The 68,271-nt window shown below is 45.4% G+C and overlaps 10 protein-coding genes and 1 non-coding gene across 12 annotated transcripts; 9 read left to right on the top strand and 2 right to left on the bottom strand.

The window, feature by feature from the left end:
- The first annotated feature begins 3,213 nt into the window (after positions 1-3,213).
- Positions 3,214-5,320, top strand: LOC101764315 (thioredoxin-like protein YLS8). Its single transcript, XM_004982728.1, has 2 exons — positions 3,214-3,436; positions 4,833-5,320. Exons 1-2 carry the CDS (start codon positions 3,317-3,319, stop codon positions 5,139-5,141), a joined length of 429 nt encoding a protein of 142 aa, XP_004982785.1. The 5' UTR covers positions 3,214-3,316; the 3' UTR covers positions 5,142-5,320.
- Positions 5,321-19,752: 14,432 nt separating this feature from the next.
- On the top strand, positions 19,753-23,816 carry LOC101781893 (the record flags this gene model as incomplete). Its single annotated transcript, XM_022829685.1, has 6 exons — positions 19,753-19,770; positions 21,147-21,647; positions 21,735-21,960; positions 22,042-22,421; positions 22,879-23,208; positions 23,289-23,816. Coding segments are annotated over 6 exons (1,983 nt in total), but the record flags the coding sequence as incomplete, so codon positions are not given.
- A 753-nt stretch (positions 23,817-24,569) lies between these two features.
- Positions 24,570-27,770, top strand: LOC101763907 (tetratricopeptide repeat protein 1). Its single transcript, XM_004982727.3, has 5 exons — positions 24,570-24,891; positions 25,767-25,946; positions 26,434-26,560; positions 26,738-26,851; positions 27,301-27,770. The coding sequence occupies exons 1-5, from the start codon at positions 24,655-24,657 to the stop codon at positions 27,414-27,416; spliced, it is 774 nt and encodes a 257-aa protein (XP_004982784.1). The 5' UTR covers positions 24,570-24,654; the 3' UTR covers positions 27,417-27,770.
- A 613-nt stretch (positions 27,771-28,383) lies between these two features.
- LOC101781492 (probable galactinol--sucrose galactosyltransferase 6) lies at positions 28,384-29,220 on the bottom strand. Its single transcript, XM_022829684.1, has 2 exons — positions 29,017-29,220; positions 28,384-28,776 (listed from the first exon to the last, which is right to left on the bottom strand). Exons 1-2 carry the CDS (start codon positions 29,218-29,220, stop codon positions 28,384-28,386), a joined length of 597 nt encoding a protein of 198 aa, XP_022685419.1.
- Positions 29,221-30,052: 832 nt separating this feature from the next.
- On the top strand, positions 30,053-31,130 carry LOC101763502. The gene is made up of 2 exons (XM_004982726.2): positions 30,053-30,593; positions 30,730-31,130. The coding sequence occupies exons 1-2, from the start codon at positions 30,335-30,337 to the stop codon at positions 30,924-30,926; spliced, it is 456 nt and encodes a 151-aa protein (XP_004982783.1). The 5' UTR covers positions 30,053-30,334; the 3' UTR covers positions 30,927-31,130.
- Positions 31,131-31,514: 384 nt separating this feature from the next.
- Positions 31,515-35,617, top strand: LOC101763098 (nijmegen breakage syndrome 1 protein). 2 transcript variants are annotated; one of them, XM_004982725.3, is made up of 14 exons: positions 31,515-31,686; positions 31,794-31,847; positions 32,231-32,489; positions 32,704-32,792; positions 32,951-33,081; positions 33,323-33,369; positions 33,485-33,593; positions 33,673-33,759; positions 33,965-34,136; positions 34,271-34,743; positions 34,845-34,906; positions 34,984-35,086; positions 35,166-35,250; positions 35,328-35,617. In XM_004982725.3, the coding sequence occupies exons 1-13, from the start codon at positions 31,650-31,652 to the stop codon at positions 35,223-35,225; spliced, it is 1,683 nt and encodes a 560-aa protein (XP_004982782.1). In that variant the 5' UTR covers positions 31,515-31,649; the 3' UTR covers positions 35,226-35,250; positions 35,328-35,617. The 2 variants fall into 2 exon arrangements, with proteins under 2 accessions (XP_004982782.1, XP_012698301.1); XM_012842847.2 differs by having other exon boundaries at positions 35,166-35,617.
- A 159-nt stretch (positions 35,618-35,776) lies between these two features.
- On the bottom strand, positions 35,777-38,400 carry LOC101762690 (probable prefoldin subunit 5). Its single transcript, XM_004982724.3, has 4 exons — positions 38,121-38,400; positions 37,908-38,011; positions 37,315-37,392; positions 35,777-36,288 (listed from the first exon to the last, which is right to left on the bottom strand). The coding sequence occupies exons 1-4, from the start codon at positions 38,299-38,301 to the stop codon at positions 36,199-36,201; spliced, it is 453 nt and encodes a 150-aa protein (XP_004982781.1). The 5' UTR covers positions 38,302-38,400; the 3' UTR covers positions 35,777-36,198.
- Positions 38,401-38,487: 87 nt separating this feature from the next.
- TRNAT-UGU lies at positions 38,488-38,559 on the top strand. Its single transcript has one exon. It is a non-coding gene; the product is annotated as a tRNA-Thr (tRNA).
- Positions 38,560-40,514: 1,955 nt separating this feature from the next.
- Positions 40,515-44,444, top strand: LOC101762288 (E3 ubiquitin-protein ligase RING1). Its single transcript, XM_004982723.3, has 2 exons — positions 40,515-41,837; positions 44,169-44,444. The coding sequence occupies exon 1, from the start codon at positions 40,638-40,640 to the stop codon at positions 41,817-41,819; it is 1,182 nt and encodes a 393-aa protein (XP_004982780.1). The 5' UTR covers positions 40,515-40,637; the 3' UTR covers positions 41,820-41,837; positions 44,169-44,444.
- A 304-nt stretch (positions 44,445-44,748) lies between these two features.
- LOC101781092 (vacuolar protein sorting-associated protein 52 A) lies at positions 44,749-54,828 on the top strand. The gene is made up of 20 exons (XM_004986427.2): positions 44,749-45,085; positions 45,227-45,333; positions 45,593-45,650; positions 45,914-46,009; positions 46,878-46,979; positions 47,596-47,679; positions 47,897-47,977; positions 48,153-48,296; positions 48,451-48,542; positions 49,149-49,230; positions 50,181-50,360; positions 50,568-50,683; positions 50,766-50,824; positions 51,344-51,444; positions 51,653-51,703; positions 51,806-51,985; positions 53,040-53,174; positions 53,259-53,333; positions 54,165-54,222; positions 54,296-54,828. Exons 2-20 carry the CDS (start codon positions 45,260-45,262, stop codon positions 54,595-54,597), a joined length of 2,070 nt encoding a protein of 689 aa, XP_004986484.1. The 5' UTR covers positions 44,749-45,085; positions 45,227-45,259; the 3' UTR covers positions 54,598-54,828.
- Positions 54,829-59,400: 4,572 nt separating this feature from the next.
- LOC101761868 lies at positions 59,401-60,375 on the top strand. Its single transcript, XM_004982722.2, has one exon. The coding sequence runs from the start codon at positions 59,401-59,403 to the stop codon at positions 60,373-60,375; it is 975 nt and encodes a 324-aa protein (XP_004982779.1).
- Positions 60,376-68,271: the final 7,896 nt, after the last annotated feature.

Below are 68,271 nucleotides of genomic sequence, written 5' to 3'. Positions count from 1 at the left end.
AACGTCACACGAAATACATAGTAGCATGACTCCACAGTTTCAGTCATACATGCATTTGGTAACAGTGTTATGAACGTAGAAGACACTGCAAAGTGCAAGCCACAAGAGCACCCAACGCCACTGAGGTGTCAAATGTGGCCGTGCATTTTTCAGGGCCCCCCGCTGAGCTTGACCCGCCAGGCGTGCAGCTTCCCGGCGTAGTGCTGCTCGACGTTGAGCGCGCCGGAGAGGTGGACGTCGCACACCGGGCACTTCACGTTCATCTCCCCGGCGAGGTAGGCCACCTTGTTCCGGTGCTTCCGCCCCTTCTCGTGCTGCTTCAGGTGCCACGCCGTCATGCACAGCACGCCGCAGAAGGCGCACGGCACGGTGGGCCTCTTCTTCGCGGCCGGGTGCTTCGGCGGCTTGGGCAGCGCGGACCTTCGCTTGAGTGGTGGGGGCATGGCGCCGCCGGGGCCGGCGCGCGCTGGCGGCGGGGCGGCGGGCGGGGCTAGGGCGCGGCATGCGTTTGGCGCCGGTTGCGGAACCGGAACGTGCCGCGCCCTATGCGCGTCCACCGGCGGCGGGGCGGCGGGCGGGGCTAGGGCGCGGCATGCGTTTGGCGCCGGTTGCGGAACCGGAACGTGCCGCGCCCTATGCGCGTCCACCGGCGGCGGGCCGGGGGTGCGGTGGGCGTTAGGTGCCGGTGGTTGCGGCTGGGCAGGCGCCCTCTGCCCTGGTGGCTTGCGCTGGTACTGCTTCGGCGGCGGCTGGCGAACATCCGGGAACCCCGGAGGCGGCGCGGTGGCCGGCCTCTTTGCCCATGGGTGATTCGCTGGTGGAGGCAGAGGAGGAGACGGTGGTGGTTGTACCTGTGGAGCGTCACACAACAGTGATACAAAAATCAGTGGTATTCAAATGCAATTTTTTTTTGAACGAAGTATTCAAATGCAATTTGTAATGAAGGTGAAATGAATTTAGGCATAAAACTTCAAATCGGTACAGTCAATTATTAATTGGCTAAAGATCTGGTAGTCTTGAGAATTAGGATCATTGCAAAGTTATTTTTAGAGGATATATGTAACCAAAAGAATGTGTGCAGTAGTAGGAACAGCAAAATGTGACAGTAGGTAAGTAAGCTGTGACTGAAGCAAGAAAGCAGAAAGGAGGAACTGTAATATTCGATTTGAGAAGTCAGACTCTGTAACAATAAACGACTGTTTACAAATTTAGTGCAATATAATCTTTCTGCGTTATGTTTGTTTAACTGAAAAGTACAGCTGCAGAGGATAATTCTACCAATTTGAACTACTATCATTTGAGCCAAGGCTACTGAACTACCTTTCAGGTTTGGCAGTTTGGCATTAATAGATGATGGTAACAGTCAACAGAGAATGAAGATGAGGCTGTACGCTAAAGGATACAGTTCTAGCTGTGTCAAACTGTGTGTTTTCACGGCTACTGCTATTCAAGTATGGGACGTATGTCACATTGCTACTCAGAGATTAAATCGAAACAAGTACGCGAAATTAGAATGAAACAGATGCAGTCCAAAAACAAGAGTTTTCAGTTTCTCTGAAACAACCGCAGAGCAATCTCATCTCATGCATGCCTATTCAAGAAAAATGCTACTACTGCAGAGAAGCTACTCAACCTTTTTTTCTCTGAGGTCACATTAACTGCCATGCTTAGACTTGGCACAAACAAAACCAAATATACAAGCCCAAATGCAAAACTGCATGCTTGAATCCGAACATGACTTCAGAATTCAAACTCACATTCTTCAACAGAAAGGAGGAAGTGATGGATTGTGCCTAACCGGTGGCTCTGGGGGAGGCGGCGGCTGGGCACTGCTGCCAGAGGCGCGCGGGCCCCTCTTCCTGAGCTCGACCATGCGCTGGACGTCCTTCCCGAACTTGTTCCTCAGCTCTTGGTCGCTGAAGGCCAGGCTGGACAACTCATCATCTTCCTCTTTGATCACAGCAGCGGTACCCGGAAACGGCGATGCCATGCTCGTCGGTTGCTCGGTGCACTGACGAGCGATGAAGATCTCTGCAACCTGAAGAAGAGTTCAGTTACAAACAGCAAAATCATCTCGTGAACCAGAAAAAAAAAGATAACACCCAGGAATAACACTGCTCTACTCACAGGGCAACTGGGCAAGAACTGCTTTACAGAAGAAAAGGCAGGGCAAGAACAAACAAATCCAAGGTATGTTTATACCATACTGCTCCTGTACTGAGGAAGTGAGGAGTGCCTTTATCCCGCGTTGGTTAGCCTCATGCCTTCTACATGTCAGCGCGATTGTGTTGGGCCCAGCCATGGGCTAGCCAAATCTCCGTTGGGCCCTAGTTGCCCAAGGCGTTGTTTAGTTGGTCAATTTGGGAGATGCAAAATTACTGTGGCAGCACTGTAGCACACTGTAGCATTTCGTTTGTATTTGTGAATTATTATCCAAATATTGACTAATTAGGCTCAAAAGATTCGTCTCGCAAAGTACAACAAAACTGTGCAATTAGTTTTTAATTTCGTCTACATTTAGTACTCCATGCATGTACCGCAAGTTTGATGTGATGGGGAATTTTTTTTTTGCATAGTGTCAAAGTTGGGAGTTGGGGGTAACTAAACGTGGCCCAAATCCGCGTGCGTCCCCGCCCGTGGCCGTCTCATCAGCCCAACCTGACTTCGGGGGTGTTTGGGAGGAGGGGGTTAAATTTTAGCTCCCGTCACATCGAATGTTTGACACTAATTAGGAGTATTAAACCTACCCGTTTTCTTCCACTGACTTATTTTTACCACCCGTCACATCGAATGTTTAGATACTAATTAGGAGTATTAAACGTAGATTATTTACAAAACCCATTACATAAGTGGAAGCTAAATCGCGAGACGAATCTATTAAGCCTAATTAGTCCATGATTTGACAATATGGTGCTACATGAACCATTCCCTAATGATGAATTAATTAGGCTTAATAGTTTCGTCTCGCGATTTAGCCTAGGGGTTCTGCAATTAGTTTTGTAATTAGCTTATGTTTAGTCCTCCTAATTAGTATCCGAACATCTGATGTGATAGGGCTAAAGTTTAGCCCCCTCCTCCTAAACACTGCCTTCATAGACGTTCAAACCAGGCTCGAGCCCATACCAGGCTCGACGGAGGTCGGCATCGATAGGCAGCTGCGAGTCCTGTCTCGTCCACGGAACTTTCTACCGACTTCGAGTCGGTTCCGTCCCACTCGGTTTTTATATTCCAAGGAATCTAACGGCTCCACCGTTTGTCTTCCCCCAAATTCCAGTTCCTCTCTCGCCGCCGTCTCGCGAACCGGGGCAGCGCGGAGATGTCGTACCTGCTGCCGCACCTGCACTCTGGGTGGGCGGTGGACCAGGCCATCCTCGCCGAGGAGGAGCGCCTCGTCATCATCCGCTTCGGCCACGACTGGGACGAGACATGCATGCAGGTAACGGCCCCTCGACCGGCTAACCCTAGCTTTTTCTACCGATGCTTGATTTGTGAAATTCGCTTGCGTCTAGTTGCTATTCCTGCCCGTGGATTTGTTTGCGGGTGAATCGTTGGCGTGTGGGTTGATGGTGCGGGTGCGGAGTTCGTGAAGTTGGGGCTAGGATTTGTTGTGGAGATGATGTGGATAGGGTAGGGCGAGGTTTAGCGTAATCTGACCTAGGAACCTGCTTATTGATACATATGAGTAGTGTCCCAATTTTTGCGAATTTTGCTGCTTAGCAAAGTCGATTAAAGATCCGTTGATGTTGTAATACAGAAGGGGGAAATAGATGACCGGGGATCTCAGGGCAGCAGTACTACTTAGCTTATCAAAATATGCTAAAATCGATTTTATTGATGAAATTGTTATCCTTCAGCTGTGCTATTACTAGGAGATATTTTGTTTGTCTGTGGGAAGAGTTTAGTTCCTCGCTACCCCTTAAAATAATAATAAAAAACCTTGTGTTATGTTAGTAGTTTGATAAACTGACATTCCACTTCACCCAAAGTCTGAAGTTCTCAACAAATTTTGCTCAAAAAGAATTGAATTTAGTTGGTACTTAGCTGATGCACGTTTGGTCTCTGAAATTCTGTTGTGTAGTTGCCTTCTACACTTTGTGTGAGTTTCTTCTTGTCTTCTGGAGCTATCTGCCAAAGTGCCAATTGGACATAGACATGGTATGTGATGTTGAATGTGGTCTACTTCGGTCATGAATTTGTAGTTGTGTGGCAACAATGCAGACTTGCTGATAGATTAGAATGGGGGTTTGATATGGTGTCACTTAAGCTGGTTATTACTGATGCCAAAGAGAATTATGAATTGCAGTGATTTTGCTAATTTAGATTCAGTTGCAAAGTTTGAGAAGTTTTGGCTTACTACTAGGTAATGATGTTCTGGGACCTTGGGATAGCACTTCTACTAAGCTGATTTAAATATGAGAACAAACCATCTTACTACTCAAACCCAGCCACTCCCTGGGTTATTCTCCATTGTCACATCCTACAGGGTTGCTCTCTTGAGCCTTCCTATTATCATAGGGTATCTGATCAGTTTGAATTCGAAACAGAAGTGGGAAGTTCAGAGCGTTTCATTTTACAGGAAATTGTCTAATATTTAACTCATGCTAGATTTGAGATTCTCTTCCACATATTGGGATTTTGATGTCATTCAAAAGTAACTAGGTCTTGTATTTGACTTTCTTTTAATGTTTTGGTTGCACTTTGACTTTCTATCATACTTTGGTTCTCGACAATTTGGCACTGCCATATGCTTCTATGACTCTTCCTATATCCAGCATTGTTAATTTCCTTATCCAGCATTATTCTGACTCCATTTTTATCTTATTTATGTTTAGATGGATGAAGTGCTGGCTGCAGTTGCAGAGACTATAAAGAACTTTGCGGTTATCTACCTTGTTGACATCACCGAGGTTCCTGACTTCAACACGATGTACGAGCTGTATGATCCCTCGACCGTGATGTTCTTCTTCCGGAACAAGCACATCATGATTGATCTTGGGACAGGAAACAACAACAAAATCAACTGGGCCTTGAAGGACAAGCAGGAGTTCATTGACATTGTGGAGACTGTGTACAGGGGTGCCCGGAAGGGCCGTGGTCTGGTGATTGCTCCAAAGGACTACTCCACCAAGTACCGTTACTAAAGCCATTTGTGTTGGCTATTGTTGTGTAAGTAATTTCTGGCCTACCATGTTGGCCAAGTTGCAACTCGACTTGGTGACCGACTCCAGGGTTCTGAGTGTTGGTTAACTTCCTTGACATCTAATAAAATTGTAGCTGAGCTGATTGATGGAATATTGAAATTGTCTCCTTGGAATACGAACGCCTGTTTTTGTGTTCCACTCACTCTCCTGCAAGCCAGTCAATCACACTGGTCACCAAAGTTAGGAATTTCATCGGTGACAACTGGCTAAAGGAATTTTATCAAATGATTGGACATCTAGAATATAATTAAGCTCTTATATAATGGCTTGTTCTTAAGGAATTTTACTGGATTTCTCACACAAGGTCAAAGTTCTAAACGAAATTCACTTATGCCTATCATTCTATTCTAGTTCCTCTGACCCTATCGTTTTCTTGATCTCCATCCAAACGTGCATTTCTACAGTATCCAACTTTTATCCCGTTCCATTGAATTTGAGGTGTGCACTCTAATCATGTGTTTTAAGAATCTTCTCTTCGGCCTTTTCGGGACCGAAGAAGAATTTTGGGCTCTAGGAGGCGAGCCCATCGGGTCATCACCATTCACCAGACTTTTTTTATTTTTTTATCTTTTTTTTCAATTTTGCAGAAAAAATAATCAATCGAAAAATTTGCAGGAATGGAACGGCGGTAATGTCGCTACCGCCAGTTGAAACGGCGGTTCGAGGGTTGCATCACTGCACAGCCTCCTACCACCGTGTGAAACGGCGGTAACCTGTTACCGCTATTTTGTACGGTAGTATCGGCAGGCTCCAAGGGCCTGGTTTAGCCGGGTTTATTTGGGTGTTGGATGCTATAGCCGGTTGAAACGGCTATAGCTGTTTGAACCGGCTATAACTCTATTTAATTTTTATTAGTTATTTTTCGTGTATTAAAAGTGAAATATATAGTTCTATGTAACTTCGTAATCTGAGAGAGGTAGAGTGATTGAACGAAATAATTGAAAATGATTTAACTCCCGGTCATTAGATACATAGTTATTTCCAGCAAGATTAAAACAGATATAAACAAAATTCATGCATAACATACGAACAACAATGACTCTAGGGTGAACAATTAATTATAGATTGCAGTGGCATGTGCGGCACGGATGCTATCCTAAACCAATGTCGTTGATAAACCTAGCATGCTTTAAGTAATTGAAATAGTCGGGGAAAGAGCCATGTCTACTTCCTAGTAGAACTGACTCTGCGAGAACTGTGACAGTCCAGCTCCATAGTAGCCAGCACCCCCAGAGGATGGCGAAGACGGGGGCGATCCTTGTGGTGGTGGTAGGGGCACTTGCACCATGGATCGGTACAAATCAAGTCACCTGCGATGTTAACCGCCCAAGGATTTGCATCAACTTTGGATTGAAGATCCTTGATCTTACGCTCCAGGTCAAAGATCTTGCACTTGAGGTAGTGTATGTACTCTTGGGTTGGCTCAGAAAGTGGTGGATCGACCCATTTGACATAGCGTCAGTTTCCTTCATCGAGATAATACTGAACGTGATGTTAGTTTGTAGCACGAGAAGCTTAGAAAGACTAATGAAGTAATAACTTGACTCACCAAGCCATACGGGCATCAAAAGAAACCGCGGCTTCCATTACCGTAGCCATCATAGAGCTGGATGACACAGGCCACGGGATGACACATTGGCCATGCATCCTGATGTCATAAGGCCTAAGGGAGTTTGGAGGGGCGTAGTTAGCCCTGTCCTCCAGAGGGAACTCGTCGAGAGGTGCCTCATACTCCGTTGGGCCAAAAGAACCTGGCCAAGTAATGGTGGTAATAGGAGCACCCCCTCCTCCTCCCCTCGTCCCACGACCTCTCCCTCTTACGGATGCCATAGTTCTTACTCATGCTCAGTGGCGTGGAAGGATATGGGAGGGGGGGGTCCAATATAAGGAGTGCTGAGATGGAGATGCACTGCGCCCCCATGTGCTCGGTACCCTGTCGTGTTCAATCATCCTAAGAAATGGTACATATAAGTTTCGCAGGTGCAGGGACGTAAGGGTTAGTGTGGAGTCCCATCCGCCTGATAAGGCTTCACGTTTAGGGTCCTTGCAGTCTATAGTGTAGGCTTTTCAGTGAGGGTTCACGTCAACAGTGGCTATTTCAATACAGTACTGCCGCAGAGTAGTGTAATGGGAATAGTGTGGAATCTCAGTACTCGAAGCATGAAGATGAAATGTTATAACAGTACAAGCAACAGTACAATGGCATCCGAGGCGCCCAACATGACAAACCTAAAGAGCACCTTCCCTAGGATAAAATGCATTAGGTAATGTAAATCGGTGGAGGACAAATAATGGTCTACTGGGTGAATCGGTGAAGTTTCCCCTTCCCGCTGTTTTGGAGGAACATTCTACCTCCTGCTTCTTTTGTCATTCTTCTTCCTGGAGGAGCTGCGCCTGACGAGCTTCGAATTCATCCTCCTACCGTTTCAGTGCTGCCTCTCGAGCACCTAACTGCTCGCGCTGTCTCTGTAGTTCATCCTTCTTGCCCTTCAAACGGATTTGTTTTTGGCGGACACGTCGTTCTTACTTGAGCCGAGAAGCACGTGCCGCATCTTGAGCCGCTTCCATCCTACCATAGTATTGGGCTTTAGTCTCTAGAACCACTGGGATTATGGGCACCTCCCCTAAAGGCCTATTCTCGATCCATTCCATGAATGTAAATGCCTCTATGTTTATTCCTGATTAGTTCAAGGTACCGGTATGTAGAACACATATTTCAAATATTTACGAACAGACTGACCTTGAAATCATTGTCAATGTCGGGATACTTGAAATACTTACACCCTTCTTCCTCCTAGGTATGCGATCCTCCCATACCTGCAACCACGCACGGAAGCCGCAGTGGAATTTGGGGTGCTCATTCCATGGTGGAACCCCATTTCACTCCTCCCTCCACGACGACATTTCATAGAGGGAGAAGCAACCTCACTGCAAACGGTGGATTCGGGTTGGGAAGTGTTAGTAGTGCGTGTGAACGTTGCCTGAATGTCTCATATACAGAACACTACTGAGATGATTCATGGACCATGTCCATAATGGCAAATGGAAAAGGACATCGATGCACATCGTAGCCTATACCAGCCTAGCTATCAAAGTCTCTGCACCAGCCTACATAAAGTCGATAACATCGTAGCCTGCACTGGCCTACATAAAGTAGTCTGTGAATGAGCACACATCATAGTCCACAGAATCGTACACATGATAGCCTACATCGGCCTACAAAAAATAAAGGAGGTCCTATGCACTAAATGCATCCTCACTTGAAACGAGACTCATCGCGACCACGACCATGCCTCGCTGCCCGCTGCGCTGCGCTGGTCTGGTACTGGTCGTACGTGAAGGGCTCCGGTGGGGCAACCTCACAAGGCACGTCCTGGTGCGGCCGCAGGTGGTGTCGCGAAGTCCTTAGTGGCGCCCTGTGTCAGAGGCACGAGGGCGTCACCCAACTGTGAAGGACCTAGCTTGTCAGGGTCGTATTTGAAAATGGAGTCCACCCATGCCGAGCTCGACCTCTGGATCTCCTCCTCAACGAAGTCCTCATTGGTCTCTCTGCGGCCTGTGTACCTTGTTATCGAACCAAAAAAATGTTATTGTCAGTTTCGTTCCGTATTTAAAATGGAATAGAAACCATGTATTTATGACGCACTGAGCTCGTGTAGCTCTGTACCCGGTGGAGCTGAAGACAGTCCCGCTGCATGGTAAGCTCGGTAGTGCTGCGGAGTTGTGTTACAACATTATAAGTTAGTATGAGGAATTGGACAATATTTGACCAATGAAAAATGACAAAGTAATGAACACGTACCTGTCGGGGTCAAGTACTGCAGAATAATCAACGTGCCGGGGGGAGGGGGCTACCCAACACAGTGCTCGTGGAACAGTCAATGGCCCGGGGGTGAGTGCATGTGCCTGTGGTGCACAAGAGGGGCCGGGGTACGGCGTACGAACGGGTGCCGGAGAAGATGAACCGTGCTTTTGAGTAGGAGCTGGAGAGGACGAACAGGGGTAGGCAGCCCGTGGTGGAAGCACGACGTCCGCGTGACCACCACGATAGCTGATGGCCCTCATGAACCTACTACAGAGGCCCAATGCCCTCCTGTACAATGTCTCGTGGTCTCTCATATTCATGTCGTGGAAGTGCTTGACGTCGTAACTCAATGCCGTCTCTACCTCTGCAATAATGTTGTACTTTTGCCAAGGATAGAGTTCAAGTTAGGCACACCACATAACGCAGTTTGAGTAACAAATGATGCGGAAGCTTACCTTGATGTCGAAGTTCACGTCCCTCGAACGCGGGTAGATCTGCATCATAGGTGCGGTCTCCGTCGGTGGCTGCCTCGGAATGTACATGACGCACACACATGTCCTCCGCAAGAACCACCGCAAGTACACTACGAAAGCATCGTCGTCATGTGGCCAGTCCTCGTGCACCACCTCCTCCAAAGCGGCCGCCCACATCTTGATCCACGGAACCATCCTCGAACCCCACAGGGTCATAGGCCCACTACCACCCTGACGGGTCCACTTAACATAAGCATTGTGCAACGGGTTAGGGCAACGAAAAATCTTTATTACAAGGAGAATGATTGGATGGGGTGTACCTATGAATGGCGGCCGGGACAACGTGAGTAACAGGGACTAGGGACTGCTGGTACCGGCCGAACTGCCTCATCACATGGTGCACCGCGTATTCCTCGACGTGGATGTCGTACACCAGTGGCTTCATCGTCATCCAGTACTCCATGTCTCGAAGGCACAACGAAGAGAGCCCATGCGGGGCACGAGCATGCACCTCCGTTGCGGTGTGGGGTCTCCACCTCACGTCGGTGTCGACAAGAGCGTCGAACTGACCGATGAAGTCTAGGTACGACTTCTTCTTCTGCACCCCAACCCACGATCCCTACAATAAATAAATTCATGAAAATGTTCACTAATCGAAACTTGAAAGCATGCATCATATGAATTGAGTAATTGTAGGTGTAGTATCGTACCTTTCTCAAGCACCACAACGACCCCATCGTGGGCCTTTCGGCATCGTCGTGGTCGAAAGGCAGCTTCGGGTAGGTGGCCAAGTCAATCCGTGGCTGATCTATCGGGAAGCACTCGTACGACCACAGCTGAAGCAGCAATGGGCAGCCAACAAAGATGGGCTCCATCGAGTTTACCTTGCAGCAGCTAATGCAAAGGCCCTTGTAGGTCGCTGCCAATACAGCTGAACCCCAGCTGTGCAGTGGAACCTCGTCGAGCGAGGCCTCTGATATGGCCCTCTTGTAAGGAAGTAGGTGCTTAGGCACCGAGTTCCCCTGAGACATGCAAAACATGATCCACCCAAAGAGCCACAGCAGGTACGTCTCCAAGTGCCGCGCAACTGTGGCGTCGTTGGTGTCGGCTCTCATGTAGTTGACCTACACAACACTAAAAGTTAGTTGACAAATTCGCAAAACTTAGTGAAAATGATATGAAAAGTCAGGTAAATAGCTACTCACACTGAACTGCATGAGCCACTTCTTCGTGGGCCCGTGTGTTGTGCTGAAGGTCTAGTACGGCTCGGCCCGATTGTTCCACTGAACGTGGGCAAACCGGGCCAAAAGCTCCTCATGCCAGCTAACTAGCATATCCTCCGCAGCAACGGCCCTCCCGACACATGGAAGCCCAAGAAGGAGCGAGACGTCCTCAAGTGTCGGGGCCATCTCACCCGATGTGAGGTGGAATGTGTGCATCTGCTAGTAGTGACATGTCGAAGTGGAAGCGTGTCGACTTCTCCGCCTTCCTCACGCCGACGTCGACCGTGTCTCCCTCAACCAACCTCGCTAGAGGGATGAGGCCCACAGCGGTAGCCTGTACCATGCATACCATTTATTAGTTCAAACAACGCAGTGTTACAACTTCAAATTTATTTAACTAAGTAAATTGTACCTCGAAATCCAACGGGCGTCGATCGACATCGTCAAAAGTAGGACACGTGCCTGAAGCGTGCCGAGGTTGGCACCCCGTACGGCTGACATAAACGACCTGTGAAGGCCGTCCAAGGTAGGTTCGAGCAACTCGGGGGGTCTGATACCCCTCTCTAGCCTCCTCCGCCATACCTGCAACACGTAAAATATTAGTACATGATGAAATAATAAAAGCGCAATACATTTCAGTTACTTCAAATACTACATAAATCAAATAGAATGCACTACACATGAGATATTCGAAAGACAACACAAACAAAAATAGTACATGATATGGAAATATTACAATGTCTTACTACTACAACATAGGTTACATTCAACAATGTAAGAATTACAGGAGTCTCTCGACATACAACAAACGTCACGAATTACATTACATATGACAAGATTCGCAAAATGTACGAGTTCACAAACATACAACACACTTGATTACTCCCGCCTCCATATGTCATTGCAGGGCAATTCTTGTAGGTGTGACCTCCTTGATGACACTTGGAGTAGAGGCGGACATCATAACCGGCTTCAGATTGATTCATGTTGTTCCGGATGCGTCTGTTCTTGAGTCGCCCGACCCCTTGGAATATTTCTAGATCAGGGTCAGGGATGTAGCGCGCGACATTACCAGGATTGTTTATGAAGTTCCATAGTAAACGATATCCATAAACCTTGTTCCTCCAAGTGTGCCATATAATTTCCTTTAAGAAGTAATGTGGCATGAACCGACGAGGCTGAAGTCCCCCTGCCTCGTTGCATGCAGCAATGACATGGGTGCAAGGCCTGTGCAACAACCTTGGCTTCTGACAATAGCAAACACACCCTTCATTGGTAATGATGCACTCCTGTGTGTGCTTCTCGCGCCTCCCCCCAAACGACCTTTGTCCCTGCAAACAACCTCGAACCGGTGTTCCACGGCACCCACTTCATTGACACGATACTTATGAGCCTTCTTAATCGCCTCCACCATGTATTATGTCATCTTGTACCCATAAATTTTGTGATTGTCGCGCATTTAGTTATCAGCCACCGCGTACCATTCCCTGAAGTACTTCATGGTGCAGTATAAGAAAATTCCACGATACCAACAAGGGGCAGTCCCCTAACACCGCATAGGACCCAATTGAAAACCTCAACTAGGTTTGTAGTCATTATACCCCACCGAGCACCTCCCTCATCATAGAGTATTGCCAAATTTTCCTTTGGCTCATGCTCAATCCACTGTGAGAAGCTCTTGATGGACCTTCCCCGTCTTCGCCTGACATTCAGGCCATCCAGTCCAACGTCCTCCAGAGACACAGGGTGGTCGGCCTCGCTGTTTACCAGCCTCTTACCTAGTTCTTTGGACTGTTTTTTGTAAGGTAATTAAGTTTCTTCCAAAATAGGTTGAATTTCCTCTCCTGATTCTGGATACACAGCCACTTAAACATTTTTATAAGGGTCTTGTTCTTAAGTTGACTATAGAAGTTTGCCCCCATATGCCTCATGCACCACCTACTCTTCATGTCCGGCCATATCGGCACCCTGAAACGCTCCACATTGCCATTATGTAGGTCGTCGATTGCTTGTAGAATGCCTTTGCGCCGATCATGAATTAGACAAACACCCTCCACGTCCTTCACAATCATCTGCTTCACCCTCTCCAGGAACCAATACGAGGTATCTCCAGACTCCTTCTCCACAAAGGTGCGTCAGCGACAACACCTGATTGTTACTATCGGACCCAATAGCTGTCAAGATTGTGCTTTTATACCTTCCAGTTAAAAATGTGCCATCAATGCAAATGACTGGGTGGCATCGCTGAAAAGCTTCAATGCAAGGACCAAAGGCCAGAAATGATCACTGCAGGACCTATTTGCCTATAAACTGAGCACATGGATAGACTTTCAGGTCGTAGTAGCTTCCTAGGTTCCTCTGGCATATGGTGTGCAACAGGAGAGGGAGGTTGTCATACGATGTTTCGTACGTACCCCACTTCATCTCCAACACCTTCTAGTTGGCTCGGTAAGCTTTGTGGTAGCTAATCTTATACTTGAATTTCACCTCTATGGCACAAACAATCGACTTAGGCACGAAGCTGGGATTCTCTACTATCTGAGGATACATGTATTGAGCAACAAAATCAGCAGTGAGGTTATGGTGTGTTCCTTCCAATTCATCCAGCAAGCATTGGTGCTCAACCACTGTAGTCATCTCCCAGTAATCCTTTTACTTTCCCTTTAATGCGTGCACCCTAAACGGGTAATTGCTTCTCGCACAGCACACATCATACACTGTCGGGTTGCTCTTCATCACCCTGAACTGCCGTTGCAAAGACAAAGTGGACCATCGCTTCACAGTTGCCTTCACCTCATCCCCACTAGGGTACTAAGGCATCCCCACATAAGTAGAGACTAAATGCGATACAAATATTAGTCCCAAGAGGCTGATAACACATTTATTCAACAGATGGTTCAAAAACCGTACAACTCCCGAAGGAGCGGGCGGGCAAGCCACACCCAAAGGAGAAACAAACCAACAACGATACAGATCCAAGTTGTCGTCCAGTCGGACCCCGGGCTACAATCAAAACTAAGCGACAGCGGAAGCATTCTGCAAAAGCCAACACCACAGGCAGCGTTGGGTGCGGAAGCGACCTCCTACTCGAAATCTTCGGCGACGAAGTCCGGGTCTTCCTCTGAAGCAACAAAACAAGGGTGAGTACAAAAAGTACTTAACAAGTCCAACCCGAACCACGAAGGGGGATACAAGAAAGAATGTGCACAGGATATAATAAGGATAATGCTAAGGTTTATTTGCAGTAAAGCTAGATTTTAACACATGCAATGGTTCATTTTCAAAAGAGTTTTCACAAAGCATTTCTTTTAGTAACCGAATCATTAAGTGGGGTTGATCCTACATAAAGGATCCAAGTTTTAATGCTACTGGACTCCCCGTCCGCAATAGCTCACGACACAACTGTCGGACACTTCCGAAATCCAACACACGCCATGAAAAACATCCAAGCACTACTTATGTGACCAAGCCGTAACTCGTCCAATGCCGTGGACACGGCTACTCAGATAGGTTTTAACTCTGCAGAGGTTGTACACTTTTCCCACAAGTAGGGTACCGCAGCACGATCATCTTAGTGTCGGTGCAGATCCTAACAAAGCCATTACCCACCTTAGTTAAGCCTAACTAGTCAACATGGAAGCAACCAAGGGGTTAATGAACCACCAACGAGGTATTAACCAGGACCTAAGTTCACACAGTTCTTATTCTTTGTCCATGGTCTCCCGTTGCTCACCAGCTCTCCTGATGACTAACAGACTAGCTAGTGGGATTTATGCTAAGCCGTTACCACATACAACGGTTGAGTGGTTGCACGATGGTTGGGTTAGGCAAGTTGACACATCAACTCGGTCCTTAATTTGTGACAAGATGGATATCTCCCAACCTTGCTCAACCACCAAGGTACAAGCCCAACTTATTCATTTCACACAAGAAACACCCATCCATCTCATCCAAGCATGTCTTTCCTTCATTTCCGGAAACCCATTTTCCCTTTTAAAAACACTCACTCGTTTATTCTTTAACAAAACACATTGTAGTCATGATTGAATTGAGTAAAAAGACCCTAAGCATTCTAGCAGTAATTATCATCAAAACAGAGCAAGTCATATTTAGAGATAATTATAGGACAAGCAAGGAATAATCATAAGAATCAAGGGGTGGCTATCCAACCATGTTTCAGCGGTAAAACAATATGCAATTTATAGAACAGGCCAATAGGTTGTGTTTGAAAAACTAGGATCAATATGCATCAAAGGGTGAGATTGGACTTGCCGTCCTCAAAGCCTTCCGGGAGTTCCTGCTCATGGTGCTGGTCTTCGAGCTCAGGCTCATGACCAAACTCCTCCTCGTCCTCCTCCTCGGGTACTCTGTGATCTACGGCACACAAAATCGGGCACACAATAAATAAAAGAAAATTAAAGCTTTACCCGTTGAGATCGAACAGAGAACATGAAATTTGGAGATGACTCGGCGGAAGTATATTGGAGGATGTCATGGTCGAATTTGGGATTAATTGGAGGAAGTTTGGCGCATGAAATGACAAGTTAACGGAGCGTTAGGGGCTTAAAACAAGGTTTAGGACTAAACTGTGAGAACTAAGGACCTATTCGCGAATATTTTTGGAAGGTGGAAGGGCATATTCACGAGAGAACTTTGAGAGAGGTGGCAAGGCTGGTTTGTGAATATGCAAAAGGAGGGGGTTAGATCGGAATTGGAGGGAATTTTTCCCCTTCTTCTTCCCGGCGCATGAGCACAGGGAGGTGGGGGGGGGCAAATCCAGCGGCAGCAGGCCGGCCAAGCTCACTGGCGGCGAGGTCCACGGCGGGGGAAGGGAGAAGGGGTCGTGGGGGACCCATTTTGGCCCTCACCTTGGGCGGATGATGACGGGAGAGGGGACGCCGACGGTGGACAGGGAGGCGGCGGTGGTTGACCTTGCGGCGATGCGCAGGGGTGGTGAAGCAGGGGGTGGCGAGCTGGGAGGTGAGGGTGAGGTGGTGGCGAGGGACGGCCGGACCTTGGCCCTTTCATAGCCGGCAGGAGGGGGCGGGCGACGGCCGGCGGCGTTAATGGCGGCCGTGATTCCCGGTCGGTGGCGTGGTGGAATGGAGCTCCGCGTGGAGGGCGTGGTGGGGCCGGGCTCGAGCGGTGAGGAGCATATGGGGCGCACAGTGATGGTGGCTGGCGTGGGGAGGCTTGCTAGGGGAGGGGTGGCATGGCGTGCGGCAGGGGCGCGGCAAGGCGTCGGGTAGGCGGCGTGCGGGGCGGGCGGCGGGCGGTGCGTGCAGCGTGCAGGGCCGCGGCGAGCGGCAGGGAGCGGCCTGGGCGAGCGGGCGCGGGGCCGTGGTGGCATACGGCAGTGGCACGGGTGGGCCAGGCGCTGGTGCCAGGCGCCAGGAGGAAAGGAGGCGAAGGAAGAAAGAAGAAGCAAGAAGGAAGAAGGAAGAAAGAGAAGGAAGAAAAGGAGAAGGAAAAAGAAGAAGGGGAAAAACATAAAAAAGAAAAGAGATGGAGAGTCGGCGAAAAATGCAGAAACAGTTGGGCACGCGTGACAGATTTTGAGGGCACGTGGTGAAATTTGCGGAGGAAGTAAAGGTGGTTGCCGGCATTGGGTGCCGGGACGGCGAAGTCACCGGGAAGGAAAGGATCTTCGGGAGCTCAATGGTCAAAAGATTTTGAAGACGAATTTTTAGCGGATGATTTAAGTTAGTAAATTTTACGGATGTTACAGGTACAAAGCACCCACGCAAACCTCATCCTCCCTATACTCCCAAGGGATATTTTCCCCTACGTTGACCTATAGGGTGGAATGGTCATAAGTTGACCAGTTCCGTGGGATAGGGTAAGCATCTTACTCATCCGACGAGTCATCATCCATGGCACCATTGGCCTTTTCTCCTTCCCTCTCCACATGCTCAACTAACTCAGGTATGTCTTCCCCCTCATCAGCCTCCCCATTTGGCTCACGGGTTGCAACATTATCTTCTGCATCTCCCTCTTCTGCCCCATCTTCATCATTTTTTTCATTTGGGCCATCAATACTCTGCACACCTTCCTCGGCTTGAACTTCAGTACCTCCCACTTCTTCTTCCATCTGACTGCTAGACCCAACCTTCATTAACACTTGAACATACAATATGAGCGGTAAACCACGCTTAGTGCAACCATTTACATAAACCCGGTAGTTCTGGGTTCCTTCAATCGGGATCAGCTCCCAAAAATTTATGTCAGGCCGTCGCCTCACTACAGCCCTAACAGATAGATCCACTTGATCTCTATCAAGATCGAAAGCCTTACAAAGTAACTTGCATATTGAACACCAATTCCTCTCTCTTGCTCTTGGTAAATTCTTGCAGAACAACTGAAATTCAGACACATTTACCCCCTTCTGGACCATATCTAACCTCCCTCAACCATAGAACATTTGGAAAATAAATCGACATGCTTGCCAATATACACGACACGAACAGTTGAAATTACTCTCAAAAACTTAAATTAGGTAACTGCAACGACACCTACATTTCAATATACGGTACAAACATGTAACTCTATCATCGATAGTAATAACCATTTTAGAGTTATCCAAAATTACAAACTAATTCATTTCATTTTACCCGATTAATATACACGACACTACCATAGGCAATTAGTAAATATTACTAAATTAACCTAACCCTAAACAACGGGTCAATATACACGATATGAAAAAAAATTCAAACTAAATCTAATAATTCCAACTACCCCTAAAACAACTACATTCATAATACCTATACATAATATAACCCTAGCATTGCAAATAATATTCATCTAAAATTAATCTAAATAAATCAACTAACTAATTTTACCATCACCTAAATACCTAAGCTAAATCCACTAAACCAACTAAGCTACGTTTTTCTATGTCTCAAATCCACTATACTAACTAAACTACATTTTTCTATGTATCAAATCCACTAAACTAACTAAATTAACTACTAGATCTATCTACTACGAACTAACCTAAACTAGGGGATCTAACGAAGTGAGGAACGGGTCTTCAATCTCCTCTCCCCTCCCTTCCTCCCTCTCTTCCTTTCTTTCCCTTCTCCCTCCCTTCCTTCTTCTCTCCCTCCCTCCCTTCCTCTTCTCTTGCGCAAGCTCGCTCTGGCAGCCGCTCGGCACGTTTTAAAGGCGGTGGGAGCTACCGCCGCCTCAATTGGCGGAACCTTTCCTACTTCCGCCATTTCAAATGGCGGGGCCTGCTACCGCCAGATGGCACGGTGGTAACAGGCTTCCACCAAACGAGCCGGCGGAATAGGCTTCATCCCCCGTGCCATTGGAAACTGTGTGCGGCTCGCCAAATGGGAGGACGGTAAGCGGGATTCTGCGCTGACATGGCGGATGCAGGCAGCTACCACCATTTCACCCGGCGGTAGCTTCTCTTACTGCTGGTTGAGACAGTGGTAGCCCGTTAGCGTCGTTTCAACCGGCGTCATCAGTCTATTTCTGCAAATTTTTTGATCGACTATTTATTTATGCAAAATCGTAAAAAAAATATAAAAATAAAAAAGTTCGCATTCACCACGACCGCACGATGCAACGCAACTTCCGGAATTCCTATGTGTTGGGAGTGGACTCATCAGATCATTAGCTCTGAGATTCATGCTAGATGCAGATGGACCGTCCGATGTACTCCTTACCTCCTCTTTTGTCTTTCTCGCTAGTCACCCACTCACCGTACGACAATGCCGCGGCCACATTGGACATTCCTTTTTGGTACCGTGGAAAAAAATTCATGAGGACGGACGGACGGTCCCTAAACTTCTGTCCGTGAGGATTCACTCCGATCCGTGGCTACTACTCCTATCCGACGACGGCAGCAGCAACGGGTTCCCAGGACCTCGCTCGGCTGTATTGAAGCCTAGAGCCTATGAGCCGAGCAATGCGAGGGATGCGCCGAGCCTAGCAAGCATCACCAACAGAGGCATCGGATGACAGCAATAGCCACGCGTCGCTCATCCAGGGTTTGTCCTCACGGAAAGCAGTGTGGTGGGTCAGCTTCGATCTGCCCCTGGCTCTGCTTAAATACGCAAGGTCGCGAGGAACCCGCACGCAACTCGACTAGTAAGGTCCTGCTATGCATGTTATGTAGCTTTATAGTTTTTTCTGAAAAGTTATTGTTGGCTTTCTGGTTCTGAAAATCTAACACTAACTTTTAGAAGATGTGTTTAGCTTGCTGGACTCAAAAAAAACTACGAAAAGCTGAGAAAACTTAGCTTTTCAGCTTTTCATATAAATTCAACTTTTCTGAGCTTCTGACTTTTCGAAAACTGCACGAGAAATTTAATATTTGTTTAAGCTTTTCACGCTGAGAGGCTACACGAAACACAACAAACACAACCTAGATCCGATTAGGAGAACACGGATGCTGATGGCCTGCGGATGGTTGCAACTGTTGTCCGAGTCGTGTTCCGCCAGTCCGACTCGGTTCACCGTGCCGGAGGTTGGTGGACGTGGACGGGCTTCGATTTTTTCTAGCCCGTTGCCGTGTCCGACTCGTGTGCGTTGGCTGGGCTGGGCTAAATCATACTACGATCTGGAAATCTTGTGGGCTGGGCTCGAATGCTTACCCAATACGATTCAACCGATCGGAGCCTAATACGATTCAACAATAACTCTCCGCGTACCATTCAAAAAAACAAATCGTGCTGTATGTTGTGTCCACGCGGCTATCTTTGAGCCCACTTCCAGAATCCTCCGAACTTTTTTTCCCAAGACAAAACAATGTCCCAGAAGCGCATCTTCTAAAAATTCCTAAGGTCCCGTTTGGATCATTGGAATTGAATTCCATCCTAATAATTATAATTTAGACACAAATTAATTAAGCTCATATAATTGTATGTGGAATATAGTTGTATATTATAGTTGGTGATATGGGAGAGATACTTATATGCTGCACTTCTACTATAGAGAAGCGAGTCTAAGAACGTGCTATAAGAATTGAATTCAATTCTAATAACCATAATCTATAGAATCAATTTCCATCTCCCACCTCATGAATTTAAGATAGGCTTATATCTAAACTTTGGAAAGTTGTGGAATGCCACATTCCAACCTAAATTAGCCTACTCCATTAAATAGATTCCAATTCCTTCAAAATGAAGGGATCAAACGGAGCCTAAAAGAAAAAGGGAAGAGAAATCCCAAAAGCGCAAAACCCCGCATCCCCACGCGACTCGATCGATCGGGTCCTCCGCGGCGCACGTCGGGTGTGTTTGGTTACCGGGTTGAACTGGGTCGGAACGGGTTCGACCCCCTTCATCCCGCGTTTGGTTGAAAAACGATGGGGAACGGGTTGGACCCAGATGGGAATATTCCCAGTTGATTCGGGTCGAGCGGATTCCTCCAAAATGGACGGACCGCTCCGACCCAGTTCTCCCTCGCGCGTCCCGTGAAACCAGCTGGGGCCAGCAGTCACCGCTCCAACCCTATCCTCACCTCTCTCACCCCCTGACGCCAGGCGCACGCCGCCTCCTTGCCGTCGCCACCGCCGCCCGCGGCATCCGCCGCCGCCCGCGCCCTTCGCCGCCGCACGCGCCATCCGCCACCGCCCGGACCTTCCGCCGCCGCACGCGCCATCCGCCACCGCCCGCACCATCCGCCGCCGCACGCGCCATCCGCCGCCGCCCGCACCATCCGCCGCCGCACGCGCCATCCGCCGCCGCCCGCACCATCCACCGCCGCACGCGCCATCCGCCGCCCGTGGATGTAGCCGCCCGTGGATCTCGCCGCCGCCGGATCTCGGCCCCGCCCGTGCCTTCCGCCGCCGCCCGTGGACTCCGCCGCCGGCCCCTTCCCCCCATCCGCCGCCCGTGGATCTCGCCGCCGCCGGCCCGTGGATCTCGCCGCCGCCGCCCGTGGACTCCGCCGCCGCCGGCCCGTGGATCTCGCCGCCGCCGCCCGTGGACTCCGCCGCCGGCCCCTTCCCCCCATCCGCCGGCCCGTGGATCTCGCCGCCGCCGGCCCTTGACATCCTCCGCCGCTCCTGACCTCCGCCGGCCCCCTGCCATCCGCCGCCCCTGACTGGTGCCGCCCCTGACTGGTGCCGCCCCTCTGCCATCCGCCGCTCCTGACCTCCGCCGCCCCCCTGCCATTTGTCGCCGCTCCTGACCTCCGCCGCCCCCCTGCCAAGCAACGCCCCTGTCAAGCTCCATCTCCCCCACAAGTCCCGCCCCTGCCAAGCGCCACCCCTGCCATCCGCCACCGTCGTGTCCCCTGCTCTCCAAAAGGTAAGGAAAGTCTACACCATGCTTGACATCTTGATATTTGAACTGTATTAGCTTCGGATGCTCCTGGTTCATAGTATTTTGGGAGATAAATTGAACAAATCATCCAGTAGCAGGACATCCTGGTTCAATGGTCTCTAAGAATAGGTGTTTTTTTCATTCTTGTATTGTAGATGGATAAGAGGACCAAGATTGTAAGTTGTGCTGCTGCTGCATACATGCTGTTGTCAATGATGGCGGTGATTATTCAGTCTAGGAAACGTAAACGATGTACAAGAAGATTTGGTATTACCTATGGGCCTATGGAGGCAAGAGATAGGATGAGAGTAGATTATCTAAATAACAAAATTTGGAAGGATGACACAACTTGCTTGAACATGTTAAGATTTAATAGAGGCAAGTTCTTTCGGTTTTGCAATCTTTTTAGAGAGCGTGGGTTGCTTCAAGATACATGTAACTTGTGTATTGAGCAACAAGTGGGTATGTTTCTAAATACAGTGGGGCATAACCTTAGGAATAGGTTAGTAGGAACTAATTTTGATAGATCGGGAGAAACAGTTAGCCGTTATTTCAACAAAGTACTCCATGCTATTGGGGAGCTGCGAGGGGAACTAATTAGGCCCCCGTCTTTGGACACTCCAAGCAAAATTGCAGGAAACAACAGATGGGATCCTTACTTTAAGGTGTGAGGCTTATCCCTCTTTTGTTTTGAGTTTTGTATTAATCTTACCTCATATGGTCCCTAATTATTACTTTTTTGAAAACATTAGGATTGTATTGGAGCTATTGATGGTACTCATGTAAGAGCATCTGTTCCTAAGAACATTGAGCATGCCTTTCGTGGTAGGAAATCCGTTTGCACACAAAATGTAATGGCAGCTGTAGATTTTGATCTACGTTTCACCTATGTGTTGGCTGGTTGGGAAGGGGCTGCACATGATGCTCTAATTTTACGTGATGCTTTAGAACGTGAGAATGGCCTTCGTGTTCCACAAGGTAATAGAGTAGTAAACTCTCAACTTTTACATACAAATATCAGTTTATAGTATTATAACCAATCTGTCTATCAAATGATAGGCAAGTTCTACCTAGTCGATGCTGGATATGGAGCCAAACCAGGATTTTTGCCCCCCTTTCGTGGTGTTCGGTACCACTTAAATGAATGGGGAAGTAATCCAGTTCAAAATGAGAAGGAATTGTTCAACCTTAGACACTCATCACTACGTGTCACTATAGAGCGGGCATTTGGGGCACTAAAGAGGAGATTCAAAATTCTTGATGATGCTACTCCATTCTTCCCTTTTCCAACACAAGTAGATATTGTTTGTGCTTGCTGCATTATTCATAATTGGGTCATACAAGATGGGCGTGATGAGTTCTTTGCAGAGGATATTAATTGGCCAAGCTACAACCATGCTTCCACACGCACTGGCCAAGAAAATAAGCATGCAGCTATGGTTAATTTCAGGCAGCAGCTAGCAGATCAGATGTGGGCAGACCGTCAAAACAATAATGTTAACTAATATTTGTTTCAAAAATGAATTTTTTTCCAGTTGTATAACATCTTGGCTGATGTATTGCTATTTGTAAGGACATGTTTGATGTTGAATAATATTTTTACGAACATGTTGCTTGCTGAATTTTATGTAATTTGTGGAGATAATGTACATTTTGTCTACGTATTCTATATTGGTGTAATCTATATTTTGGCTATGTATTGGTGCTGATTTTGTATTGGTGATAATCTATATTTTGGCTATGTATTGGTGCTGATTTGGTATTGGTGATAATCTATATTTTGGCTATGTATTGGTGCTGATTTTGTATTGGTAATCTATATTTTGACTATATTTTGGTGCTGATTCTGTACTAGTATTATTACTGATTGTGTTTTTATCTAGCAGAACAATGGAGGAAGTAGGTGAAGGGCGTGGGGGAACTAGTGGGCATGCTACATGGACATCCGCAATGTCTGCTTTAATGCTCTCTCACCTCAATGATTTGGTGGCTACTGGTTTGAAGACATCAAAGGGCTTTAAGAAACACCTTTTCAATGGTTGTGCTAGGGCTATCAATGAGAAGTTCACCACAAGGATCACTGGTGAGCAAGTCAAGAATCATTTGAAAACATGGCAGAAAAGGTATGCAAAGATAAATAGATTGAAGAAGTTGAGTGCAGCCTTCTTTGATGAAGAAAACTGCATGATTACACTAGATGAGGAGCACTACAACGGTCATGTCCATGTAAACTTACTATCTTTGATTAATTCTTAATTGATTGACCGGTGTTAAATTATATTAACTTATTTGTCCTCCATATGTAGGATCACAAGTCTGATGCTGAGTTCTTGAACAAGCCCCTCTTGCACTATAGAGAGATGGAGGCAATATTTGGTAATAGCATGGCTACTGGAAATTTTGCAAAAGACACAAGTGCACCTCTAGGTAGAGAGGAGGATGAGGGTGAAAGTCAGGAAGAGGGGGATGAGGTTACTGGTCATGGTCTAAGTGATGGGCCTACCAATCAAGGGGCAACATCTTGTGCTAGTAGACCAAGTAAGAAGGCCAAGGTAGCTGCAATGGAGGAGGATGGGCTGGTTGCCGCTTTCAAAAGTGTAGGTGAGAACCTTGCTGCTGCCATAAAATTGGTTGCTAAACCTGATAATGAGCTGCCAGCTGACCTATTTGACATCTTGAACCAACTTCCTGGTTTTACTTCAGCACACATATCTTTCTACTATGCTCATTTGGTGGCCAATCCTCACATTGGCAAAGCTTTCTATAATCTGCCATTCGAGCACAAGTTAAATTGGATCACAATGTTCATCGCTGAGAAGTTCCCTGGAATGTAAGGTTGATTTGTTGAGTGGGATGTTTCTTTTGTTATAACTTGAATCTTATATTAGTGTGTAAGTCTTGAACTTATATTATGTAAGGCTTGAATTTGGTGTAACTTGTTGTATTGCCTTGAACTTGCTAGATGTAAGTAAGGCTTCAACTTGATTAACGTTGCTCAAGATTGATGAATTGGTGTGCCTGCTTGCTGCCTCTGTTCAATTGGTTAATTGCCTTGACAAGTGATTTTCTACTCGGCAAATGCATGGTGTTATTCCCATCCCTCTTGGTGAATGTTCTGTTCTTTTAGGATGATTTATACCTATGTGTTTATAACTAGAAAGAAAAGGAGCATCAAATCCTATTTTTACAAGTATGACACAATTGCTACAAACATGAAAGTCTGGAGAAAAGCTTGCATTTCAATAGCCTATTTTGATATATTTTGTAGATCGGTTAAGAAGTTAAGAAGTTGATGATTCTATATTATTATCTAAATTAAACAATACTCAATAATTTTTTACAGTACATAACAGTGCTAGAATGTGATATTGTTGATGAATTGGCAGCTATGTATGTGGTAATCTCACCAGATAGGTGAGCATATTCAGTGTCCAACCCGCATTCTCCAACCAAACAAGAGATGGAACCACTCCGACCCACTTTATCCCCCCAATCAAACAGAAAACTGGGTCCAACTCATCCCTGCAACCAAACAAGAGCTGGGTCGAACCCAACCCAGATAACTGGGTCGGCTCCGACCCAACCCACGTGGTTCCAAAACCAAACACACCCGTCTTCTTCGAAACGACTCCTCCAGAGAGTTCGAACCCATCGTCGCGTCGCCGGAGAGAGATGGTGGTGATCGAGCTGGAGCCGGAGCCCGAGCCCGAGGAGGCGACGCGCCCCTCGCCGCCGGTTCCCGAGGAGCAGGTGGCCACCGAGGCCGCCGGGGAGGCGGCGCGCCCCTCGTCCCCGCCGGCGCCCGAGGAGCAGGCGGCTGCCGCGGCCGGCGGGGAGGCGCCGAGGGCGGAGGAAGGGGAGGAGGAGGATGCCTTCGAGGACGCGCTCACCGACGAGCAGCTGCGGGAGGTAGGCCGCCAGCGGCCCCCAAATCCCAGCTTCCCCCTCTTCCGTTTGCAACCGCTGTGCTCAAATCTGAAGTTCAGTTGCTATAGCAGCTTGAAATGGTCATTCTAGTTGAACCGATTGCCTGATTCCTGCGATGACGTGAGGTAGCGGATTTGTCAATTGGTAGTCCGGTTGGGTACTAGATTTGGTTGCGTGTGAAGTCCTCAATTGCTGCCCCTATTTGTTTCAAACTACTGGGAGATGGTGCTATGTTTAACTAGTGCCCAGTAGCTGAATAGCTAGGATCTTCATGGCTTACATTGATCATACATCTAATTCTCTATTTTGGTCGGTCCTTTTCATTTCCTTGCCAATAATGTACAATTCTCAGAATGCAAGTGGTCCAGAGGTTTGTTTTGTGGTTTGTTTATATCATAGCTTTTATGGGAGATACTAATTAGTTGTCTGTTTCGTTATAAGTACAAACTGAACGCAATAAAGGCTAACTATCTGCTAGAAAATTATGCATTTGTGGTATGCAAAACTGATTTGACTAACGCTGTACAACTTGTTCTTTAGAAAATGATGCATATGCATGTGAGATATGCAAAACTGATATGACTGGCACAGTACAACTTGTTCTCAAAATTTGCTTACCATTCCACATTTATAACTATCCATTTGCAAGATAACAATAACCCAAATCTTGTTATTGGCATATGCAAAAGTTCAGCAGAACTAGTTGGGAGTAACTGACTGCACATAGTATAAATGGTGGGTTGATTCATTGTCATATAGGAACATTTATGATGCTACTGCTTGGATCTGATTATATTGTTTAAGTTGCTTGCATTAGTTTGGGATCAGATCATGATTAACCTTTGTACTTGCTGCAGAAAGCTAGAAGCCAAGCAAATGATGCAAAAGCAGAAGGAAACAAGCTTTTCAGTGCTGGACAATATGAGGAAGCATTATCACAATATGAAATGGCTCTGCAAATTGCTGCGGAGCTGGAATCTGCTGAGGATATACGCTCCGCATGCCATTCAAATCGCGCTGTATGCTTCTTGAAAATGGTGAGATGTTTTACCTGGTTGGACCATAACTGTGATGGATGTCAATAAAGATTCATATTTGTGTGGCTTAATATTCCTTACTGTTGTGATAATTCAGTAGTGTCACTGTAGCTATGTATTCTCATGAAGATGGTGCCCTACTATCACTACTCGATTATCCTTTTAACTTTTATTAACCTATGATGGGTTTTTCATTACTTCCTGTGTAAATATTCTAAGAAACACTTTTAGAATATGCATATGCTGTCTGGACCTGCTAGAGTAGAGCAGGTGTATCTGGTGTCTAGTACTTAAATCTTTGGTCGTTGCTCCTACCTTTGCCAAAATCTTGTTGTTAATTAGTGTAATTTTCAAATGTTTTGTACTCTTGACCTTAGTCCTTTATTTATTTATTTGGACCAGCACATATGTTGAATAAAGTTTATTTTTTATCTCCTCACAAGCATATCCCAGTGCTGACTCTTGAGTTACTAACTCGTGTTATTAGGGGAAACATGATGAGACGATTAAAGAATGCACAAAAGCACTTGAGCTCAATCCATCGTACCTGAAAGCCTTGCTTCGGAGGGCAGAAGCACATGAAAAACTCGAGCACTACGACGAAGCTATTGCTGGTTAGAATCCCCCCCCCCCCCCCACACACACACACAGTGTGTTTGTTTTTTTAAGAGAAAGGAATGACCTCCATAATGTGTTTGTGATATGTCAATTTCACATCATTGTTTTTCACATGAACATGCATCATTTCAGTTCACTAGTTCTGATTGCTGTCAATTTATTACTGTTCACAGATATGAAAAAGGTTATTGAACTGGATCCTTCAAATCAACAAGCTAAGAGGTCACTGTTCCGGCTTGAACCCCTGGCAGCTGAGAAAAGAGAAAAGATGAAGGAAGAAATGATTGGTAATATGCTGCCTTTTTTCTCAAGTATTTCAAAATAGGATTATCGGCTTGTGATCTCATTGTGGAAACCTGTAGACATCTTAGTATTTCAAAATAGGATTATCGGCTTGTGATCTCATTGTGGAAACCTGTAGACATCTTTTATCTCGTGAGGCTTGTTAGTTTGAGGAGTTCATGCAAACCGAACCAGTATCTACTTTCCAGAAGAGTCATTGATGAAATCATTAGGATGTAGTATGTGCAAGGAACATGGCAAAGCTTTTTATTGCTCGTACAACTTGCACTCAACCAAATGATTGCTCAGTGCTCTCCTTCCATTATCAGGATTTGTTCATTTTATACTAATAATTTTATTGTGCTGCTGTGCATAATGAGCAAGGCGCGTACATGTTTCTTTCAGTGTACCACTTTCCTTATTGCTACTAATGGACTCATGTTATCTGTTGCAGCAAAGTTGAAAGATCTGGGGAATTCTGTGCTGGGGCGCTTCGGAATGAGTGTTGACAATTTCAAAGCTGTACAAGATCCAAACACAGGCTCTTACTCCATTCAGTTCCAGAAGTAAACGCAAGGTGAAGAAATACAGGGGTGAATATGGCTGGGAGGCATATTTCAAGTTAATGCACTCACTGGACCCTTCATTGTAATTGTTCAAGGTGCTTCCGCGTCACAATCATATACATGGTCCATGTTGTTCACGGACACCGTTCCCCTGCAAGAATCCTGCAAATCGTTCTGAACACGAGGGACCCTGGGATATTTTGTTTGCACTTGTTGCACGTTAGAAGTGATTTCCCGAGTGCGAACTTGTATGATAATCATTGCGAACTTCTGGTATTTTCCCCGATACAAAAGTCGCCTGAGATGGAACATGGAAGTTTTCCCCTGTTGTGAAAGGCTTCTCTCTCTTTTTTTCCCGTATCGTAACAGCGCCTTCTCCGTTGAAGTAATGTAGTTTGTTTCAGACTTTCAGTGCCTTCGTCACTACTAATACCCGCAGAGGCTGCGTCTTCCACATCAACGTGACGATTGACGAACAGCAAGCGAATGTGCCATCCGTCCTCTAGGCTCTAGCCCAGATCGGGTGACCGGCGGCAACGCCGCGGCCCGCCCGGTGCCCCCGTCCGGCGACATTACGGGTCATTTCTGTCCTGACTCCTACAGAAGCAAAGACTTCGAGGCCAAGAAAAGCATAGGTTGCGGAGGCAGAGAGAACAGCCGTGCGCCGCGCCTGGCTCCCCGTCACGTCCAATCAACAGCCCCGCCGCCGCCGGGCAAATTTGCTTGCACCCGTCTTCTCGTACGCCGTCAGCTGCTCAACGCAGACCCGCTCGCTGCTCGCCCGCACCACTGGTGCGGCAACAGCCTTTGCTCCGCGTCGTGTACCCGTGCACGGTAGTTGCCGTGTACACGGTCCGGTTTTACCGATTTCTGGTTAAAAACCAACCCAGGCCGCCGGGTTGTATGGGTTCCAAATTATTTGCTGCCAGGTTTGGAGGCGGCACCGCGGTGGCACCAATGTCCATGATGGGCTATGGGAGGTTCTCCTGGAAGTTCTTGGCAATGGAGGCGTCGAGCGCCTGATGGTCCTGCTTGGTGAGCTGCACGCGTCCGCCATGACCGGCGCCGAGCGTATCGAGGACGCTCTGCACGTCCACCTTGATGCCGTCGACGCTGCCGGTGGCGAGGTACGCGTGGAGTTCGTCGTAGAAGCGGTACACGGGTGAGCGAAGCCGAGCCCTTGCAGGGTGAGCATGTCGGTCATCATCCCGAGCTCGTTCTCCACGACACCCGGTGACACCTTGGGAAACTGCTAGCTTGAGCAGTAGTGCTCCGTCCCGGCCGTGGGCCGCGTCCGGACGGACGCTGCCGCAGTAGCTGGTGATGGCGTGCCAGGGCCCACGGCCAGGACACTGCCGCAGTAGCTGGTGATGGCGTGCTAGACGTAGACGTACTTGAGTGCGTACTCCTCCTTCATCGCGCGCACCACCGTCTTTTGATGCCGACGGCCGGGTCATCAGCGTTCTGGAACTTGCTGTTCTCCTTGATGCCGATGAGCCTGGACAGGCGAGGCGGCTCATCCCCGCCAGCGGGCTCGTCGGAGTCGGAGTGGTCGCCTGGTCGGTGTGCCGACGGACTGCCAGCCGTCGTCGACGATGACGAACTTGGGCGGCGGCAATGAGGCTGCGGAGCCCGGCCTCGACGTCCTCCTGGCTGACGTCCTGGTAGAAGGTGTCCCAAGTGCACCAACCGAAGTAGTTGACAATGCCCGGGAGCTTCTTCTCGGCGCGGATCCGAAACGTCTTGAGCGCGGACTTGACCGCAGCGATGGCGGCGGTGAGCGCACATGAAGGCAGGGCATGGGCCATGTTGGCGGCTGAATGTTGAACGGGTTAGATGGTTCCTAACCTGACCCAAACCAAACCGCAATGGTTTTCAGAAACGGTTAATCACGGGGTGGTTTCACGGGTTCACCGGGTTGGAATCGAACCATGTACAGGGCTACACGTTAGGAGTAATATAAAGCGGGAGGGCGACGGTGTGCCGGAGTCTGGCTGGATGGAGACCGCGCGCGAAGCTGCTGAATTTTGCCGCGCCGTGTGCGAAGGCTGATGAATTTTGCCTGCACGTCTTGCTGCTGTGCTGCGTATTTTGGCTCAAAGCTATCGGACGCTCGACGATCCGCGCATTATTCTCACGGCCACGGAGCTTGCGCGCTGTGGAAGGGGTCAGTGCATCAGTGGTGTTGTGCAGTGCAGTGCAGCTATCTCCCCAGCAAAAAGTTTATCTGGAGTGTTTCTCCGAAATGCCCAAGTCTGCTCTAGAGATTAATACTCCTTGACCCCAGGTCTCCCAAATACTGTCAACGGCGAGATGACCCTTGACCAGACCATTTACGCTGACTGGAAGAGTACTCGTCGTACTAGCTGCCTAGCCAAACTGCTCGTTCGAGGAGTCCACTGGTGCCGGCGCAGAAGCCAGGACAGCACCCCCACCCAAGCGCCCAAGCCCCCCGAGGCCCCGAAAGAAGCACAGGACGCAGAGCAGGACTCGAAAAGCCGCGGGAATCAAGGCCCGAAGCCCCGAAGCGGGGTGCGCACTGCACCCCGTGCGGCCAGGCGGGCGGGCCGGCGCGGCGCCCGACAAGACCCGCGCGCTTTCCAACGTCCACACACGCCGCGCCGTCTGCCGTGCCCTGCTGTAGCGGCAGCGCGCGCAGGCGCAGCCCGGCCGCCTCGCTCGAGCAGGGACAGGTCGAGCCGCTGTCAAAATCAAATCAATCGCCGCTCGCTCGGCAGCACCGTCCGCATCACATCAGACCATCTGCCACACGCATTCGATTTCCTCCGCGCCGCCCGCCCGCCCGTGGTTGGACTCGTGGTACCTGCGCATTCGCGGCGATCTGCAGCCTCCTCCAGTCCTCCGTCTTTTTAAGCTGCGCGCCTGCGCCTGCCGGCCGGCCTCTGTGCCCCGGTGGACGCGATGGCGGCGGCGGGCTGGACGTGGATGGCGGAGGTGGCGGGCGAGGAGCTGGCGAAGCTGGAGGCGGCGCACCCGGGCCGCTTCGCCCCGCTCAAGGCCGAGCTCGAGCGCCTCGTCGCCGACCCCGGCCTGGACGCGGCCGCCTTCCCGCTCGTCTCGCCGGCACCGCACGCCGTCGCCACCACCACCGACGACGCCGACAACACTCCCCCCTCATCCCAGGCTGCTCCTTCCCCCGCGGACGCCGTGTGCACTCAAGGTTCGTCCTCCACCTGCCTCCGCTCTACGTCATGCCATGCGCCTCCTTCTTCTGTCCCGTGTCACTGCCCGATCGAGCAGTCGTCGTCACCCGCGCACTCGCTCACCACGCGTAGTCTTGCTGGAACTTTTTGCAGAGTCCTCGACCCGGAAGAGGAAGCCGCCGGCCTCCATGAGGGAGCGGGAGGCGGGGAAGCGGCGGAGGCGGACGGGCACGCCGCCGGGACCGGGAGGGGCAAAGGACAGGGCGGAGATGGCCATCGAGCGCGCCGAGCGGTGCCTGGAGAGGATCCGCGCCATCAAGCGGGGCTTGCTCGCCGCTTGGATTCACTGATCGAATGCAGGGGTGGAGAAAGAAGAGCAGGGGAGAAGTAAAGTCAGGCGATGGGAAGGGAAGTCGAGTCACCTTCAGCCATCGAGACTCCATCGCTCGATAGCCTTCTTTTGTTGTAAAAAATGTCTCATTCCAGTTTCCAACTGCAAGTGTTGCTGGCTTGCTGTGCACTAAACCGATCGATTTCCAGTTCTTGTGATACCAATTGGGGACGGATTCAGATCACTCCATCCAATTGGCATCAAGATATTCAGCACCGAGATCTTCCTCCAGCGACCATGCCAGCATTGGTAAAATCGACATGTAACGCAGCAGGGGAAAAACATCAAGGGAGTTTTGCCAAACGTAAAATTTGGAATGCAATAAGTTTTGCCCAACGTAAAATTTGCAAGGGAGCCTACGAAAATGGATCGGAAAAAGGGGGAACTGTTTTAAACTGAAAGAAAGGAAATTATCACTTTGGGCCTCTGCGGATGGGGCTGGGCCAAAAAATCAATGCGGCCCTCTTGAGCAGTTGGGCCTTGAGCCAACGGGGAACACAATAAGTTGCATCCAAAGTTTCCGTATTCGCTGTAGCCGATACGGCGTTTTAGACGGCACCAGTTCCGGCCAACGCGTTGCTCCGACGGCCGCCGCGGCGGGCGGAAGCACCGACGAGCGCCAGCCGCCTGCCACCCCCCTTCCCACGGAGGGACTGGAAGGAATCCCCGATAAGGAGTTGGGATGGTCTGGGCGCTGACCCCCGTCGACACAGTGCGCGGTGCGCCGCCTCTCCTGTCGAAATACTTATCGCCTTCCGATTTTGCGGTGGTTTTTTTGTGAGTTCGGATCGACCAATGGCTTGTTGAATGTTGTTGCGTTTCGCAGGGACGCAGAAGTATTACATCTTCGCCGCCGGGACCTACAAGGTCGGCCGCAAAGGTGCCTCCTTTGGACCTTCCCCCTGCGTTTCTATTGCAGTTTCTTACTTTTAATTGGTGCAGCGATGAGCTAGGTCTGCTTAGCGCTTGGTGTGTCGCGTTTTACTAAACGGGGATTAGACCATCAGGGGAAAAAATAACTAAACGGAGATTAGGCATGATGTTTTGGCTCCACGGATTAAAATGGCAATTTGAACTAGGAGAAGTTTTATGAATTTGTGTTTGCTACTTATTGAATCAGCAATGCAGAAGAACAAGCATCCTGGTTTTATGGTTTCATTAAAGTTTATCTTGCTTCAGTTCATGCTTGACCTAGTACACAGAACCTCTTTTTTGTTGAGAAACACAGAACCATATATTGATGTTGGTGATTTTCCACTACAGATTGTGATGTCATTGTTCAAGCTGACACATCTATATCCCGGGTCCATGCGGAGATTGCAATCGAAAAGATGGTTGCCTGGGATCCGAATTCTGGTGGACCTGCCAGTCCATCCTATGTTCGTGTAGTCGACCGATCAAAGTATGGCACATTTGTCAACAAAGTACATGAAACTCAGGGCAGTCGTCTACATAAAGATGAAGATGTGATGCTTATTGATGGGGACACTGTGACTTTTGGAACTGGGAATGCGACATTCAGGTGAGCTCAAGTCAAAATATGCCATACATGTGCTCCCTTGACTTTTTGCTCATTCTTTTGCTATGTAATATGTTGCTATGCATAAGAACACCTATCAATACATGATGTTGGCATAGACTTTTTTTTGTTAACTCATATGTATCTTCGTGATCCTTTGCTGTGAAAGTTGAATGCATCAGTTGTATTAATTTCTGTTTTTTTATCTACCTGACAGGTTGTCATTTGTTCCCATAGTGGCCTTTTTTCATGGTGGAAAGTCAGCGCGAATTGATCGATCATTGCATGCAGTCATGACATCTATTGGTTAGTGGTGTCAACACTTCCATTCTGTACTAGAAGCACCGTTGGTTCATTAGCAAGCATATTAGGTTTTTTCCTTCATGAATACTACAGTTGTTGACACATGATAACCTCTTGTTATTTTTGCATACTAATGATGGCCACCATTTTTCTGTTGTAAGGTGCATACGCTACTCGTAAATGGAGCGATGAATGTACACATGTTCTTGCTGATGAATCATGTTCGTTGACGCCCGAGCTCCTTGATGCAGTTATTGGAAAGAAGCAGATTGTTCTGGGAGACTGGTTTAAGGTATTTGCTTTCCCCTATGGCCATACTTCCTATATGCTCCAGTGAATTGTTATTGAACTAGCTGGCTGCATAGTAGTAGGTTAAAAAAATCATGTTCATACAGTCATACAGATGATCCTGAAGAGGTCATGGTTTTAATCCTTGAAGATTGAACTCCTAGTTAACATGTGCCAATATAAACCATTCTTATAGTGCATGTCTCAAGCTTAGTTTTTCACTATATTATTTTAATCTGTTTCAGGCAATGGCTGAAAAGAACATACGCACAGAAATCCCTTCTTGTACACAGTAAGTTGTGGCAACCTTTCGACGCTTGATAACATAGTTTGTGTGTATCCTTGTATCATGTTTTGCTTGCTCTATGACCATAGACAGTGAAGTGCTATTGTTGGAACTTGTCCAGATACATCCCAAACTTGACTCTTGATGGGACAGTAATCAAGATGGTGGAGATCAACCTCATTCAGAATTGTCTAGCAGGCTACACTTTTATCCTGGGGCCATCAGATAAGGTGGTGTGCGGTTTTTTTTCTGTTGAAAGAAAAAAGATCATTATGCACTTTATTGTTGGCTAATTCAATTCATGTGCAGTATCAATTTGGTGAGAAACTCCATGGATTACTGGAATCAACTGGAGCAAAATATCTCCACATTGATGAATTTTGTCCAAACAGCCAGGTAAGTGCTGGTGAACCATTTTATAGTTGTTGTCTTTACTCTTTAGAAAATGTGAGATGTGTAATCTGTTTTCTCCAACAGGTTTGTAGCAAAAATTGACATTTTCCCTGCTTGTTTATGCCAGTAGAATTTTGCATTAGTTATTCTGGTTCATTGCTACATTGCTTTTTGGTGCTAAAACCAATTTCTACCGTATTGTTAACAGGACTCAGTAGCTGGAGATACTGATCAACAAATTCTTGTAGTTCCTGCAAGGTATCCTTTGGAATTCAGTAAGATACGTGTGCTATTTCCTTTGTCAAAGATCAGTGATGTTAAGCTATTTGCTGCCATGTTGTCTGGCCGCTTGGAAGCAACTTCTATTGAACCACCTGCTTGTAAGTACTAAAAGAACAAATTCATTCACTACTTTTCTCTTTTTCTTTACCTTTGATCCAGCATCTTTGATGCCTTTCTCTGCATAATATCAAGCCTATATGTTCAGATGTTCTCTTTATTCTATTTCTGGCAGTCATTGTTACATCCTCAAATTCGACGGATGAAACTATTGTGGAGGATTCTGATGTTGAAATGGAGATGGCAACTTCTAATCCTACTGGTGCCGCGAACAAGTCTCAAAATCACATTGAGAATATATCTGATGACGAAAAGGAAATCACAAATATAACTGATGAAGCTGCTGTAACTGTCAGTGGAACTAAGGCTAGCGTTGTTCAACCAAATGACCCACAGAAAGTTGAAGCTTCAAAACCTATGGAGGATGATGTTAAGGTCATAGAGAAAACAGCAATATATAGATCCAAAGCTAGAGATGAGGATGTTCGTGTTATAAACAAGGTGCCAAAGGATGAGAATTTGGACATCAGCAGGGATGGGGCTTGTGATGTCATATTTAGTCAGGATCTGGTTGTCAAAAGACTCCCTCGGCCAGCTCCTGCTGCAGCAACTGAAGTTAGAGGTGTTAACTTCAAACGCTTTAGGAAGGTATATCACGTAAATGTAACATTTTTCTCATGCAATCGTTTTTGTCACAAACAACTGAATGTGGCCATGTTTACTACTGGCCCTCTGACCTTTTACTTCAGAGGGAAACAGTGTCCGGAAACAGCTTCAAGGACCTTGTTCCTTTTGCACGAGAACCATACAGGCAAGAGCTAGAAAGACATCCATTGAATTTTGAATGTAGGCGTGAAAGTCTAATGAGCTTTTGTTTACCGTCTGCAGAGAATCTGATTATGAAGCGGGCACAGTGACTGATTTCATGCGGGAGGAGAAGCAGCGGAAACAAATGGAAGCCATTGCAGAGGACCTCTTCAACAACGCAAAGGTACCTGGCTATACCTTATGCGTTCTCCCTAAGCTTGTCATGTGCACAATTTAACCTCATGGTAACCATGGAATTTCAGTCAAAGAAACGGGCAGCTGCTGGCAGTTCAATTCAGACCCTACTTACCGGCTGCAGATGAGAGCCTGCAGGAGAAGATCACCAGTGTATGTACATATGCTCCGCCTGACTCTTCATTCAGAGGCCTGGAGAACTGCATGCTCATTTGCTAACCGGATGACAGTCATCTTCGAAGCACCTTCGACACTCCACTTTCACTGAAGTTTTCTGGAGGTCTGAGAAGCCCGTTTTGCTCCAGGGCTCCTTTTTGACCATGGTGGGAGAGGCTGAGGCTGTGGTAGATATGAATTGTACCTTAGGGCACGTTCGCTGATCTAAGTTGGGAAGGCTGTTTGAAATGGATCGTGTTGTGGCTGACGGCTAGTTTCCTGCTGTGATTCTGGGATTACATGTTGGACACGTTTACCAGTTCTCAGTTTTTGTTTGATCACATCGAAGACCAACTTTGGTTGAGTGTTGCGCGACTAGTCCACGAAGAGTGCTTGATGTTGCCGTTTAAAAAGGAAAGGTAAGGGAAACCTGCAGCCTTTTGCGCGGCTGGACTGTACTTCTCTCTTGCATCAAGATATAGCAAAACATGAAAGTAGCACTCTCTTGTGTACAGCGTCACCATTGAAAATCATCTTGGACCATTACGAAAATTTCACAAAACTGCAAACTACTTGCACACCACCCACCGGTCAGCCAGACAAGCCCATGAAAGTTCAATGGACAACAACAAAAACAAAATTAACAAATTGAGGTGCCAAAAACATAACAGAAATGGCCATACACGTCGAATCCATTGTGTGACGGGGAAAAAAATCTACGCTGCAAGTTCAACACTGACTTCAAAATTACCCAACGCTTGTTCAAGACCAACTCCAAATTACTTGATGTTTGATGCGGCAGGTTGGTTCAGCAAATTATCCGTGACCCTGCAGCCTTTGCACACATGACAAAAGCAGCTATCATTTCCCTGTGCTTCCCTAATGCTACAAACTAAACCATCCATTCATCCCACAAGGCGGAGACAAGACACGCATCCAAAGCTCTCACGAACTTGGGCCAGGTGATGCTTGCCTCAGCTTGGTTCGTAGCAGCAGATCCATCTCATCTGCTATGGCTTTCTTTTTCGTGGCCACCTACACCGAAAGTATAGAATGTTCATCACTAATAACAAATATCCAACTTTTTAATATCAGCTACAAGCAATCGCTCATTAACTCAAATTATATCACACACACCATACAGAGCTTTGTGTTATAATTCTGTCTATGGGACAGACGATAAGTTCAGCGAATGGGGATCTAGCAGTTGTACTTGTGCGCCCATAAGACAAAAAGATGACTGTACCATAACAAGATAACTCATGCAGCTACTGTTTCAGAAAACAATCCAGTTGTAGTTTGTTTATTTACTCTGTCAAAAGTTCTCTTAGCAAGACACAAGAACCATACTCCCAGAAACTAGTAAAGTTCTCATCCTCACAAAGTTCTTATAAAAAATGCACAGTATGGCGGTGCCTAAAATTGTGGCTGAGAGGGTAGTAGCAGAAAAGCCATCAACATAAAATTGCACCGACTTCAAGTTTATATGCGTTTTTTGAATTATAGTTGAATACATTTCATGCATTATGATTCATAGTTGACTAAGCATCTACTTGTAACATATGTACTGAAGTATATTTTGAACACATATAAATGATTCAAAAAGCAGTGGCAAAATTTCCAGTTAGTGCCATATGGACACATTGGAAGGATGATGATTGTTTACAATCTAAGTTACACAATGAAATAGAATGGCAAAAAAGCTGCTTTAGGACTGAAATTCCAGCAGCTATATCAAACTTGGTGACAGAACTGGTTTACCCAGCATGCTATGGGTATGTCAAGAGAAGTCACAGCAAAATCTGAGGATATAGAACATTTGCAAGGTAGCTAGAAAATTTAAGAATACGAAACTTCCTCCGAATCTCATGCCAAAATCATTTTATACCAAAGAAACTAGAACATCTCAAATTAGTCTTGTGGGTGCCAATACAATTAGTACTGTTTATCCGTAATGAATAACCCATGCTGTGAACATGAAAAGAAGCATTTGCTCCTCCAGGTGGGAAGAATGGCAACGTAGACAAGAGCAGAGCAGTCAAGCAAGAACATGCTACATACCTCGAGCAGTTCATCAAAATTCGACTTCAATAAATTAATTTTCCTTTCACAGTATTCTTTCCCTTGATCCATAGTTTTCTGCACAGCAAACAAATGGAGCATTTGAGGTTTTGAGTACACATACTGTTTAACTAGGGTAATGCATCACTTGAGTTGGTTGAAATATGTTTAAAATAAAATGACCTACAAGCATGCATTGCATATTTATGCTCGAGCAGATTGAAATGGTTCTTCCACTAGTAAGACAGAAGCTGAATCATGAGACATCACTGATGCCTACAAGGCTAGTAATTGTATCTTCCCCATCAGAAAGGTTGAGAGAAATGTATTGTGCTACATAGCAACTAATCTTTTCCTTATGCAATTATCGATTTTCCAATTCAACATGATGATGCGATGCCAATTAGTCAGTCACCGTGGATATTGGATATCAGAATGCCACGCGTGTTGAACCCAAAAACAGTTTTAGGTACAATCGAAGAAGCTTTAGTGGTTCAAATCCGTATAATGTCCTAGATAATAACTTTACTGAAGTAAAGCACATGCTACCAATCTGAGCTGATCTGTCAAACAATTGCAACAAGCGAGGTTACCTCAATGAAGTAACCAGTGCCGACGTCGACGAGGACCTTCTCGGCGTCATCGAGCGAGCCGGGCACGTAAAGGGACGCCGTGAGCGGCACAAGCATCTTCTTCCCTGCACACCCACCACCGAAAGAAAGGGCTAGCCATCAATCAGCGCTCACGGGACGAGGAAACGGAGCGCACGACGCAGGGAAGCAACGGGGATTGGAGAGGATGCGCACCGTGGGGGCGGAGAGATAGGTCCTGCAGAGCGGCGGAGGCGTTCTCGAGGCGGGTGATGGCGGTGCGGATCTTGGTGAGGCTGTCCTGGAGGAGGTTGACCTCCAGATCCGTCTGCTCCTTGAGCCCCTTGAGCTGCTCCACGCTCAGCTTGTCCAGTTCGATCCGTCCCGGGCTCGCCATGGCTCCGGCCTTGCTAGTTAGGCTTGTGCGGCGCCGGCGGCGTCAGGGGAGGACAGGCGGCGGCTGTAAAGGCGGGGGGAGGAGTGACGAAGGGACGCGGGCGGCGGGCAGTAGTAGTGTAGGCCTGTAGGGGCGGCGAGATCCAAAAGAGATAAATATATTCTAAATTAAATCGTAAACGCATTAGCCCCTATAGCTCAGTGGTAGAGCGTCAGTCTTGTAAACTGAAGGTCTGTAGTTCGATCCTGCATGGGGGCATTTTTTTCATTAATGTTTTTTTCCTACAACCGTCCATTATTTGTTTTTTCCGTTTCAATTGACAATTTTAAAACCATTTCGTTTTTCTACAACTTTTAAACCAAAATTTAATATTTTTATTTTCAAATGGCAACTTTTGAATAATTTCATTATTTTGTTTCTACAACTTTTAAACCAAACTTAATTTTAGACCATTTCACATTCCATTATTTTTATCTTCTTTTCCTTTTTCAATTGACAAATATAAAACCATTTCATCATTTTTTTCTACAACTTTTAAATCAAACTTTTTTTTTCTTTTCAAATGAGAACTTTTAAACCATTTCATTATTTTGTTTTTCTACAACTTTTAAATCACACTTAATTTTAGACCATTTCATTATTTTGTTTTCCTTTTTTTCCTTTTCAATCGACAAGTTCAAAATCTGTTTCCCTTTTCTCTAGGCACAAACGTTTACGTTTCTTAATTGGCAACATCCTAAATGTTTTGTTATTTTCTTCTTTCTCTGGACACAAGCTTCTTTTATTTTTTTTCAATTGGCAACTTCCTAGCTATTTCATTATTTTTTGTTTCCCTTACCTCTAGACACATATCTCCAACGCTCACCATGAAGCCTGACGTAATCTCCATTTCTTGCTATAAGACCGCATCCGTCGAGCGTTGTGGAGGGGTTGACACAAGATGATTGAGCAGTTGCTACAAAGGGACATTGTGCAAGCTGTTCTCCAATAATGGGCCACATCAGTGACAAACATGGCCGTTTACAATGATCTCTCATGTTCTGATAGCGTCCAGTGGCATCGACCAGTGAATCCCCCACCTAGCCGCAAAAGGCTGCTTGCTACTTATTTTTTCTTATTTCCTTTTTTTTTTACCGGATGAAACCAAACAACACTTGTATTTGGTTACATCATTTACATTACGAGTATTTTTTATTACGTTTGCAATGCCGTTACCCTTCCCAACCAAATACTACCTATATCTCTTGGCAATCAACATCATCAAGAACACGTGTAGAGCATGCAACCACATATTTAGACCCGTGTTTGCCAAGTGTTATGTGTAATGGTGTCATGCATTTATGTGTCTCATCCTATTGCATGAATGACATTGCATGCTAAGTGCACCTAAGAACACATATCTCGCGCATCACTGCACATTTAGCAATCACCGTTAACGTCTGGAGTTTGCACTCTGCCAGTGTCGGTTACTGTATGATGCACTAGCGCACCACCACAGTGGATCATCGTCTGTGCACCAAGTAAGGCTTTAAGAAATTGTAGCAAATTTGAAAAAAACAACAACACATAATCCATTACCCCCTAAAACAAAGTTGTATGTAAAGAAAATGCACAATTTTACTCCTCAATTTCCATACCAAAGAGTTCTATTTTTTTTTTACGGTGATGATGCTAAAATGTATTTCCTCCGTTTTGTTTTTCCTGGATACATAGATTTTACTGATGTATATCTACAATTTCAAGGAAGTAATAACATACTGGCATTTACTCTCGTAAAATGAGATCATACTATTTTATTATCGTTGAATAATCTATATCTCGTTATATTTGTATATCTCCGGTGGGAGGCTATCGTCGTGCCTTATCAATTTTGTTGGAAATTCATTCAGTTCTATGTTAGGTCAAGTTCTTAACATGGAGTTTTGACTCCCTGTATGAATTGCATGGTGCTATTATTTTGTTGATGAAGAGTCCCGAAGAAAGACTATCTAACAGTTTTTTCTTGAAACGTGACTAGTATCTAGCAGTTTTACTACGATCTGCACCTACAAAAGTGACGTTTCGGTCCAAACTGCGACTGCCGTGTTCGACCCCAAGTGAAATACCGCGACCGGGCGGTGATCCTATCCGACTTCACCAAACCAAACAGCGTGTCCTCCGCTAGCCCCGTGCCCCGACGCTTCTGCTTCGCGAATAAATAAATCCGGAGGAAATCCGCTCCCAACAAAACACAGCACTAGAAAATCGATGACCTAAATTCCATAAAGAGAGAGACGGAGGAGAGAGGAACAGGAAAATCCCAATCCCCGCCGCCGCCGAGATCGCCGGGCGCCGCCATGTCCACTCCAGCCGCCGCCTACTTCGCCGCCGCCGCGCGCAAGCAGTACTTCTGCTACCAATGCAACCGCACCGTCCTCATCGCGGCCTCCGCCGCCGCCGCCGGGGAGCTCTCCTGCCCCGACTGCCGCGGCGATTTCCTCGAGGAGGTCACCGTCCCGGCCCCCACCTTCATCCCGCTCCCCTTCCCGTTCCCCTTCGCCTCCACCACGATCCCCGCCGCCAGCACCGCCCCCGCCCCCGCCCCCGCTGGTGCCCCAGCCACCGGCTCCGGCGGGTCCCCTTCCCTCTCGTCCTCGTCCTCCTCCGCCGCGACCTCCCCATCCAGGCACAACGATATCTCCTCCATCCTCCACACCTTCCTCGGACTCCACGAACAACCCGGCAGGGTCGGCGGGGGCGGCAGCGTACGCTCCGCCGCCGGCACGGCGACCCCCGAGAACGAGCCGGAGCCCTTCGACCCGGTCATCTTCTTCCAGAATTACCTCCACAACCTCATGGATGGAGGCGCTAACATCCAGGTGCTCCTCGACGACGCCAGCGTCAGCCTGGGCCCTGGACTTGGCCTCGGCCGCGTCGGCGGGGCAAGCTTCGGGGACTACTTCGTCGGCCCGGGCCTCGAGCAACTCATCGAGCAGCTCGCCGAGAACGACCCCAACCGCTACGGCACACCGCCGGCCGCCAAGTCGGCCCTTTCCTCACTCCCTGATGTTGTTGTGACAGACGCCATGGTAGCCGCGGCGGAGGGCGCCGAATGCGCTGTCTGCAAGGAGGATTTCTCGCCTGGGGAGGTGGCCAAGCAGATGCCCTGCAAGCACATCTACCATAACGACTGCATCGTGCCCTGGCTGGAGCTTCACAACTCTTGCCCCATCTGTCGCTTTGAGCTGCCCACTGATGATCCTGATTATGAGGGGCGGAAGGCCTCTAATCCACAGCCGCCTGTCGGTATCGCTGCAGCAGCAGCTCCATCTGGGAGCTCTACTTCTGCTGAGGGAAGGATGGAGGAGAGGGAGGAGAATGCCAGGGTGGTTGAGAGGAGGTTCAATGTGTCACTGCCATGGCCGTTCAGTGGATTGGGAGGGCAGGCATCACAGCAGGATGGGAACAATGGAGGCAGCGGTAGCAACTCTCAGGGCAGTGGCTCGCAAGGTGGAGGCACACCCAGCAGCAAGAATTGAGCACATATCAACCTGGAGGTATTTGCGTAGTAAAACACTGCTACCGTTACTGGCTATATTTTTCCGAAGTAGATTGGAACGTAACCTGTTTGGAACTATCTATTCTCTTATCTAAGTTCAATTTATGAGTTTTGACTGTAGAACAACTGTTTTCTTCTTAACCATAATGGAAGGAAGGAATCGCCTAAATTTAGTGAAAATGTGGTCAAACACTATGGCCTTCCTGTATCCTAAAAGGGCATCAAACTTATGGAAGTCTTTTAGAAACAGGGATAAAACAGGAAAAGCTGGAGAAGCAGTAGTATAGTTAATTATTCATATCCAATTTTTAGGTGTACCTTTGATGTAGTGACTGTTACCTTCCAATGTCATACAGAAACAGTGGCCTATGCTTGTTCACTTTTCAGGCTTGCAATAAGTCGTCATACAGAAACAGTGTGCTATGCTTGTTCACTGTTCAGACTCGCAGTAAAGTTTTTCTTAAAAGAAAATAAGAACTTGATGCTGGGATTATGTTTACAGAGAGAAAATAAGCTTCTACCTGTAGAGGTCATTGGTTCAAATGAAACCCCTTCATGAGAAATTCCCTGATTCCTATTGTAAACGTAGTGGTGGGACAGTGGATGGTAGTACTCTGTATGAGTATGACCTTAAATGCACTAACTGCCTTAGAGATCAAATGTGTTGGTTAAGTTCTTTGGGTTTATGATCCTTGTTTGTACATATTAAATGGAACTTTGTCTTGGATTTTTGCTTGATATTCACTTCCATTGTTTAAACACATGATTAGGGATCAATTCTTTATTTGAAGCAGAGGAAACTTCAGGAATCTAACACAGCCTATGCTTCCAACCTGTGTAAACTAAGTTACATTGATATGTGATGTGTCTCTTCCTATAAAAAACTTTTATAGGAATAATTTCTTCCTTTAGAAAGGCCCTCTTTTTTTTAATAGGAAAAAACTTTTTGATTATACACAATATAACTTCAGATGGTATATCTAGCACAACTGTAGGGATCAGTTGTCCTGTTAGGAAGATATGGTTTACGGACTGAAAAGCTTGTCATCAGCATGATTGCATTTTCTCAATTGGAACTTCTAGATCAAAATATCTCTACTACAGTAAGTGATGCTTCATAGTTTCAGCATGCTCTTCTGGTAATCGTATCTCTATATAGCTAATTTCTCCTTTTCCTAGTTATCAGCCATCCTGTGGAACTTGATATATTCTACTTCCAACTTTTTCCTTCTATCTCTTAGTGTTATTTCTGGAATGTTTCAAGATGCAAGTGTCATTTCTAGCAACTAGAGACTAGATTTCTTATAAAAGGGCATCTAGAAGACTAGGAGATGAACAAAACCAGCATATAGAAAATGCCCCCCTTTCTGCAGAAAGGGTAACTGAATAATCAAATAAGTTTTTGCGTGGCATGGTTTATACGGATGTCGTGCTTTAGATCTTCTTTCAACATGGTTCCCATGGATTCTATCAATTATGGCGATTATGATCAGTCTTTGCTTTACTTGTTGCATAATTAGTCAATTACACAATGATATATTAAAGGTATAAATGAAGGCTTGCATTGTTTATAAGGGCTCAGCTGTCCATCCTTTTCTTTGTGTCCTTCCTCAACCCTGGTAACAATTGTCAATCTATTAACATTGGATTGGATTTATGGGTGTTTTTTCTAATTAAATTCGGGTGGTTCTAGTTTGTTCCTATTGATTTTAGTTTGCTTTATGTTTTTTGTGGCCTGATGGTTGATTCAAAAATAGGGTCAATCAGCAGAACCATTTACTTAGCTTGGAGTATCTTTGTTCAGCATTTCCCTCTTTCTGCATTTTGTTAATCACTTAACCACCTTGCACAAATTCAGTCAATCAAAGGTCACTGGATTTTTCCTTTTCTTTTTCATTGTTTAATGTATGAAGTGTATATCTAATGAAAATGGAGGTCTATGCACATCATCTGTAACACTAGTGATAAGATCTCTGTCTTTTGACAATGAAGCTCATAATTTTCTTGGGCATGTTATATTTTAAAATAGGAACTGTAGAGTCCTGTATTTTCTAGAGGACTATTGGACATAGAAAAATTCAACAAATGGAACACTTCTGCTAGAATAGACATTGTTTAAAGATTAAAGAACCACTTGCTCTAATGAAGTTTCTAAACTGTCTCCGGAACATGCTAGATCTTTCTGTGCATAATTTTCTTTGTTTGCTTGTGCAATGACTTGTGTTGCCTTTGCACCTCAACAGTTTTGTGGTTTCTTTATTTTCTTAACACCTGCTTTTGTGCTTTCTACCAACAAGTACTAACAGATCTTTCTTTTTTCTGCTTGCAGGTTCACCTCTTGGCGATCCGTCCAAAACCCTTCAGTATTTATGTGCCGCTGGTGACTATACCTACAGACATGAAAGAACCAAAGGAATTTACAGTCTGTTATGGAACAATCTGTTCATTTTAGCTGTACCGTTGGTGTTCATTAGGTCGTGTACACAAGGCGCAAAAACTGCCCCCTGCAGCAGAATCTGCGCGTTGAGAGAGTTCCGAGACTTTTATGTGCAGATTTGTTGATTGGTCCTGCTTCATTAAACGGTGTATACTAAATCCACCTTAACCCGTCGGCGTGTGGGGGAATGCCAGGCGCGCTGTGCCTGCCGTGCAACCTGTATGTGCTTGCGTGCTCGTATGGTTGCAGAGCTGTAGCCTGTAGGCGTCGGCGCCCACTGCATCTGGCACTCCGCATGCTATGGAGTTATGGACTGTGAGTGATGGGTTCCTTGCCTTGCTCTGGTTTCATCTGGATTCTGTGGAATGAAGGGTGGGATCGGAGACGTGCGCTTGCGTTTTGGTTTCACTGTCCAGCGAAGCCCGTGCACTTAATTCTGTTCTGCACGCACAAATGAACCATTTCAATATTCAGAAAGCTTCCCTATACGAATCGATGCATGAACCGAACACAACTATAATTTCCTGTAGTCTGCGTGGAGTAAGCAAAGGCGTGCGAGATCTCGACCAATGACCCAAAAATAGACCGACCTGGCTTCAGCTGAGTAGAGCGATGAGCGATCGGTTCAAAGCGTCGCAGGCGCGAACGCGCGAATCGGATCGCGCCCCGCTCTCTCTCCATTCCCCTCGCCTCCTCCGCATTTCCGACCACCCCGCCCCCGGCGCTCGGGAAGAGGGCAGCGAGATCGAGGAAACAGCCGGGCTCGTCGTCGTCGTGGAAGCCGAGCGGTGACCGAGTTCCAAGCCGAGGTGAGCTATCCCGCTCCCCCTATCTCTACACATTGCTGGTTGGCTGCTTCCTTCAATTGGGCATGCATCCCCATCCCGATGCCTTTCCTTTCAGACCACAAACGCAATCTGCCTCTAAGATGGTTCCTAACTGGTTGTCAGGAGAAACTGCAAGCGTGATATCAGCAAACCCCTATGGCTGGGGCCCATGAGCAACGGATCGAAGAACGTTTCGGTCGTTTTTTCTGCTTCGATGAGGATTCTGAAAGGTACCACAATCACAGTAGGATTAAACTGGAGCTCTACTCTGAGCAATTGCATTGTACTCCCTCCGTTCCAAATTGTGTTTTGACTTTTCTAGGTTCATAGATATTATTATGCATCTAGACAAATACTATATCTAAGTGCATAGTATGCACCTAGAAAAGTCTAAACGACTTACAATTTGGAACGGTGAGAGTAAATGCTATCTCACCCAATGATATATCACCACACCATTGGATTTTTTTTCCTGGACCGTTCTAACAGTGAGGATATATCGCTGGATGAGTTGGAGGAGGAACTCGAAGAGCACAAGGACTATGATGTGAGTCAAGGGCCATTGATATGCCTCTCTCTCCATTTTATATGGCTACTGATTTGCACGTTATTCGGTATTGTTTCCACGCATGTCAGATAACTGCCAGATGTTTGGTATTTCTAAAAGAATGAAATAAATCTCTAAATGATGTTTGGCATTTCTAAAAGAATGAAAATAAATTGTCTGCATTTGGCTTACAATACACTAATACCTGAAGTACATAGGACTTGAACTATCTGCCCTTATATGCTGCTCTCTGTTGTCTCCAGGTACTAATAACTATTTTAACGAATGGTGAAAAACAGCGTGGTATGGCGACATTGGTTGAGGGCAACCTAGGCCATATCGAAGAAGCTCTGATTCAAGTATGAGTTGCTGAAAGCTTTGGCTAGGCCACTGCTACCTTTTTTGAATGGGATCCACTTTGGTGGATGTATATTTTCCTTTCTGGAACTATATTGCCCACAAAGAAAAAAGTAATGATCATTTCAGGATACTCAGGCCAAATATCATCACCAACAATATATCCTATGCAGTTTTTATTCGAGCAGAGCATAACAAAACTATGTTTCGTTTCTTATCTATCATTATTAATTATTTTATTTGTTCACTAGAAGCCTAGAAGCTAAGTATAGATCCTAGTGCCTAGCCTCATTCTCTTGCAAATTATTAGGAGCCCTAAAGTATTGCCAATTCTGTCTTATTATCTGGCTAAAAAAGTTGTTCGTAATCTTAGTTAGCTTGGATGCTTTTATTGAACACTTGGCTTCCTGATGGATTGCTGTATCATGTTGTTTAACTGCTAAATACAAGGAAGTATCATATACTCTATACAAGCACCTTGTAAAAGTCAAAATCAGAAGCATTCAATATTTCAATGTTTTACGCAACTGGCTCTTATGGACGAAGACAGAGAACTTTGTTATCCCTAGTTCTAGTGCCTGGAATGGCATATTCTGATACCCATTTTTCATATAAAAAGTAGTATTTGATTGGTACCATATAAGATCTTTGGATTGTAACTTATTTTGACGGTAGCTTTATTCAATATAACTTTATGAATTATGAAATAACTATGTATATTTTTCGTAGTCAGCCATGTCCTGTTGTAATTATTTTAACCTTGTGCTCTGCTATTTTGCATATTTTTTTATCTACCCATTCTGAATTTTTATGTTGAAATATTGCGTCTAAACACCTGGGTCTTAGAGAATGTTTATTTTATATCTTCAGGACTATATTGAAGACAACGACAGCCTTGCTCTGTTGCACGATCAGATTCATGAATGTGACATTATTTTGTCACAGATAGGATCAATTCTTAGTGGGTTCCAGGTAGGTGAGGTACATTACTGTGTGGATATACAGAACATGGGCCTTTTTTGTATTTGTAATTCACAAAAGTGTTTCATTCTTCTACAAAGGTCGTGGCTACCAGGTTGTGTTTGCCTATGATATTTGATAGAGCTTTCATATTCTCTTAAATTGGGCTTTCACTCCCTCTGAACCTGATAACTTTGCCTTTTCATGGTCATACAGGAGAGACATTTTCGTATTTAATCTCCTCCTTAGCATTGCAGTAACCTTATGATTCCATTGGCTTCTGGCCCAGAATATAAGAAATCACCAACCCAGGGTTTTCAAAGTTTTCGTGACATTTTTCATTTTTTTCCTGATCAAGGACAAAAACACCTGTGTCCCTTTTTATTAAAAAGGAAAACCAAATTACTAATTGACTTCTTAGAATGTAGTGTTGCTTTACAAGTTACTTGTAGTTTTTTTTTACATTTTACTAAATTTGCACAGAGATGCTCTATAGCAGCTTCCGCTCAAAGCAGCTTTTGTTTATGATCAAAACACTGAAATTAGTTTTAATGATTTTTTTCTCAAACACGCATGAGATCCACGCATATTTGTATTAAGAGAAAAGATTTAATGATTCACTTGGCAGGTCCATATAGGTTCAATAAGCTCGGAAATTAGAAGCCTCCAGGTGAAATCCTTGGATATAAGTGTGAAACTGAAGAACCGCAAGGTCAGGACTAAGGACAAGCCTGCATATCATAGTTATAGATAAAAAATTTCCTGTACTTTCACAAATTAGCCTACAAGTAACATGATTTTTTTTCACAGAAATTTGATCGATTCTTCCATTTAGAATACCTTTCTACTCTAACATATGGTGCACTCATTTTAGCCTTGATTATCATTTATCATTAAATGTGTTCACATGAAAGTTTAAACATGTACAGTTGGTTGAGACAAAGCTTGCTGGATTTGTTGAAGAGATAATTGCTCCTCCTGGTTTGGTAGATATTCTGGTTAATGGAGAGGTAAGTTTCCCACAAAAAACTCAGATATTTGATGCTATAGTTTTGCATTATGATTGTTTACTTCCAATGTTTTCTTCCACGCTGCAAATTGGCACAGTTTTTATCAGCCATGACTTGCTGTTCTGGTTTCTTTTGTATAGTTCATATGACTTGCTATTCCAGTTTCTTTTGGCAGGTAAATGATGGTTATGCCAAAAGTCTGGAGATTTTGAGCAAAAAGTTGAAATTTGTTCAAGTCAATCCACTGATTAATGCATCAAAAGCTTTGAAAGATATTAAGCAAGAACTGGAAAGGCTTCGACAAAAGGCACTATCCAAGGTTACATCATCTGGGATTCTGGGTTATTCACTGTTTCTGATTCTAATAGACTATATGTTTACTTCCTCTTAATTCTGGATATGTTCATTAGGTAGATTAATATGTGCTGTGGAGTGATGTTTCATGGCAATCTTTCCCTGCATTTACATTTCAGGTTTCCAGTCATATTATCGAGATTTTCTTTGCTATGAGAAAGCCTGGAACTAATATACAGATATTGCAACAAAATTTGCTTCAGAAACATAGGTACATGCAGTGCAAAACTAAATTTCATTTAGATGAACTAATACTATCTTCTAAGGTGTTAACTTCTAATGCACATGGTCATAATGAGAATCTTATTCATACACTTCTCGTTCTTTGATTTACTCATGTCTGCTACACTGATGATGTTTTCATGCATAACTGTTCTTCATTCTTCGTCTTTTTATTTTGCTCATGTCACCTTCCCCCTTTCCCTAAAAAAATTACACTGCTGCTCCTAGAAACATTTAATACATTTTTTGGAGACAGTTTCATGCTTGATAATGCTTCAAAATGTAAACTTTGTATAGAATCTATTCTGAGTTATTGTATTATTATTATCATTATTATTTTGGTGGTGGCGGGTGGGCTGACAATGTGACTAGGGAATTCCGAATTTAGAATATGAAAGACTGTTCTTTTCATTCTTGATTATCTACATCATATATGTTAGTCATATGGCTGCATTAACCGTAATGAAATTAAAATGATACACTTAGTTTCGTTGTTTGTTTTTATAGTCATGCCACTATTGTCTATGCAATACAATGCAGACTACTTTCTGTTCATTTACTGCAGGAGATAATTGTTACTTACATGGTTTCTCAGGTATCTCGTTCTGTTTCTTAAAGAGCATGGTTCCCGCACATATGGTGATTTGTGTGCATCGTATGTCGATACAATGAATAAGGTAAATGTGTATGATGTTCTAGTCAGTTTCTCCACGACTAATTCTGTTTTTTTTAAACGAACCAGCAGAAGAGCTTCCTGTTTTATTAAAAAGGAGGAGGGTCCAGACAGATCAAAACTGTACAAGAAAATACAACTAATTCTGTATGAACTGTTGATGAGTCTGAAAAGGGTTTTCGAGATGTGTCTAGTGTCATGCTTGTTGGGATGGGTGGTGTTGAGAGGTATAAGCCTCAGTGGTTGGAAGTGATTTGACTAGATGGAGGCAGGATGAGCCTTTGGTCTGTCTTTTTAAGTTTTCGTGATTGCATTGACAATACAAAAACTTCTGCATCTGGGTATTGGTTTGCATCATCAAAACTGCAGCTAGACTTGCTTTCATCTTATTTCAGCTAGTCTCCAAGACTCTGCGAATATGAGTTATGATTCGTTTTATCTGGCGTCAAGCTCCAGCCTCCTTCCACTTATTGCACTTCAGCTTTTGCACCTTTTTTTTTTCTACTGTGGTGTCGATGGAACATTGGAGCTGTCATCCCTGAGCATCTGATGCACATTGTTACCTAACCTACAAATATGGTGATGCCCCCTGACCACTGTGACATCAATTGGACTGTCCTTTTGCATAGCCACCTAAAATCACAGTGTCATCATTCATCAACAAACATACTGCTAATATGTCATTGTGCAGTCAGTAGTTTACATGCTACCTAGTGGTGATTTGGTTCTAAAATTATAGGTATCCATGAATTTTCCATTCATGAAGAAAGGTTATGAATTCAGAATATGATAGAACACCACTTATTTTAGTAAGAAAAACTGACTGTGTATCTGCTTTTTGGTGCCCATAGTCATTGTGATCTGTCACTATCAACATAAGTTGTTATGCCAGATAGTTATGTTCCTTGAGACCTTGAATCCAGTTTGTTCTTACCTTCTCTTCTTTGCAAACAGGTACTGAGTACATACTTTCGGGTGTATGTAGAAGCACTGGAGAGGCTGAAGCTAGATATTGGTGCATCCAGTGATTTAACTGGATATACCAGTATAATTGATATTATAACAAGGGGAAGGGAGCATTTGAGAGATCACCGTTTTATCTTTTCATTAGGTGAACGTGCAAATATTTTGAAGGTACATTATTGAACTCTTAAAGAGGGTGGCTTTACTCTGCGAACATTCTTTTAGCGTTGAGAGCAACATCATGGGAACATTGATTTCAAATGCAAATTTTTGTGTTTTCTTTGGGCCATAGGCCCCAAGGTGCAACATTGGGCAAAGACCGCTTTCATATGATTGATTTATGACTCTATCTATATTCTCGTTTACCTTACTTTTCAGGAGATTGATCAACCTGGCTTGGTTCCTCATATACCTCAAGTCAACTCTCGTAAATACCCATATGAAGTTATTTTCCGGAGCCTTCAGAAGCTTCTGATGGACACTGCTAGCTCTGAGTATCTATCGATTTGATCTAGAGTCAAGTAGCATAAGTGAGTATGCTAACATTACTCATAGTTTCGTTATTGTGCTTTTCAGGTATCTTTTCATTGAAGCATTCTTTGGAGAAGAGTCACTGTTTTATCAAGTTTTTGAAGGTACATTCTTTTGTCGTTTTATGATTCATTTGTCTTCTCTCCACTGTCTTCAGGGGACACACTATTTAATTCATCAGGGAAATGCCAACATCTAATATGCATCATTTACCTTTTAAAAGAATAGATAGGACAAACTATAGCCATTCAGACGTGGCTATGTATAGAGTGAAACATGAACATGTCAAGCAAATGGGGTAAATGTGACTGGATTAAGCAGATGTGATTAAAATTTGTGTTACCTGTCTGACCTGACCATGGACATGGCAGGAGTAGTTGGGTTCTTGGTACAAGCTTGTCTCCCCTCGGTATTTTGACTAAAAACATTTGACATAATACACCCAAAGTGGGGAATCCTGAGTGCACAAATCAAGATTGGCAAATCTTGTATTTCATTATTTGGGACAGAAAATCCTGAAAAGGGCAACCTTTGGAGGGGAGAATCATGTTAGTTCCCGAAGCATGGTGTGGTAAAAGCTTGAAACGTTGTGACAAACCTCATATCCTCTTCATTATTTTCAGGACCTTTTGCTGTTATTGATCAACATTTGGATCTTACTCTTCCAAATTGCCATGATGCTCTATGCCTGATGCTCATGATCTGCATAACTAGGAAGCACCAGGTAGGAAGGTATAAGCATTTGTAGTCAGCAAAAAAAAAGGGGTGCTATTGCTGATAACACAGATTCTAGTTGCTCTGAAAACTATTTCTTATCTTTCTAATATAACACATTTCAATCTTTAATGCACCGTGTTAAACTACTTTCAAATGTTTGAACTCTGAACAATGAGATAGCATGAGCCTTATGACATTTTTTTTTTTGGTTTCAGTTGGTTATGTCCAACAGACGGCTTCCTTGTCTTGAGAACTACTTTGATAAGGTTTGTAATGAGCCAGCAGTTTGTGCAAGCTCTAGTCAACTTCCACTTCTTGACTGTTTTCTGTTTCATATCTTGATTGTGACCCTCTCCTATATACTTTAGGCTATCATGTATCTTTGGCCACGTTTCAAGGTAGTGTTTGACATGTACCTTCAAAGCTTACATCAGTGCAATGCAAAAACCTTATGGATAGATGGTACCCATCCGCACCATATTGTAAGGTGCTACGTGGAGTTCACAGCATCCCTTGTTCAACTTAATGCCGAATGTGGAGACGGTCAGGTTTGTTGAATTATATAATACCTGTCTTTTTGATATGGCAAACAGCTGTTGTATATGTTCTAAGCGCATATTGATAAAACTGCACTTTTCATATGGTTACTTAAATAACTTTTGATGATCTACTTACACATATCTAACTTTGAAGTTGTTGATTTAATCATTGTTACGCAAGTATATTGTCTGTCTGCTCGTCATATTTGAAATAAGGCAACTCACAGGTTTTCCAGAAAATCCATATAGTGGACTGCCAATGAAATCTTTATTCAAGAATAGGGATTATAGTACCTGATGCTACCCACAAAATCAGATTTGTATGATGGAAGTTTGGTCAAAGTACAAACAGGAGCTTGTTGGTATATACCATCCAATGTGTCATTTACATGATGCTCCCAGGCCACATGCATGCAATTTATACATCTTTAGAAATGACAAAGAGCTAATTAGTTCACAAAAGCGCAAGAAAAATAGAGGTTATAGCTAAGAAAAAATTCTCATTTTTTAATAAGAAAAACATATCTCCACCAAAGTTTCTGCGATCCAAGGATTATTGTGAAATTAGGAAAAGGCCAGCCATTTATTTTGAATTTAAGTTGAAAATTTTCATAGAAAAAAAAATGCGCCTTCACAATTGGGAAATCATTGTCTGGCCGCTGTGCCGAAGCACTTATCTGCTAGCCTGTCTTTATTATACTTTTTCTTTAGTATCAAACACAAATATAAAAGAGTTTTTAACCTTTTATAAAAAATTGTGTGGCAGGGGTCGGCAATTCCAGTCCCAGATTCATTCCTAAATACTCCCTCCATCCCAAATTACTATTCGTTTTGGCTTTTCTAGATACATTGATTTTGCTATCCACCTAGATATATATTATGTCTAGATACGTAGCAAAAGCTAGGTACTTAAAAAAGCCAAAACGAATAGTAATTTGGGATGGAGGGAGTATAATATTATTTTCATCATTCAGCTTTTTCAATAGCGTTCCTGCTTCTTTTTTCAGAATACTCTTATTAGGTTGCGAGCTTATATGATAGTAATGATTCATAATTTTTGCAGCTTGATATGAACTTGGAATGCTTGTGGTCAGCTATTGATGGCCTACTTGTTAGGCTTGCCCAAAATTTTACAACTCCCAAGCTACAGCACCTTTTTGTTTTGAATAATTATGACATGGCTATCTCTGTCCTAAAGGTTCATGCCTCAGTTTGTAATTTTTCATCTTATGTTCCTTCTAATTTTTACAAAGCTTTCTTATACATATTTTCCTTTTCTCAGGAAGCTGGTGATGAAGCCAAAAATCTTCAAAGATATTTTGAAGAGAAGCTAGAAAGTAATATGATGGCTTTTGTGGTAAACCATTGCTCTCATGTCTTCAGTATCTGGCTATGTACAATTATTGAGCCAGTTATCATACTAACAGACTGGTAATAGCTTGAGGGTTATGCTGGTTTGGATTGTTTCTGGTGGGATCTGGTACTTTTGTTTAAACTTTATGCTAGGTTTGATTCCAATCTCCACTGTAAAATCTGCAATAGCCGATTCATCATAAGTTTCAGACAGCAAATGGGTGATTTTGACCGTTTACAGTTTGTCTTATATGTTGACGCAATATATTTATGGATACAAGAAAAATAACCATTTGAAAATAATTGGTACACAAAACTAATTCAGCATCTTTATTAGAATTACTTGCATAGTACCCTGATGCAATCATGCAGGCACTTTATTGTTGGTAACTTGAGGGTCACCGCCCATTTATTAAGCTTTGGGAATGAGTAAATATATGCACACTTTTTTTAACAAAAATATATGCACACTAGATATTGATATATTTCTAAATCTTAATTATTCTGATTAATAACGTTTGTTGACTACATTCCATATGGTAAATGGATGTGAACATTAAGATATGATGACAATAGAATGTTTACAATCATTATTTGTATGTACCAATGATGCGTATTTCTCTCAAGCTTTTCTTCATTTTCTTTTACCAAAATGCCCAGCAATCAAACCCAGGTGAGTGGTTGAATAGCCTCCCCACCACTAAACCACTGGCCTATTTCCAGTTTTCTATCAAGATACATATTCTTAGGCTCCATTTTTAACTGAAATTAATTTACTGAATCCTTTCAACAGAAGTTTTTGATATGTTTCTTATCATCTTTTTTGGGCGTACAGGATGATTTGCTCATGGAACATTTCAGAGATTTACTTCAATTTGTGAGGAGTCGTGTTTGTAAGTTGCAGAAAACTTAAATGCCAGTTGATGTGAATGCTATTCAAAACTGATTATTCTTATTCTTTTTTAGCTGAAGACCTGGTATTTTACACTGAGCACTCAAATATTGCTGAACTTGAGCCAGTTGTGAAGAACTTTGCCATGAAATGGAGAAGTTCTCTAGAGGTCATGCACAATGAAGTTGTAACTTCTTGCAGTAACCTTTTGTCTGGGATGGCGATTCTAAAAGCAGCAATGGCTCAGTTGCTTAATGACTATAACAGGCTCTCAGAATGTGTGAAAAAAATCCCAGGGGGCTCAGCTTTGAACAGATATCTGGTTTCCATCACCTCAATTTCATATGAAATCAGGAAATACTCAAGAGCACTCTAGTTGCTTATCATGGTGCCCAAGAAATTCTAAACAAAAACATCACCATTGAGACCTTTTTAAACATTCACCAAATAAATGTGCCAGTTGACAGTTATAGTTTGATGCTGAAATTAGGTATTTGACACTTTTAGTTTGGTATTGAAATAGGTATTGTCAATAAAATAGTTTGGACAATTATTTATTTATGGATGTCACTATTTTTATTGCTCATTTTTAATGTGCGATGATACTACTACACTGGACAATGGTGACCCACTCATAGTTTCATATCACTTTCCAAAGTTCATCGACTACAAAAATTATGTGGTTCCTCATGAAAGAGAAGTTTGTTAGTAGTAACAGATGTAGTTCTTTTTTCGTTGTTTATGATTTTTTATTTTATTTTTTTCCTTTGTGCTTTTTTTTGTGGAAAATTGTAAAGTATTTAAGATTATGCAGCTTTCTGGTACTTACTATTCACCCGAAGCTGGATTATATTAGTGAACTACCCTAATATGGGCTCCATAAAAGTCCATCCCTATGTTAGCTTCGTCCTCTAGCTATCCTAGAGACAAGATATGGCAAGCTCGGACCTGACATTTTGATCGAATGGTTTCGGTTTGCATATCACTGTCAACTGTTGACAAATAGGCATGTTTTAGTTTTTCTTTTTCTCTCTTACACATCAACATTTTTTTCTTGGATTTATAGATTTGGAACAGGAAATGCATTTTCGTGAAATTACTGGTCTTTGGGCCGGTTGAGTTGAAAATTCTATTTGCTAATCTTGTAGGTATCCAAATTCGTCTAGTGTGAATTGAAGATTTCCCTAGGCAGTTATTGCATATTTGCATAAACATGATGTCCTAATCTTGCTTTTGCACCCCGGCCGAATGCTGACTGAGTTCACAGCTATGGATCTAATGGTGAATCAACTCTTGCACAGCTGACTAAATGAGTCATAATATGACTAAAGAGATGGCCGCTGTTGCCAGGATCTCAGAGCTTGCAACACCAATTATGGGATCCCATAATGCTATTTTCTTTCAGATAATACACAGGAGGGTTACATTACATGCATGCCTTTTCAGAAAGGCTATATATTAGCACAAGTACCTAAGAAAGATGACAACCCATGTTCCAGCGGTCTCCTTTTCTTGCTCCTCAGCATCCACCGGCCACTTCTGGATTCTGATGGCTGTCCTCTTCAATCCGCAGAGGAAAATCACCGATGAAACATGCAATCCATGACAGAAAGCAACCCATCCATCACGTCCCCCATCTTGATCGTCCAATCTTATCCGTTCATCATCTGGTGCAAAATCCTCCCAAAGATATCACCGGATCAAAAGCCGGAGCGCCAGGACAGGATCGTCCTGAACGTGAGCACGTCGATGCCAAAGGTGATCACGGTAAGATTATAAGATGGTAACAAATGTGTCGATGCGGAACTGGGAAGAACAGAATGCGATGGACGAATGACTGCTACAGCATATAAGCTCTGAGTTGCCCTGGCTCTCAGGCTCGCCGCACGCGTACCATCAAACACCAGGTAACTCAGGGGAGTCACAATCACCTGGTGCAATCCGAGGAGTTTACCACGGACCCTGAGCTGTCAGGCCAGCTGTTCTTGCCTACGCGACCTGTGTCCCTGTTTCCCTGTAACAATAACACATCGTTTCAGAAAGCGAGGCGCTGGTTTTTGTGCTAGCTCTGCCGCTAGACGGCGGCCGGCGGCGATGCATGCGTGCGTCTCGCAGGAGGCACCGGGCCGGAAAGCGGCAGCGCTGCGGCGGCCGGAGCGGGACCCCCTCGCCGCCGTCCATTGTGTCGGGACGTGGGTACCTATCGGTCCACCTGGTACGGTCTCCGTGACCACGACCCTTATCCGCCGTCGATCTCGCGTCGTGCGCGAAAGAAACGAAACGAGACACGGGAACTAGCTCCGGAGGACGGTGGTTGCTCGCCCGGCGAGGCGGCGCCGCCGCCGCCGTAGGGGCGCGTCATGTCACGTTTGGTGCCTAGCTTGGCTTATCCTTCTCCACATCCAAACCTTGTCGCGGGAAAAAAGGGAGAGCAAATGCTGGTTTGCCAACCCTTTTCCCCTGCACGTACGGTGAACGCGCTGGAATGGAATCCAGCCACAGTCGGCAGAAAGGGAGCCGCCGGGCCAGGGTTGCAGGGTCGTCCTCGTCTTGTCCGTCCGTCGTCCAAACATCCTCCTGGCTCCTGGATACGCTCGTACCCTGTGACTGTGTGAGGGCAGTGATGCCCTCCTGCACATTCCTGCTGTTCTGTTCATAATCCTCTTCTTGGGCACAAGAGCACGAACAGCCATGTCCGGGGGGCGAGTTCAAAATCTGGTGTTCACATTAGCCATTAATGGTATATAAGTTTCTTCCTTGCCAGTAATTATCCTGGCCTCTACCTAAACTTTGGATAATGTAAAGGCAATTCCCATCTCTACCTACAGCAGCTCTATCAACTACAGAACCTCAAGCTGTACCACCACTACTGCTTTTTGTCTGGGACCTGCTCTGTCACAGCGGTACGGTTCTCGCCTGAATAATAATGCCAAGATCAGCACATAAACAAATTGCTTTGCTTATCCATTTTCCTAGGCGCCAATCTCCGGAAGACACGTCTCCCACTAAGTACACACGCATGATCATTGCGTATGGTTGGTTAGTCACAAGTTCACAACATAGATTTTGGGGCATCATGCACGTACAACATGTATAGTAATATACTAGAGCAGACTTGAAGATTCCCTCGCAACACATCGTATGCGCTTGTGTCAGCAGACTCGGGAGGTTGGCTTGCAGCTCCCTGCAACTCCGCTGCGTCGGTAGTTCAGACTGCGGGGGAGTGTTGGTGTACTGTGTGTATTAGGGCCCAATAGGCCCATGTAAGACATCTATATAGCTACCCTCTAGGGTTAGCCCATAATCTATCTATTACCTTCTAGCAAGATCCCTACCAACCGGTTGGGATTGGATAATGGGGTGCAAACGAAACCGCACCGGGGGATTATGTTAGAGAAGGCGAAGCCGCTCGTCGGGTAGCGGGCGCCGGGAGGAGGGGGGGCAGGTCGCGCCCATGTGCCGCGGGACACGGCCGGCCAATGGGCTCCGGCGGCGTGCCGCGGGTGCGAGATCGGTTGGCCCGTCCCGTCGCCGACGAATATTTCCCCGCGAGCCGCCGCGCGCGCATGCATATATGCAAGCGCTTCCCTCTTCTTTTCATCTTTTCAGTAGCCGCCGGTGCGGTGCGGTGCGTGCGTTTTAGATGGCCGCAGCCCGCAGGGTAGGCGGTAGGCCGGTGGGTGCTCTCTGCTCGGGTGGCCGGGGTTGGGGCGGCCGCGGCGGAGGGGGGGCCCCGGCCCGTCCGTGCTTGCCGAGGGCGGACGGACGAGATGGAAAAGCCGGCAAGCTAGCTTTGAGTTGGAGCTCCTCCCATAGCCTAGAGAGGGGGAGACTGGAGAGGCCATGCGGGATCCGACGATGTCCTCTTCTGTGCCCTAACTCCAGTTACATGGCGTCCGTTATCCCATGATCGAGCAGTTAAAAATGGTGGTTAATTATTAGACAATGATGGTGATTAAATTCTCTTGCTGTCGGGCTCGGACTTGCAGCATGCATGGGTGATGGGTCGATTATTCACCCGCGCATGCATGCGTTGGACTTCCACGAGAACAGGAGGGGCGTGCGTACCCATTTATTGCAGTGAAACAGGTGCACTTCCTTTTCACGTTCTGACTAGTAGGAAGATAACTAAAGGCGCCCGCAGATATACTACCCGGATAAATGGATAATGCATTGCTGACGGCCGGTAATTAAAGAGCGCGAGCAGCATCTTCGACCGCAGGAACAACGAAAGTTAATTAGTCGGTCGCTCACGGAAGGTACGCGTAATGATCGTACTTGACCGACTAATTAATAACAAGCTTGGCGAATTGTATATCAACCAGATGCGCGTGTTGACGCCTCGGCCGCTGACATGCGGGTGCGCGCGCGCTCTTTTTTGCCCTTTCCCTTTCCCTTTTCTCGCCTCGAGAAAATAAGATTTATTTAATACGTGCAGTGGCAGTGCAGGCGATGGCAGACCTGTTCGGTGCTCTAGAATACTAGACGCAGCTGTAGCTGTCACCGGACCGTGGCCCCTGAGAAATTTCACCGGCAACAGCACCACGAGCTTGGTGAATTAATGGCGATGCTGCACGCAGGGTTGGATCGGTAGTGCTTGACTGACCCTCGCGATCGAGACGACCGCGGACTTGTAGTATATACGTGTCCCCGGATCCAGCGACGTGCTATCAACTCCGGTTAATGCTTCTAGGGCCTGTCGTCCCAGCTCTTGGTTGAGAGAGACCTTGGCAATTTGTAAGTTTTTCCCCGGTGAAAATCGGAAGAAATTCTCCGAGTTTTTGTGGCGCGCGCGGTTTAGTTTGGTGTTCGTTCTCACGTGTCGAGTGACTGTGCGGTGGTGGTGCGACTAGTAACTCATCTCCATCTCTTTCCACGAGTACTATGTAGTGTAGATCATTGTCTTCGTGATTTTTTTCCAAAAGAAAAGAATTGACGTGTTCCAGATATATATGCGCTGTAACGTGACAGGTAGTAGTAACACTGAGTGACTGACGTGCAGTAATTATCCGATTCACTCTGAGTGACTGCTGCAATCAAAAGCCGCCTTCTCAGTTCTCACTCTAGCTAGCTAGGCCCCCGGCTCCGACAGCCGGCCGGCTCCGAGCTTTATATAAACCACTCGCCCGTTGGCTTGGCCTTCACACGCCACCGAACAGCGCAACCACTCCCTCCCTCCATGGACTCCTCCCTCCTCAAGGCGACGGCGGTTGCCACGGTGTTGGCCGTCCTCGCCGCCACGGCGAGGGCAGCGGCCGGCTCCTACATCCCCACAATCGACGCCGCCGACTTCTTCCTGTGGGTGGCAGCCAACGCCATCGTCGTCGTCATCTGGCTCCTCTCGTCCTCCTCCCGCCGTGGCAGGACCGACGACGACGACGACGGCTCCTCGTCCTGGGCCGCCGCCGTGGATAGCAGCATCTACACGTCCTCGTCCGAGTACGAGGCTGCTTTCTCCGACGCGGGCAGCAGCAGCGCCCGTCGTGCGGTCGAAGTGCCGGCGTCGAGGAGGAGGATGCCCCGGGACCGGGAGGCGAGGGCGGCCGGGAGAGCCGACCGCCCCCGCGTGCGCAAGAAACCGGCCGGCCATGAGGTCGTGCCGAGCGCGAGGGCGGTCTTCGCGGCGGCGGCACGCGAGCCTGATGAAGACATACGCCGTAACCGCGAGGAGACGCTCGCAGCCTTCGCCGCCACGGCCGCCGAGCCCAACAGGCCCGGCGGCGACGGTGCCGACGACGACGAGGACGTGTCCATGGACTCGCTGTGGGAGTCCATCGTGCAGCGGCGCGCGGCGCGTCCGGTGGTCGTGCGGAAGAGCGAGTCGTGGGGCAACGAGGAGCTGCCCCGGCTGAAGCGAGTGGCCGAGACGGCGGCGACGACGGCGCGCCGGGAGATGCGCAAGTCCGTCTCGGCGGTCAGCAAGGCTTCGGTTCCTCCGCCGCCACCGCAGCCGGCGGCGCCGTCGGCGGTGCGGCAACTGGGGTGGCGCACGCGGGACGTGCTCGTGGCGATCACGCCCGACGAGCTGCTGCGGCGCGCGGAGAGCTTCATCCGGCGGCAGCACGAGCACCTGCGCCTGCAGCGGCAGGAGTCCGAGCAGCGCCAGCTTCAGCTCCAGCGCCGCCTCCACGCTCCCGCCCTCATCCGCGTCTAGACGACGACGGTGCCGCGTCCGGTCGGCCGGCCGGCTTCTGACAGACACCGTACCTATGCAGGCATGCTTCATCAGCCGACGATCGATGCCCGTGGCGGCGCAAGGCCATGTACAGAGCCGTCTACACGTGCCAGAGGCCGCAGCCTCGGCACCAGCATCGATCGAGAGGCAAAGAGGCTGCAGCCTTTGGACGATCGAGCGACAAGATTGGAAGAACTAGTTTTACCTACACGTAGGAATTTGGATCTGGCCATGTTTGAGTGCATCGGAGCACTAATCAAGTTTTTACTACACTACATCCTCTTTCCAATGTAGATTACTTAAGTTAAGGAGATCACTATGAGCAAGTAAGATCATATGTTTGCATTCAAGTACGCCATAGTCTCACTGCTTATATGGCTATATGGTTGTACCATATGTAAATTTGTATATCCTCAATAAATGGAGAGTTGTGCATACTACACAGAGAACCATGTTTCCTTATTCTTGGATACTCCCTCCGTTCTAAATTGTAGGTCGTTTTAGTTTGTCTAGAATTTGGAAAAACTAAAACGACCTACAATTTGGAACGGAGGAAGTTATCTAGATACGGTATATGTCTAGCTAGATGCATAATAATATCTATAAATTTAAAAAATTAAAACGGCCTACAATTTGGAACGAAGGGAGTAGTCTTGATCATTTATGCTAACTTTTAGCGGTTAATATGATAGCACATCTAAAATCTACCATGTGTTTACTCTAGTAATACTAGCATAGTACAACCTAGAATATCATGGCTCACTGCTACAGTGCTACTAGCTAGAAAAGCAACATCACAACAACCAGGCATATTTGCTACTGTTAGCACTTAGCACTACGATAGCCAACAAATTTTTTGGCTGCGTCTGCACTTTGCCAAGCAACAATCAAGCAGCTGGATTTGTATGCAGGACGAGCCGGCCTTTTTTCCTTCACGTTGAGGCATGCTGTCGGGTGGAAAGAGCCGGATCGCAATCGTATAGGCTCTCGTTCTCGTAGGGGAGACAGCAGGGCTCACGCACGAGTGAGGTCGTGAGGAGTGACAAGATGCAAGCCCTGTACCAGCAAGCTTCCCTTTAATCTGCACCCGGCTTGTGTCACAACAACGACAGTACGCTAGCTGCACTAGTGATTGTTCTGTGCTATGACACTATGAGCATATGCACTGCTGGCAGCAACCAATTCTCTCGGCAGGCGACAAAACCTCTATCTCTGGATCGAATTTTTTTGAAGCTTAGTGGTTTCCTTTAAACAGTATTAAAAAGCATGTTCGCCCACAGGAATTTCGTAGAATCAGAGAAATTGGATAGGGCCGGGGTTTGCCTTGTTTTTTTATTTCTCTCACTCATGCAGTAAAACTAACTAAATGCTGTTCATAGTGATGCCAGTCCTCTTATCTTTTCTAAACATGTTTTTACAGGTGCAAAATAAAATTAAAGAATCTGAGTTCTAAAGAAAACAGTAAAGATACCCGATCACTCATATACTTTTAAGTTTGAAACTTTTTTTTTTGATAAAACTTCTTACTTTTAAGTTTGAAACTTACTCCTACTACACAGCACGCTACAGATAGATACACAGTTTAAATTAAAGCCGCGTATACATAAGGTCTGACTCACATATATATAGTCACATCACACGTGTTCTGAATTTCTGATTGATACCGGTTCTTTGTGGTATGTATGATTAACTGACACTTGCATCTAAACGCAACGTGAAAGACTAGTCAGAGCATGCATGATGCAACCTCATTAACCAATTACTAATTACGCCCTAGAAAACGAACTACTAGTAGTAACTGGAGAGCAAGCAGTGCCATCTGCATCGGTTAGGATGCCAGATTCCTTATTACAAGAAACTATATATTTTCTTCGGATGTTAATTACCAACGATCATATATATAGCTGGCAGATGCATTATTTATATAATTAATTATTCCTATCTACATGACTAACGAATGACAATACTCGTTATTCATGTAGATAGTCATGTATCTAATTATTCCAATCTTGTATAGGCATGTGAGTATATGGTAATTATACATTGAGAGGTGAGTTTTCAGCTGATAAGCTCCCTACCTATTCTTAAAACTGAAAATTCAGTTTTCTTCGTCATCGCAAGCGACCGCTGTCGAAGCAAGAGGGGTAACTAAGTGTGGATCTCAGTACTGAATGCCAAGCAGTCAATCAAGCTATTACCTTGTTACAAATGTAGTGGAGGAAGCACTCCAATTACTCTGGATTCTGAACCATGAGATTTGCCATTAGTTTAACGCAAGTGGTTGCTTGCATGCAGTCAAGGACAAAAGCTGATGTGGGTGTTTCTCCCAATCCAGCGAAAAGATCAATCTTGTTATTTAGTTAAAAATACTCTCACTCCTCTCATTTTCCTCTAACAAAAAGGGGCCTAAATCTCTAGGTTGGATTATTGAGTGTTGCCAGTGGTAAAAAAGGGAAGTCTGATGTGGAAGGGTAACCATTAGTAGTTAGGTTGCAGCATGTCACCAAGCCTTATCTCCATAGCCTCTCTAGAAAACCATTGTCTCCCTTGACTATTGACTCCATGCTGGCATAAAGCATAGTATTACTCCTCTGATGCTAACACCTGCTTTGGTGATACACACCTATTGTTCTTGCCCTTTCGGTGCCAAATTTTCCCCTTCCATGTGGGCCATGAACTAGTCACTTCACTAGGTACTATCACTTGTTTGGTGCTAATCCATTCAAGTTAATTACTGGTTCAGTCCATGTTTTTTTACTATGCCCTAGTGCGTACTCATTGTGCTCTCATTGGTCTCCGTGCTTCCATTTTCAAGGTGTCTGTTGGTGATGGCAAATTGATCCTTAGGCAATCATGCAAGAAATCAAATCCATTTGCTATTATTTTACAGTGTTTTCTCTCATTCTATTTGGTGCATGCCTAATAGTGATCAGCGATCTTATCACAAAATAAAAAAATTAAAAAAAATCAACAAACACCTTAGATGAAAAAACAAACGTAATTATCCTACCTTTTGCCCTTTTTGATCAGTCAAATATCGAGGCAAATATAAAAGGTTGTCGCTTACCCATCACTACACGTCAGAAACATAATTTTTTTTCTCTCTTCTGAGCTATCGATCTCTCTGGACGAAGAGGCTTTCGTGACAGCTTACGCTTTTCATATTTAAGCATTGACTTAACTAGCCTGATCATCTAGTATCTATGTGTACCACCACCAAAGAATAACTGTCGCAAAATATCTTCAGCTCGATCGTGTAGTGATATTTCACTTAGCATCAAGTTAGGACTCTTATTACGTACTACATGAACTAGCAATATTTCACTTATTAAACTTAGTCATGCTAATTGGAGGCAACATATTGTTTTTCCCTTGGAGGCTACAAGTGTATGTTTTTTAGAACGTCTGCAAATTCAGATTCAACTCGAACATGCACCAGCTCAATGATTTGGCCTGCAATTGCGGCACAATTTATAACACGGTCAGTCCATCACACTGGCGTTCCTTCATCAAATGGCAAGTGATTATTAAGAGTAGCTAGCAACAATTGGACAATTGGACCCCATGAAAAAACCATCCGAGAAACAAAAACGAGGAGTAGCGGACAAGAGTGATACTTAAAAAGAGTTTGGCATATTTCTCTCTCAAGAAAGACAATGAAGTATATCTAATATACGCGTTCTTGTATTCAGACATGGATTCTGAGCACTGATCTTATGAAGGGGACATGTGACTTATGGCAGATTGGCAGGCGGCTAGAACCATACTGATCGAACTCCAACTTGGCAGTTAGACAGCTCTACAAGGATTACATATATATCATTCTAGTCTGCAGAAGGCAATAAACTAGGTCAGAAAACTTGTAAGTTGGTCATATCCAAGTCACATGGTTTTGATTTCTGACACGTCGCAAAAGGTATGCATCATTCAGGGATTTCATTTGATGGTTATTAATCGACGCTATTACCAGTCTTCAGGTCATGCTAGAGTGACAAAAAAAAAACAAATACGTCCATTATGTTTCTAACACATAATGTCCACTAAGGAGTTACAAGCAAACTTGAGTGGCGGACATTATGTTTCTAACACGTCAATAGACTAGACATTATTCAATTGACGTTATTCATGCGCAAATACACGTACCTCACACTTGAACATATGTATGCATTTTTCCTCAAATGTCCAATTTGAGTGGTCTCTTTTAAGATGGGCGGCTGAAGCTAGAAGTGTACTTTACAGGCAACTAGAAGCACTTTGGAACTATATAATATGTGCCACTAGGATCATGGGTGCTCAACTTTCGCTCCAAGAAATCAATCTAGTAAGATTTTCCTAGGATTAATCTAGCTATTGTGAGATCCACATAGGCAGACCGGTAGTGTATTGCTACTGTTGGAGAATTGGCCATGTTACTGTACGGAGTTCAACGCGCCTCAGTCTCCTGCACAAAGTCAGCAGAGGGCACTGCACTCTGAAGTCATCCAAAGATCGTCACAAGAATGGCGTCATTCATTGCACATCTCGATCATCTGCTTGAGTTAACTTGCGATTTGTCATCTACAAGCATGTTACCCTCTCCTGTACATGTAGATGGTGTGAACACGATCGATGTGGATTTAGTTACTGACAAAGTACCAGCTAAAAACTGAATCTCTGATCGCTGGTCAATCTCTACTGAATCTACTGAACACAGTCGACACAACAGAGGATGAACCTGTTGAGCCTCTTGCTCAGGATCAAATACTAAAGACTAACAAACTAACTGCAGAGACAATACGATAAAAAAAAAAAAGCTCTTTTACGGTAGACAATATTAGGCTATACTGGTGTTAAAAAAGGACTAGTACGGTTGAGATTAATTGTATACTACTAAAGACTTCACCAGTGGTATGGGTAGTATATGTGCTACAAGGGTATTATGGGAAAAAAATATAAATAGCGTATACGTAATATATTTTTCTTGTTTTTTGAGATGCATGGCCCATTAATATTTAGTAGTAATTACTATATTACCCTTTCTCTATACTGTATACCAATGGTAGTATCGTACCGTTAAAGAGCTCAAAAAAATTGGGAGCTACAGCGTTATCTGTACTCTGGAGTATACTAATACGCTGCAGTTGGTCAAAAGCATATCCTAGAGTTGGTTGGTCGATAAGCTTGCAGTTGGCACAGAGTCAAACCTGAAATTGGTTGGTATTTTCGTGCCTTGTCCTTTGGTGTTCTTGACTTGACCTGATCCTAGCATTAAGGGCTAGGTTTCGACGCCTTAACCACTTTAAGTTGCATATTCCATTCAGTTCATGCATTTATTATGCAAGTCAAGCAAAGGAAGTCTGGTTGAGCGATGACGCTAACGTACATCCATATGGTACTAGTAGCAATCTGAATAGCAATTCATTTTGTTCTTAGTCGATTTTTAAGCGTTTTTTTTTCTCAGTTAACGAAAACATCGTGTTCAAATATATAAAAAAGAACTGCAGATTTTTCATTGATTAGACTGTTCATATTCTTTCTGAGAAATAATCTTGTCATTTCCGCAGCTGCAAGCCAGCAACCTCTCACCATCTAGATTGTAGAGATTTTACTTTAGGGGACTTGGATACTCTTCGCAATAATGGAAAATAGTAATATTTGTTTTTGAGACAAGGCTGACCCCATTTCCATTAACCACAATGGAAATACAAGATTTTGGGTTACAGAAAAAGGCAGCAGAGTTATTTGATGCTCATTATCAAAAGGTCACAAAATTATAACATGAAAGTCCACAAATAATCCTCTGAAAGCCGCAGTGACGTAACAGCAAGAACTGGCTGACGTCGCCATAACCATAAGGCTTACCAAAATAAACAAGGTACTGTGTGCCTGTCAAATAATGTAGTGCCTATATGCAAACATTATATAACGTCTCATTCAGCAACAAGCACGAACAGACTGAAGATATAAGATGTAGCAAAGCTGGCGTGTATTTCGCATGTTGTAACCTCTCAAATCATTTGGAGTAGGATACTCAGATACTCAGTGAGTAGCAAACCTGTGATTGAGCCGGCAAGAAAGCAATCAATCGATCAACAGCAGCATGACCTGAAACATTTGTTTACAGAGCCATGGGGCAGGGCTGCCTCCCCTTCCCGAAAATCTTAAATCTGCTGCCTGAAAACGAGCTGTGTATTTTATGGCAAATTGTCGATGATTGATGCTGTTTGGACGATCTGGGACGAAGCTAGACTCTTTGATTTGTTCAAAGCAAAGACGTTTCAGACGGTAGCAAAAGTAAAGAACGAGTGCCGAAGCTAGTAGATGCCAATGGCGTTTTCAAGCTGGTTTACTTGATGCAGAGGAAATTTCCTCATTAGTTGCCCGGTTTGAGGAGCCTGCCTCACGCCATACCTGCTGAGTCACCTAAGTCCGTCACCTGAACGGCGTCCAACAATGCTGATGTGTCGTTCAAATGATCTGCTGCACCTCACTCAAATGTGAACACCTGCTACTAAACCAAGTACAATTAATCTGCAGGAGACCTTTTCTCTTTGGTAAACTGCAGGGAGTAGACATTGAAGGCAAACGTGTACGTTATCTGCAGTGAACTGCGTGGCACTTGCACGGGGGTTTATTGCTTTTGCCGCTGCCAGAGTTGTTCCGTTCCTTTTTATCTGTTGCTTGGGAAGCGTGCAGTAACTTCTTGATCTTTGCATGCCTTGTCTTTGGTCCTTGACTTAGATATCAAATTAGTGGTACGTTTGGGCGCGCTAACGGCTTCAAATTGTTAATTCCATTTCATGCGTGGATACAGGTCAAGCAAGAAAGCTCATTCCGAGTGACTAAGTCAAGCGTCGATACCCATTTCATGCTTTACCAAGAAACAATCTGAATAGGATCCGATCCGTTTCCCCTTCCAATGGAAATATCTTGTTTGACATGGATGGTTAGAATTAAACACAGAGATGTACTCTATGGTTACCTCTCTTATCTAAGACAAAATACAGCTTTGCACAAAAAAAAAAGGGGCAAAATACAGCACAGCAGTGACGACAACAGTAAGAGGGTCGCTGACGCTCCCAGTAGCTCTACTCGGCAACAAGCATGAATAAAAAGAATATATGAGGAAGCCGGCGCGCATATTTCGCATGTCTGTACCATCTCAAATCATTACCAGACGGTATTGAATTCCTCGACAGGAGCAAATAAACTGAGAGGGAGTTAGTTGGTGACCTGGCGATGCAAATTGCCAGATCGGCCGACGTGATGGAATCGGCAACCAATTTATCAACAGCAACACATGATCGACCTGAAACATTTGTTTAACAGCCATGGGGCAGGCCTGCCTGCCTGCCTCCCTTCCTGGAAATGTTCAATCTGATCCTTGAAAAAGAGAGGTACAATTTGTTTATCAGGGATCACGTATAGTTTCTGATGAATTGCCAATGCTGTTTGGCCAAGCTCGGAAGCTAGATTGCTTGATTTGTGTAAACGAAACCCGTTTGGGGCCTGTGGACACTGCTTACGTGCTGGAGCCTGACATTGATGGCATTTTTATGTTTATACCTTAACTATTATTAAAGTAAGCAACATTTCTGCTTAATTTTTTGATTTGATCCAACATTTATCCCCGACGGGGTAACCTACTCAATGAGAACCAATGAACAACGCCACATGCTAACCTACTCAAATACGATGAGAATCTAATAATATAATATATCCGTGATCCTAATCTTGCACAAACGTGAGCATTGCAGCACATAGCTGAGTTCTTTTTATCTGTAATTTGTATTGTCCGTAGTAATGATAACCTAAATCTAATTGGACTAATAGATCTTCCATTATGATTAAGAATTAGACAGTGAAAAAATAGAAAAAAGTAGCGAACAAATAGAA

This window comes from Setaria italica, chromosome IX (assembly GCF_000263155.2).
Source record: "Setaria italica strain Yugu1 chromosome IX, Setaria_italica_v2.0, whole genome shotgun sequence".
Classification (NCBI taxonomy): Eukaryota; Viridiplantae; Streptophyta; class Magnoliopsida; order Poales; family Poaceae; genus Setaria; species Setaria italica.
This window is presented reverse-complemented; position numbering and strand designations above follow the sequence as displayed.

What these genes read in the sequence shown, in the direction of transcription:
- LOC101763098 (XM_004982725.3), top strand. Translation starts at nt 31,650, where the DNA reads ATGGTCTGGGCGCTGACCCCCGTCGACACAGTGCGCG. An exon ending in GAAATCCCTTCTTGTACACA is followed by an intron (nt 33,370 to 33,484) that starts GTAAGTTGTGGC and finishes GAACTTGTCCAG; the next exon opens with ATACATCCCAAACTTGACTC. An exon ending in ACTTCAAACGCTTTAGGAAG is followed by an intron (nt 34,744 to 34,844) that starts GTATATCACGTA and finishes CTTTTACTTCAG; the next exon opens with AGGGAAACAGTGTCCGGAAA.
- LOC101764315 (XM_004982728.1), top strand. Translation starts at nt 3,317, where the DNA reads ATGTCGTACCTGCTGCCGCACCTGCACTCTGGGTGGGCGGTGGACCAG. An exon ending in GGGACGAGACATGCATGCAG is followed by an intron (nt 3,437 to 4,832) that starts GTAACGGCCCCT and finishes ATTTATGTTTAG; the next exon opens with ATGGATGAAGTGCTGGCTGC.
- LOC101762288 (XM_004982723.3), top strand. Translation starts at nt 40,638, where the DNA reads ATGTCCACTCCAGCCGCCGCCTACTTCGCCGCCGCCGCGCGCAAGCAG.
- LOC101781492 (XM_022829684.1), bottom strand. Translation starts at nt 29,220, where the DNA reads ATGGCCCATGCCCTGCCTTCATGTGCGCTCACCGCCGCCATCGCTGCG. An exon ending in GCCTCATTGCCGCCGCCCAA is followed by an intron (nt 28,777 to 29,016) that starts GTTCGTCATCGT and finishes CGCCATCACCAG; the next exon opens with CTACTGCGGCAGTGTCCTGG.
- LOC101763907 (XM_004982727.3), top strand. Translation starts at nt 24,655, where the DNA reads ATGGTGGTGATCGAGCTGGAGCCGGAGCCCGAGCCCGAGGAGGCGACG. An exon ending in CCGACGAGCAGCTGCGGGAG is followed by an intron (nt 24,892 to 25,766) that starts GTAGGCCGCCAG and finishes TACTTGCTGCAG; the next exon opens with AAAGCTAGAAGCCAAGCAAA. An exon ending in CTACGACGAAGCTATTGCTG is followed by an intron (nt 26,561 to 26,737) that starts GTTAGAATCCCC and finishes TACTGTTCACAG; the next exon opens with ATATGAAAAAGGTTATTGAA.
- LOC101781092 (XM_004986427.2), top strand. Translation starts at nt 45,260, where the DNA reads ATGGCTGGGGCCCATGAGCAACGGATCGAAGAACGTTTCGGTCGTTTT. An exon ending in CAATTCTTAGTGGGTTCCAG is followed by an intron (nt 46,980 to 47,595) that starts GTAGGTGAGGTA and finishes TTCACTTGGCAG; the next exon opens with GTCCATATAGGTTCAATAAG. An exon ending in GTTTTATCAAGTTTTTGAAG is followed by an intron (nt 50,825 to 51,343) that starts GTACATTCTTTT and finishes CATTATTTTCAG; the next exon opens with GACCTTTTGCTGTTATTGAT.
- LOC101761868 (XM_004982722.2), top strand. Translation starts at nt 59,401, where the DNA reads ATGGACTCCTCCCTCCTCAAGGCGACGGCGGTTGCCACGGTGTTGGCC.
- LOC101763502 (XM_004982726.2), top strand. Translation starts at nt 30,335, where the DNA reads ATGGCGGCGGCGGGCTGGACGTGGATGGCGGAGGTGGCGGGCGAGGAG. An exon ending in GGACGCCGTGTGCACTCAAG is followed by an intron (nt 30,594 to 30,729) that starts GTTCGTCCTCCA and finishes AACTTTTTGCAG; the next exon opens with AGTCCTCGACCCGGAAGAGG.
- LOC101762690 (XM_004982724.3), bottom strand. Translation starts at nt 38,301, where the DNA reads ATGGCGAGCCCGGGACGGATCGAACTGGACAAGCTGAGCGTGGAGCAG. An exon ending in CCTATCTCTCCGCCCCCACG is followed by an intron (nt 38,012 to 38,120) that starts GTGCGCATCCTC and finishes GTGGGTGTGCAG; the next exon opens with GGAAGAAGATGCTTGTGCCG. An exon ending in GCACTGGTTACTTCATTGAG is followed by an intron (nt 37,393 to 37,907) that starts GTAACCTCGCTT and finishes TTTGCTGTGCAG; the next exon opens with AAAACTATGGATCAAGGGAA.